Below are 58,656 nucleotides of genomic sequence, written 5' to 3'. Positions count from 1 at the left end.
ATACTTTTCATAATGTTTTTATTAGACTATGGGGTTTCATTGCAATGAGGATGAAGTGGAGCAGGCAGCACATTTGATGTTTATGTTTGCACCTGTTTACAGCTGTACAATACTGTTTCTGATGAAACATCTTCAATGGTCCGTTCAACTACTGAATGTGTCCAGCAGTGTCTTTTTGCTACTGCCATTTCATGTCAGTCAGTCAAGTGCGCATCGCATTACAGATAATCTTTATTCAAATGCTGTACTTATCTCAGTACATGGTTGCAGTAGAACAGACAATCTCAGATTAAGAAATATTTGCTGTCATTTTTAGTTACTGTATGTTCCTTCTCTATGATGACACAGGAAAGTTCTCCAAATGTAGTGCATCCCAAACAAATAGTTTCCTTTTACAGCTTATATTTGAATGCCTTTTCAATTATTTACATAAAAATAATATACCCTACTATTGGCTTGATAACGATTACTTCTGTTTCAAGTGCTTAACTACATACTTTGTATTCTAAATGTGAATTAAATGAGTTTATAATCAGTCTGTTCAGTTCATTGTTTGTCCAGCTGGGGTCGTCAGTTCACACACACACACACACACACACACACACACACACACACACACACACACACACACACACACACACACACACACACACACACACACACACACAGTCAAGAGTGTCCGGACGGTGCGCACATATTTACGCTAAATTATTTTTTAATATCAGGGAACTGATATCCACGTTATCTATTCGTGGGACAAAGTATGAGACTAAATGAAAAAACAAAAATATGTTCTGACATCATGAACATAACCCAAACACGTGGTTCCAGCTCAGTTATTAGGAGATAATGCTATTGCATCTCACAATTTTGTTCATAATATACACTATGTACAGATTGGTAGGATTATTTGTTACCTGAAGGCTGCACTAGTAATCATACTTTAAACAGCATATAACGTAATTATTTTACAGTTAAAAGTGAATTGCACACACATTACAATAAAATGATTTTGTTCTAAAACTAATGTAATAATTTCACATGTTATTAGTGTATTGTCCAGAAAATACTTTTTTTTTTTTTCACCGAAAGTGAATTTTTGCTGCACAGAAGAGCGGCAGTTATGGTTTGTTGTTAGTTGCTGTCAGCTAGATAAAATATATTTTATCTGTGATGTTTTAATCCTGAGATTGGGAGGACACTACAATTTCGGCAGGTATAATAATAATAACATTGCCAAAATGATAATACCCCATAGTAAACCCATTTTATTAAAGCTACAGTCAAATGCTTTTTAGGAGACAGCCTCCATAGGAAGATATGTCCCCAGTGTAAATGTGATGTCACTGTGATATTTTAATCCTGAGATTGGGAGGGTACTACAATTTCAGCAGGTGTAATGATAACATTGCCAAAATGCTACTCCCCCTGATAAACCCATTTTATTAAAACTACAGTCAAATGCTTTTGAGAACACAGCCTCCATAGGAAGATATATCCCAAGCATAAATGTGATGTCTCTGTGATCTTTTAATCCTGGGAGGGCGCTACAATTTTTACAGGTGTGATGATAACATTGCCATAATGAAAATCCCCCCTGGTAAACCCATTTTATTAAAGCTACAGTCAAATGCTTTTGAAGACACAGCCTTCATAGGAAGATATGTCAGCAGCGTAAATGTGATGTGACCTCATAATGCTGATTTGAGGGAGAGCAATTTAATTTTAGCAGGTGTTCAGATGACATTACCAAAATGATTGTTATGGATAATGGATATTACAAATGATATGCAAAAGGAAATTGATATTACAGATAAGATTAATCTTTATACAAAAATAAGCAGAAATTTGCTTGTTGCAATAAGTATATGAGCAAATAATACTTGCACTGTGGGAATAAATATTTAAGTATATCACAAAGTCAAATCATTATATCCTTAAGCAATTTTGGGATACATTTCCCCTTTGGTGAAAATCCACAATCATACTGGCTCACTTATTTAACATACCCTAGACTTAAGATAATGTATTCAAATATTGAAAAATTAATGAGACAAGTTTTTTATATTTATTTTGGGAAAATATAGAAATAATAATAAAAAAATCTTTAGAAAAATTGGCAAATTAGTTGTTAGATTAATCGACTAATCTAAAAAAATAATCGTTAGATTAATCGATAAAAAAATTATCGATAGGTGCAGCCCTATATGTGAGTATCACATGATATGTGTCCTGTCTCTTAATTAGGCTAATTGATGCTTATTCTTTATTCAGAGAAATAAAAAAATATACATAAAGATCTAGCTTTTAATGGCTTAGACTTTACCAATCACCATTATAAATCTGTCTCTTATTTTGTCTGCCCAATCTAGGTATATGCTGTGTACAGCAAGACATTTCAAGCCTGGCAGGAGTATGTTGATGTCCAGAGAGAAGACAAAAAAGTTTTATATTAAAATGCATGTATGTACTGTATATATGCACAAAGTCAGAACTAGTGGCCTTCAAGTAAAATACTGCTGTTAAATATTTTTTGTTTGTGCATGTTGCATGCATATGTGTTGGTTATTAAATGTGGGTTTGGACTGTGTGGCACTACAGCACAGAGATGAGTACTATCAAGACGACCTGGCCTTACAACACTGGGCTCAAACTTTACAGAGCAGATTGAATATTATGTGTATATGAAAGTGACAGTGTACAATATTCAGTCTGAGTAATCCCATAATATGGCATATCATTCAGGACTGGATGCACTGGAGAGACAGGATGAAACATGCCTCGGTTCATCCAAAGCCCATCATCACCGATGTCTTCACCTGTAAAATATTCACTACATCGATGAACAGACAGGCTAAGAACCAGACAACAGGTTCTCTTAGTTTCACTTTTATTTGCTAAACAACCTTTTTGTATCCATTATAAAGTGCATCCGGAAAGTATTGACAGCGCTTCACTTTTTCCACATTTTGTTATGTTACGGCCTTATTCCAAAATGGATTAAATTTATTATTTTCCTCAAAATTATACAAACAATACCCCATAATGACAACGTGAAAGAAGTTTGATGAAATCTTTGCAAGTTTATTCAAAATAACAAACAAAAAAAATCACATGTACATAAGTATTCACAGCCTTTGCCATGACACTCAAAATTGAGCTCAGGTGCATCCTGTTTCCACTGATCATCCTTGAGATGTTTCTACAACTTGATTGGATTCCACCTGTGGTAAATTCAGTTGATTGGACATGATTTGGAAAGGCACACACATGTCCATGTAAGGTCCCACAGTTAACAGTGCATGTCAGAGCACAAACCAAGCCATGAAGTCCAAGGAATTGTCTGTAGACCTCAGAGACAGGATTGTATTGAGGCACAGATCTGGGGAAGGGTACAGAAACATTTCTGCAGCATTGAAGGTCCCAATGAGCTCAGTGGCCACCATCATCCGTAAATGGAAGAAGTTTGGAACCACCAGGACTCTTCCTAGAGCTGGCTGCCCGGCCAAACTGAGCGGTCGGGGGAGAAGGGCCTTAGTCAGGGAGGTGACCAAGAACCTGATGGTCACTCTGACAGAGCTCCAGCATTTCTCTGTGGAGAGAGGAGAAACTTCCAGAAGAACAACCATCTCTGCAGCACTCCACCAATCAGGCCTGTGTGGTAGTGGCCAGACGGAAGCCACTCCACAGTAAAAGGCACATGACAGCCCACCTGGATTTTGCCAAAAGGCACCTGAAGGACTCCCAGACCACGAGAAACAAAATTCTCTGGTCTGATGAAACCCAGATTGATCACTTTGGCCTGAATGGCAAGCAGGCACTGCTCATCACCTGGCCAATACCATCCCTACAGTGAAGCATGGTGGTGGCAGCATCATGCTGTGGGGATGTTTTTCAGTGGCAGAAACTGTGAGACTAGTCAGGATCGAGGGAAAGATGAATGCAGCAATGTACAGGGACATCCTTGATGAAAATCTGCTCCAGAGCGCTCTGGACCTCAGACTGGGGTGATGGTTCATCTTCCAACAGGACAACGACCCTAAGCACACAGCCACGATAACAAAAGAGTGGCTACAGGACAACTCTGTGAATGTTCTTGAGTGGCCCAGCCAGAGCCCAGACTTGAACCCGATTGAACATCTCTGGAGAGATCTGAAAATGGCTGTGCACCAACGCTCCCCATCCAACCTGATGGAGGTTGAGAGGTCCTGCAAAGAAGAATGGGAGAAACTGCCCAAAAATAGGTGTGCCAAGCTTGTAGCATCATACACAAAGACTTGAGGCTGTAATTTGTGCCAAAGGTGCTTCAACAAAGTATTGAGCAAAGGCTGTGAATACTTGTGTACATGTGATTTCTTTCATTTTTATTTTGAATAAATTTGCGAAGATTTCAAACAAACTTTCATGTTGTCATTATGGGGTATTGTTTGTAGAATTGAGGAAAATAATGAATTTAATCAATTTTGGATTAAGGCTGTAACATAACAAAATGTGGAAAAAGTGCTGTGAGTACTTTCCAGATGCACTGTACATAGTATTATATTTAATGCTTTAGTCACAACACTTCTTAAAGGAACATTCAGGGGTCAATTTAATCTCAGTCGACAGCATTTGTAAAATATTTTTGACTCATCCCTCCTTTTCTTTAAGAAAAGTAAAATTTGAAATCACAGTGAGGCACTTACAGTGGAAGTGAATGGGCCAATTTTTGGAGGGTTAAAAGGTAGAAATGTGAAGCTCAGAATTTTATAAAAGCACTTTCATTAATTCTTCTGGTAAAACGTGTGTATTATTTTAGCAGTAAAGTTGTTTATATACGATCATTTTAGGGGTTTCGTGTTCACCATGTTAATTTGTCATGGCAACGAAGTCAAATTGGATATAACTTTAGACAAAAAATGTTATTAAGAGATCTTATCACTCTAAAATCATGTTTACAAAAATTGTTTATATCTTGTGGCTGTTCTTTTGAAACATTGAGTATTTTAACCTTTAGAGGTTGTCTTCCATTTACTTCATTGCCTCACTGCAACCAAGATGTTTACTTTTCTTTTTTTTTTTAAGAAAACGAGGAACGAGTCGAAATAATTACGGCAATCAACATTATGCCACAAGTGCTGTCGATTAATGTTAACCTGTATTGAACCCAGAATATTCGTTTTAAGAGCTTTATTTCTTTCCTAAAATACTTTTTCAGGTGCAAAAAGGTCCATTTCAAAGTTGTGCTCAGGCAATTCAACAGTATTATCTGATTCCTTCTCTCTTTATAGGACTCTTTTAGTTCATGTAAATGGTTCTTTCTCTGTCTTCTAGTGGTTCAGGTCATTTGGAGGAATTACCATAATCATTTCGGAATCTCTGTGTGTATGAACCTGCTTTGCCGAACATGTCCTCCCACAATGCTTGAACTCTTGGACGGAGTTTACAGCACAACGCACAGAGAAACGAGAGAGGGAAGAGAGAGCTGCACAACATTATAAGTGAGTCTCTGTGGCTTAAACATAGCAGTATCTGTGTCTATGTATTACTGAAAATGCATACATGTTTTTTGCTCCATTAAGGCAGCAGGCTTGTAGTTGGGCATTTTACACCTGGTGGAGAATCTTGGAGCTACAACGAGATCAGAGAATTATGGAATGATTTTCCGGACATTATTCAAAAGGAATTGCAAATTGTATTTGCAATTGCGTTTTCAATTTGTGGACGCATAAAATGTGATATAATCCAAACGCAATTGCAAATCGCGCATTACGTTTGCATTTTCGTTTAAGCGAACGCACAGTGACTGCCAGATTTCAAATGGAAAAGCAAAGTCCGTTTGCAACTGTGTTTCCCATATCTTACGAGTTTTGGCCCTGTCATATTTAAATAGCAATTTCAATTACCACGTCTGCTTTTTCACTTTCTCAGCGTCGCGTATGTAGCCAGCCAAAACTCAAATGGAATACTAATTCCCTTAGTATTTCCATTGATGCCTTACACGGAAACCTGTCAATCAGGGTCAAGGGTGGGATTATGCTATGGGGCGTGTTTGTCTTGAGAAGTGACGTCACTCACAGTCGACGGTCAAGAGTCATTATATAAACAAGCATTAAAAGTAATGGACCAGAAATCTGTAAGATGGCATCACTGCATCATTCTAAGGAAGCATAATATCTTGAGTTTTGACAGTTTTGTAAATTTTTCTTTTTTAAAACGAATTTTTAAGTGTGTGAACAACGTTGCACCAGAAATATTCTGTCAACTAGTACATAAACAAAAGAGCGGAATAAGAACTAGAGGCACAATAAGTGGAAACTATAGCCGCAAAACGTAGAACAACATTTGGTCGGACATCATTTTCAGTAAGAGGCATACATTTGTGGAATGCATCTGAAATTAAAACATTGACAGACTTCAAGGTTTTTAATACACATTTAAAGCAATGGCTGAAACTGAAACAACTTTGTGAACACTGACTGTACAGGACATAACACAATGCATACAAACATAATGTTGCATATGTGAGCACGCACAGACATATGCACACTTTTGTGTTCTTGTATTGTTAAATGTGTCTAGACTTTGTTTTATAGTGACTTCCACATCTACTTAAGCCCACATCTTAATTCATATATGGGATGTATTTGTTGTATGTATTTTATTAATTATAAATCTTAAACTCAATACTCTGTAATTATTGTTTTAAATTTATAAGCCTAACCAGGGACAGGGGTCGCAAATTAGTCATGGCTAGAAACATGTATGCGTGGCATCTACTTTGTATTCTTTATAAAGCAATGTTCTATGCATTTGTCCCTGTCAAATAAACATTAAAATAAATACAAAATAAATAAAGAGGTGATGCCCTGAACAGACGCCGGTTTATTTGATCTTGACCGTCGACTGTGAGTGGTCTCTTCCCAAGACAAACACGCCCCATAGCATAATCCCACCCTTGACCCTGATTGACAGGTTTCCGTGTAAGGCATCAATGGAAATACTAAGGGAATTAGTATTCCATTTGAGTTTTGGCTGGCTACATACGCGACGCTGAGAAAGTGAAAAAGCAGACGTGGTAATTGAAATTGCTATTTAAATATGACAGGGCCAAAACTCGTAAGATATGGGAAACACAGTTGCAAACGGACTTTGCTTTTCCATTTGAAATCTGGCAGTCACTGTGCGTTCGCTTAAACGAAAATGCAAACGTAATGCGCGATTTGCAATTGCGTTTGGATTATGTCACATTTTATGCGTTCACAAATTGAAAACGCAATTGCAAAAACAATTTGCAATTCCTTTTGAATAATGTCCGGAAAATCATTCCATAGAGAATGGCTGAAATAATGGTAATCTGACATCCATTGATATGCACACATTTCACACATCATTAGTGGGTTTCTATCTACATATTTTTATGCGCATTTTGGGACATTGCAAAAAAAACAGTTGTAGGGGTGGGCGATATGACCAAAATGTTCTATCAAGATATGAGTAATTTTACATCACGATAAAATATATATCACGATATAGTAAAAATGTTTGTATACAGACCAGGTTTGACCAAGATCCATTTATTAGGTTCTTTATATGCTAAATTGTATCAGTTGGAATCTGTAGATTAAGAAGAACATCTGAATAAGCCACTGACTGTGTGTTTGTCGGTCAGTAAGAGACATTTCAAGCAGGCAGAGGGTCATGATGGACAGCGCTGTTTGAGAAAAGCCATGACAGACTGGCAGGAGGTATGAAAACCAAAATAAATAACACTAATCACTCTGGAACAAATCTTCACAAAGGAAATGGCAGAGAATGCTTGAAATAGTAATTTTGTTTATGATGCAGCATTGTCTTTAGCTATCCTTTGCACTTTCGACTTGCCACTTCAACAGTTCAGACCAACAAATGAGGCTTTATAACATGACAAGTAATATATATTTATTTGTTTAGTGCCTTTCACAACACATATTTCAACAACCTGCAAGAATATAGCAATGTTAACATAGACATGAATAAATGCAAACATCTTAATTTAAGTGTCCCAGGTACCCTAATTCACTCTAAATGTTAATGTGTGTGACAGTTTGTAGATCACAGAAGACGGAAGAGAAAGAGACTTGCACAAATGGACAAACACTACCAAAGTAAACTGCTCAGTCATACTCTAGAGGCGTGGAGGGTATGAATATCAAAGACTTTGTCACAAGATTCACAAGAAGTATAGACACAAGATGTAAACTAAATGTGTGGTAACATGATTTTAGTGTCATTTACTAACATTTACAGTGTAAGTTATACCAAATTTTAGTCGCCATGACGACGTAGCTTGTACACCCTAAAATGATGATATAAATTCAATAGCTCAAATAATACACAAGTTTTAACAGAAGAATTTAAGTGCTTTTATAAAATTATAAGCTTCACATTTCTGCTTTCAACCCTAAAAGAATTGGCCCCATTCACTTCCATTGTAATTGTCTCACTGTTACCCAGGATGTTCCTTCTTTTTTTTTTAAGAAAAGGAGGGACGAGTCTAAATACATTTTTGTAGTAATCAACATTACACCACAAATGCTGTCGATTGATTTAAACTTAAATTGAGCACGGAATATTCCTTGAAATAAATATTACATTATATATAAATGCAGTACTGTGCAAAGGTCTTATAAGATGTTTCACAAAAGCATTTGTCTTAAGATTGTTATTTATATCTTCAGCTTTAGTGTGTCAATAGGAATATTGACTGAATATATATATATATATATATATATATATATATATATATATATATATATATATATATATATTCAGGTGCTCATCCCCCAAAAAATGTATGACCACAATGTTATGCCAATGCAATACTGTACTCATAGACGGGGCCTGTTCTAGGCATTAAGAGGCCCATGGCAAAATGTATGTTGTCTATTATAGAATAGATATCGTTTGTTGATTTGAATCATGTCATGTCATGTCATTATATTCTTTTTTATCGATTGGTAGGTGCTTCAAGCATGGCAATAGAGAACAGCTGCTGCAGTGCTTCACCATCACCAACAGGAGGAAGCACTGAGAGAAGCTCAAACTAACCTGGATTAATATGCATTGGTTATCTAATTAACACTGTTTTAGTCTGTTTCATGAATCTGAAATAAATCAAATAACTGTACTACTCACATGAAAAATGAAATTATGCAGTGCCAGTATTGTTTGTGTCCTGTGTTCAGTACATGTGAATGTAGTTTTGAGAAGATGAAGAGAGCGTATCAAGGAGGTAAAGCATGAGAGACTGGAAAATGTGATGGCAAGTAGACACTACAGCAGAACACTGGGCAAAACAACCCTCAACACAATACTATTCACCATCACCATCAGGTACCATTCTAACTCACCATATCTGTATACATTTCATAATGGTCCACTGTAAATCTTTTATTTTTTTTTTTTTTGCATTTATGTGTATCTACTGGAAAGCACAGGTGAGTTTAAACCAGTTGTAAAGTGCAATTGTGATATTATAGCTCTGTTATGGCCTCACTTACTGTAAATTAGTTCATGCTGCTGAAGTGTAATCTTTCTTGGAGCTGCAGCTACATGTGATGGATCGTATGTGTCTCTCTTTGAAGTATCTCTATTGTATATTGTGTCTGATTGTTAATGTTTATGACACAGCTGCAGAGCAGAAGAAGAGAGGCGGAGCAAACAAGGACCGCACTTTGTCATTGGTCCCTCAACCTACAGGCCAAGGTAATACCTGAACACAGCGGCCTGTCGTTGATAATTCAGATTTCCTGGAACTGCATTGTCTCATATGATTTGATCACGTTGTTCTGTATGTTTTCAGGTGTTTTCTGTGTGGAGGCTTTGGGTCATGGAGCATCACCAAAAACAGTAACATTTGACTGAAGCAGCTCAGTTTTACAGAGATGAACTGTTGAGAGAGGATGCCACACACATCCTCACACACACCGCACACATGAGTGCTTTCTCTACAAATATGGCGCAGCACAGCTATGAACAGGTGCACAAGTCTGTGTAAATGGATGTATTTGTACTATTCGGAGTGTAGCTGAGTATATGTAATGACACTGGCTTTTAAAGGAATAGTTCCCCCCAAAATGAAAATTCTGTCATTATTTACTCATCCTCATGTCATTGCTAACCGTATTATTTTCTTATGCAGAACACAAAATGAGATGTTCTAATTAATATCCTGGTCTGTCTAGGGGCCTGGGAAGCTAAGCGAGTATTGACGCTGACCACCACACCTGGAGTCGTAAGTTCGAATCCAGGGTGTACTCAGTGATTCTAGCCAGGTCTCCTAAGCAACCAAATTGGCCTGGTTGTTAAGGAGGGTAGAGTCACATGTGCTAACCACCTTGTGGTTGCGATTATGTGGTTCTCGCTCTCAGTGTGGCTTGTGGTAAGTTGTGCATGGATTACGGAAAGTAGCATGAGCCTCCACATGCTGTGAGTCTCCGCAATGTTGTGCACAGCGAGCCACGTGATAAGGTGCACGGACTGACTGTCTCAGAAGCGCAGGCAACTGAGACTTGTCCTCCGCCAGCCAGATTGAGGCGAGTAACCAATTTGTTTTATCACAGTACACTAAAGATAATGAATATAGAGCACTTACTTGAACTGTTCATCCCAAGAAATATCTGGCTATCAGTCAAACTTATTGCTCAACCCTCACACCAGGACATACATCAGTTGTTGTTTTTGACTTAAGAGGGCAAACCATTTTTTTGTATTTGTTTATTGCATGCATGGATATTTTGTTTATAATAAAAAAAAGCAACATCCAATAAGACAATAAAATTGTCAATTTTGAATTCATGGTGACTTCAAAGTTTTACAAAAAGAACCCAAAAGTATCATAAAAGTAGTCCATGCAACTTGTGCTTCTGTATCCAAGTGTTTTGAAGGTGTACGATAGGTTTGGTAAGACACAACCCCTGAAATGTAAGAACATTTTTATGGCCATTTATTCAAAACATTCATAATGAATTCTATGAGAGAAGCTAGTTCACAACGGCTTGCGTGGTTACGCTGATAACTTGTGCTGTTTAGTGCAGCATGAAGGTGAATAAATTATGACAGATTTTTCATTTTTGGGTGAACTATTCCTTTAATTTCTGACATTTACTATGTTTCATAAATAGTGTACATATGAATGTATGTTATTGTATTAACTTCACGTAATCACATACAGAGTTGTCAGCAGCTGCAGGAAGTGGTAAGGCAGTGTGCGGTATGATGGAAGCAATGGACTCTGTGTAACACTGCCAGAGATAAAACGACAGCCTCTAAGGATAGTCACCCTAAAAAGATTGTGTCCTTCTGTCTGCCTGAAGACCACACCCCATACCCACCCCCTGTCCAATCAGGAGCCAAGCAGCAAAGGAGAGGCAGAAAGATTATATCATCAATCAGTTGTGAGTGACAGCCTTTCTAATTGCAAATGTTAATCCTAATTTTAATTTAATTATCAAGTAATCAGTCATGTTAGGTGTTATTGTGGTGCTTAAAGCCTTTAATATGTAATTGCTTTGGTTATGGAAATTCTGTCATCACCCTCTTGTTATACCAAACCCGTATGACTTACTTTCTTCAATAACACTGAAGCAGATGTTAGGCAATATGTTAGTCTCAGACAGCTTTCACTTTCATTGCATCTTTTCTTAATACATTGAAAGTAAATGGTGACTAAAACTTAACGTAATGCCTAACATCTCCTTTTGTATTCCACAGAAGGAAGTCATATGGATTTGGAACAACATGGGGGTAAGTAATGACAGCATTTTCATATTTGGGTGAACTATTCCTTATGTTTAACTTTGACAAATTTGTTCAAAAAGCTATGACCTTTGATTTTGGGAGTGAAGGAAAAATAATCTGATCTGTTATGTCTGGAGTCAATCTAAACCAAATGTTCTGTCAAAAGGATGCCAGTTCGGGCATCTGGACTGCAACCAAGAAGACCAGATCTCCTGCAGTCCCTAGCCAAAGGTCTGCTATAGCACCCCAAGACCAGCAGGTGAAGAAAACACTTAACCGCTAACACAAACATAGACTCATATGCACACATAGCCCAGCATGAATGTATTGCAGACTATTATTATCATTGTTCAAATACTAACAATCGTCTGCCTTTCTCTAAGGTGCTTCAGTACACAGATGTCAGCTGTAAGAGAGAATGAGTCAAGGCTTCCCTTGTCCTACTCTAGCACTCTCCCCATTTCATCTTTATCACCCTCACCCTCAGTCCCTTTAACTCTCAAAAAAATGGTGTCAACTACACTGGTGCTAAAACCTATGATGCCCCCCAACAACTGACCAGGACATACTTCTGCCTCCATCTTCATTTACTGTTTCTATAGCACACAGCAATGTAACTTACAGTGCTGTAAAATTGATAGTTTCACACAAAAATGATTATTCTGTTATAAATTACTCACCTTGATGTTTTGTATGACTTTATTTCTTACGTGGAACACAAAAGGATGTTAGGCAGTATGTTAATCTCAGTCTCATCACCACTAACATATTGCCTAACATCTCCTTTAGTGTTCTATGGAAGAGACAAAGTCATACAGGTTTTGAATAATATAGAAGTGTGAAAATACATTTTCATTTTTGGGTGAACTATTCTTTTAAGATAATGGTTTGCATATAGAGGATATGTATGTTGATTCATTTATCTTTATTTATCCCAGCAGTTACCAGAATATTTATGTATTACTTTTGGGGAATTTTCTCCCCTTTTCACCCCAATTTGGAATTCCCAATGCGCTCCATATCTTTGTGGTGGCGTAGTGCCTCAATCCGGGTGGCAGGAGGGCGAATCTCCATTGCCTCTGCGCCAGAGACCGTCAATCCACGTGTCTTATCACATGGCTGTTGAGCGTGTTATCGCGGATACATAGTGTGTGTGGAGGCTTCACACTATTCTCCATAGTATCCATGCACAACAACCACATTATAGTGACCACGAGGCGGTTAACCCAATGTGACTCTACCCACCCTAGCAACTGGGCCAATTTGTTGCTTAGGAAGCCTGACTGGAGTCACTCAGCATGCCCTGGATTCGAACTTGCAGTTCCAGGTGTGGTAGCCAGTGTCTTTACTTGCTGAGCTACCCAGGCCCCAGTTACCAGATTATTGTTATTTTGATAATAAATGGTCATTTAATTTTGTATTTTAATCTCAAATCAATTTAACAGTTCTCAAACCAGCTACTATTTTATAAATATTTTATTGAATATGCAAGCTTTTTTCTTCAGATGGATACAAGTTTTGAGTTGCCTTCCAAGGAAAAGCGAATCATTCTCTAAAGGCGTGTGCATTCTATAAATTATGTTTTTCTCTTTTTAGATGCAGCAAACAAGCTTAAGAAATAAGAAGCCTTCACTGGATCCACAGCTTCTGCCTCCACGAGGTAAAAACATGCGCTCTGAGAAATAAGTTCTGATTGTTTTTTTAATTATTATTTTCTGCATTTTGAGGTTTAGTGAGATGTTGAAAGACAACTCACATGCTTAAAGTATTTTTTAATAAGCATTAATCATGTAATTTTCTCCTTGCAATAGATGTGTATCAGAGAGCACTTGAGCAGGAAGAAGAGAATGAAGAAGATGAGCCTGTGGAAGCAGACTCGGATCTGATTGAGAAACTAATCAAAGAACTACTAGATATCTGAATGGCAATGCAACAATACCAACAAGACAGTGAACAGTTACAGTAAGAATGCAGACTTTCAATAGATCGAATGTACAATAATATAATTATTTTCTCTCTTGATGAGAGGTGTGCGAAAGATATTTTCTAAAATAGCCTTCAATCCAAAATATGTTAAAATGCTAACAACATCTGCAAATGTATAGCTTTTCACTGGGGTGAAAATATATTGTTAAAAGTCCCAAATCTCCTTTTGTACTCCCAAATTTTGAACCATTACTTCGGAAAATTAAAGTGGCTAATTTATTTTAGCAAACACTGAGGAAACTTGGCTTTGGTTTGAATATTTGTGTCTGCTCCATCTCTCTTTGTCTGAGAGACTAATGAGGTGAAAATACTTGGATTCTGCATGTACTTTTTGTTAAATGCGAAAGAAAGGAATGTTTATCATTGCCATTTTGTGATGTCAAATCGCTTATTCTAGGGGACAACAACACGTGTGTGTGTGTGTGTGTGTGTGAGAGACGTGGCGAAAGCTTCAAATGGTCTTAAGTAACTGGCTTCAACATTTGGCATTGAGGAAGAAACAGAGGAAAGAGAAAGTGTCTCAAAGGAGTTAAATGAGGTATCAGTATATCATTTTCTCTCTCTCTCTCTCTCTCTCTCTCTCTCTCTCTCTCTCTCTCTCTCTCTCTCTCTCTACACACACACACACACACACCTACCTTTCTATGTACAGTTAAAATTTCACAAGATAAGAGGAGAAGTCAACATTCTTTGATCCACAGGCTGCACTATTGTCCAGAGGACACTGGTGGTTTACATTTTACACACATATTTTTGGAGAATCAGTGTAAACATAAATCAAAGTCTTCTCAAAACCAGCTGTTGGGTTGATAAATGCTATATTGCATAATCTCTTACTCAGGTTTTAGGATGTGTAATGTGAATTATATTGGGCATGTTTTGTTGATTATTTTAATAATAAATCGATTATTTTGATATGAAAATGAAATCTTATGTTTACTTTTACTTATTTCCCTAACCAATTATTTAGCATCATACCCTTTAAGTTTTAATTGTCTTTAGGCTCTATGTGCATATAAGGTTATTGGTTGTACTATTTGAGAAAAGGAGAAAAATTTAGCTCTTTGTTTAAAAGAATAATTTACCAAAAACAAAATGTACTCACCCTCATACCATTCCAGATTTGTACGACTTTCTTCCTTCTGCTGAACACAAACAAAGATTTTTAGAAGAATATCTCAGCTCTGTGGGTCCATATAATGCAAGTGAATTGCAATCCCTAAGACTCCAGTGGTTTAATGTATGTCTTTTTGAAGCAATCCAATTAGTTTTGGGTGAGAACGGACCAAAATATAACTCCTTATTCAATAAAAACCTTAACATCAGCAGTCTCCTTAGCAATCATGATTTCAAGCTCGATTACACTTCCTTGCAACATCTAGCATCCCGCGCATGTGTCAAGCACTAGGAAACGTAATTGAGCTTCAGTGAAAAAGTTACATTTTGGTCTGTTCTCACCAAAAAAGATTACATTGCTTCAAAAGACTAGATTAAACCTCTAGAGTCATATTTTATGCCTATAATGTTTTATATGTCTACTTTTCATGTCTACTAGTCTACTTTTATGCTGCCTTTATGTGCTTTTTGGAGCTCATTTACTTTCATTGAATGGACCAACAGAGCTTATACTGTATATTCTTCTAAAAAAATTAAACATACTCAGGGTGAGTATGATGAGAGAAATTTCATTTAAGGGTGAACTATTCCTTTAAGTCTGGTTTTATTAATTTCTTTTGAGCCCAAATAATTGTATCTGATTTATTATGATGTTTTTTGCAGCTTGAGAGTCTCGTTTCTTCTCTACCTGTGAGACTAAACTGGCAGAAACCCACCATGATTTGCCATGCTGACAGAGTTAACACCATCCAGACCCAACTACTCCAGTCAACGGTGAACACATAGACATCTATTAAGCATGGAGTATACTACTAATGTGCCTTGCAACACACTGCCTAGATTGTGTGATAGCTAAACACTTCCCTTGAAATGATGAACACTTAAAGCTTTGCAGCTTTTCCTGTATTCAATATTGTTCACACTGTGATTCATTGTAAATTAAGGCTATGCCTGCTGTGCAACCAATCAACATTTGATTGTAACTTGGTCCGAGGAACTATTCCACATTTGTTTTTGTATTGTGGGAATCCTTGAGAAACTGGAAAATCCAGTGACCGATTTTAAAACCTGTTTTCTTTATTATTATTATTTATAACAGTTATCAGGTTGAATGTTTAATATGTTTTTCTGAAAATGTTGTAAAATACCCTATACATTTCTTGCTCAATAAATCATTCAATTGAATCACAATCTTGTTGTTTTGATATTGTTAACCTAACCTGGGATCCTTTTCAAAACATTAACTACATATTTAACTCTAAATAACTTTAGAGTTTGTCTTGTTCCCTCACAGTTAAAATATTGTGGCTGTGTGCATGAAATGTTGGATCCTAATATTGGAAGCTTCATTCAGATGTTTATGTGAGCTCAGATTCTGATTTGATGGATTGAGTACAGGTTATGGTAACACAATCCCAAATAAACATGCACTTTGAAAAAGTCCTAAAACGGCAGGCAAGAAGTTGTCTGGATGAGGATGGTCCACGTGACGTATGAGTTCCACTGTAATATGTTCCATATGTGCGCATTTATTATAAATTTTCTCCTTGAAAACACTCACTTGCCCAATACACACAGTTCTCAAACTAGAACAAACCTACAGTGAGGTCTTCAGTTAGCAACATGCCTGCCCCATTGAGGACTTTACGCCAGTGCTTAAAACCTCTGCGCAGGACTCAATATAGACTGTTAAACTGATTCATACACTTTTCGAGCAGAGACTACTAATACAGTTATGAAGAAAGTGCTTGTTATTTTAACTTTACTGCTGTGTTCCATCACCAGCTGGGGTAAGTGTACATTTGCCACTAAAATGTTTAAACTTTGCTGTTTTCTTTTCATATGCACATCTGCTATTTGAGCCAGTTTTACCTGATGAAAGCAAATCTGCGCCACTGTAAACCTACATTTACATTTACATTTATTCATTTGGCAGACGCTTTTTATCCAAAGCGACTTACAAAAGAGGAAGAACATCAGCGAATCATCTTAGGGAGACAGTGGTACAAAAAGTGCCATATTACAAAGTTTCACTATCATCATAATAGTATACAAAACAGATTTAAGTGCAACAAGAAATGTAAATATATATAATTTATTTATTTATTTATTTATTTTTATTGACCGGTTAAGTGCTTTTGGAAAAGATGTGTTTTTAGCCGTTTTTTGAAGATAGAGAGTGAGTTAGCTTCCCGGATTGAGTTGGGAAGGTCATTCCACCACCGTGGTATGATGAAACTCCGGGAAAGTGTTTTGGTGCCTCTTTGTTTTGGTACGACAAGGCGACGTTCCTTAGCCGACCGCAGGCTTCTGGTGGGAACGTAGCTCTGCATAAATGTTTTAAGGTATGCTGGAGCAGACCCAGTGACTGTTTTATATGCCAGCATCAGGGCCTTGAATTTAAAACGGGCATGAACCGGCAGCCAGTGGAGAGAGACAAAGAGTGGTGTAACATGTGCTCTCTTAGGTTCATTAAAGACCAGACGTGCTGCTGCATTCTGGATCATTTGGAGAGGTCTAATAGCACATGCAGGAAGGCCTGCAATGAGAGCGTTACAGTAGTCCAGTCTAGTTATGACAAGGGACTGAACGAGCAGTTGTGTGGCATGTACAGAGAGGAAGGGTCTTATCTTCCTGATATTGTAGAGTGTAAATCTACAAGATCTTGTAGTTTTTGAAATGTGGTCTGTGAAATTTAGCTCATCATCAATGGTTACCCCTAGATTTCTGACCGTTTTGGAAGGCGAAACTGTAGTTGGACCCAGCTGCACGGTGATGTTGTGTTCAACAGCAGGGTTGGCTGGAAAGACAAGGAGTTCGGTCTTGGCAGGGTTGAGTTGAAGGTGGTGTTCCTTCATCCAGGCCGAGATGTCTGCCAGACAGGCAGCGATTCGAACGGTCACTGTGGTGTCGTTGGGCTGGAAAGACAAGTAGAGTTGCGTGTCATCAGCGTAGCAGTGGTAAGAGAAACCATGTGACTGGATGATGGGTCCCAGTGATGTTGTGTATATGGAGAAGAGAAGTGGCCCAAGCACTGATCCCTGAGGTACCCCAGTAAGTAACTTGTGTGGCTTGGATACTTCCCCTCTCCATGCTACCTCAAAGGACCTTTCTGAGAGATAAGAGTTGAACCAGTCAAGCACAGTTCCAGTGATACCCAGTTTAGAGAGGGTGGAGAGTAGGATCTGATGGTTGACTGTGTCAAAGGCAGCAGAAAGGTCCAGCAAAATCAGAACGGATGATCTCGATTCAGCTCTCGCCTGTCTCAGCGACTCGATGACAGACAGCAGGGCAGTCTCAGTGGAGTGTCCACTTTTGAAGCCCGACTGATTGTCATCCAGCAGCTTGTTCTGTGAGAGATAGGCGGAGATCTGATTGAAAACTGCCCTTTCAAGTGTTTTTGCCATAAATGGGATGAGAGAGACTGGTCTGTAGTGTTCTATCTGTGTGGGGTTAAGTGCAGGTTTTTTCAGCAGTGGGGTTACTCGAGCCTGCTTAAATGTAGTGGGGAAAGTGCCTGCAAGAAGGGATGTGTTAATTATGTGTGTAAGTGCCGGTAGGATGGACGGAGAGATGGCCTGGAGAGGGTGTGATGGAATGGGGTCAAGGGAACAGGTTGTGGGGTGGTTGGAGAGGAGGAGTTTAGAGACCTCAGTGTCAGTTAAAGGAGAGAACATAGGGAAAGAAGGGTTGCATACAGGAGCCAGGTGTTTGACAGGGTGTGGTGCTGTGAATGTATTGCTGATGGCTGTAACCTTATCAGTAAAAAATGTGGCGAATATATCTGCTGTCAGTGATGTGTCAGGTGGTGGAGGGGGAGGGCAGAGAAGTGTGTTAAATGTTCTAAACAAGCTACGAGTGTCTGTGGTGCTGTTGATGAACCTAAAAAGGGAATGTGTAGCAGCCTGTAGAAACTGTTTAATACTGGCTATAATTTATTGTCTGCATGTAGACGTAGATTTTATTTGCTAAACTGATCCATAAAATAATTTCAGTTGAAGTAGTTTAAATATTTAATATATATAAAACGTTTGTCCCTGCATTTAGGTAAGAAGATGCGCTGGTGTACTGTATCAGAGCCAGAGCAGAGGAAGTGTGCTGAGCTTGCCAAAGCATTGGTCGCAGTCCTTCCACCTGCAGCCGTCACAGCCTTTGCGCGTCTCTCCTGCGTGAAAGCTTATAGCACTGCTGACTGCATTAATAAGATTCGGGTGGGTTATAATATTCCATTTATGTACTATTTGATGCTGGGAGTAGATTCACCTTGCAATCAGTTAAAGCAATACTGAACTTTCCTATTGCCCGATTTCTTAATGCTTAATTGTTTTCTCCATTTTTTGTGTGTTTTAAATTTCTACTCTCCTCTCCTTTCAGGATAATAAAGCTGACCTTGTGACACTGGATGCTGGAGAAGTGTACTCCGCTGTAAAACAGTTTGGTCTCACAGCTGTTGCAAAGGAAATCTACAGGGATGGTAGTTATCATGCAATAACTTGATGTGGTTTCAGTTCTTTTTTTCGTTTTTTTTTTTTTTAGGCATGCCTAATTCCCAATGCTCTCTAGGTCATCGTGGTATAGTGACTCACCTCAATACAGGTGGTAGAGGACAAATCTCAGTTACCTCCACGTCTGAGACCGTCAATCTGTGCATCTTATCACGTGGCCTGTTGAGCATGTTACCGCGGAGATCTAGTGCATGAGGAGGCTTCACACTATTATACATAGCATCCATGCACAACTCACCACGCACCCCACCAAGGGCGAGAACCACATTATAGTGACCACAAGGAGGTTAACCCAAAGTGACTCTACCCACCTTAGCAACTGGGCCAATTGTTTGCTTAGGAAACCTGACTGGATTCACTCAGCATGCCCTGGATTCAAACTTGCGACTCCAGATGTGGCTGTCAGCATCTTTACTTGCCCCCCTGGTTTCAGTTCTTGTTTGCTGTCTTTAAATCATTTTATTTCAACTAGAGGGCCGGGCTCACTAGTGGGTCTTTAGATTTAAAGTGATTTAAAATAAGGAAATATGCTATTATATAATAATCTCTAATTTGTTATAATAAATAAAAAATAAATGCTAAAAAACTAAAATGTAATATATAACTTCATATTTCTTATTTTAATTCAACAACTCCCTTTAACAACTGTTTTTGCTGAAAAACATACAGTATTTAAAACTTGTGGAATCACAAAATTAATAGTTAATTATTTTAGGTCAGGATCTGTAGCAAGGTATGATGACCCGAAAGAGGCAGGCAGCAAATAGTGATAGTTTATTGGAAAAAGAAAAAACAGCCGACAGAGCAACGATGACGGTAATACTGGATACTTGGAGACTGGAGAGGGAACCTGTCAGGTACAGAGGACTCAGGAGCAGCGAGAATGTCCTTGTTAGATACATTGGTATCCATGCAGAGAATACCAAAAGGAGAGTCAAAATCAGAATCAAAGAGTCATGACAGACAAGACAACAAAACCGACAGGAGTGGATGGCTGGATTAAACGGCGCAAATGGCACAAGACAATCTGGCACAAGACAGCAAAAAAGGGAGGCTACATCCTGTCAAAAAAACAACAACAAAACAAACACATGGAGGGGGAATACATAAAGACAAACAGGAAAAAAGCAGATGGATCACTCCGAAACCCTTACAGCACCACAAAGGGAGTTGAGTAGAGAGCCACAAACATGAAGGGAGTCTTGGATCAGACACAATATAGGGATTAAAAAAGAAAAACTCCAAACATCTGAACTCCTGCATTATATCAACCCTATGGTCCATTTATCCATCCACATCCTTTCTTTTCAATGGTGGAATCATCAAGTAGTCATGTTCCCCCGATACCACCAGTTCAGATTAGAACATTAGGATCATTCAATGGGAATTCACATGTGGCGGCTATTAGTAATGTTCCTGGGGCTGTACCTACTGTCAGGTCCCCATTCCATTATTCCTCCTGGAGATTCATCTGTGAGTCATCCAATAGTAGCAGTGGTCTGTGTTCAGCCCCACTTAGCACCTAGGCCTTCAAGATTAGCTGCAATTTAAAGACCTTCATTTCCCTGTTATAACAGTAATGACCCATGCGAATTTGCAATACTAAATATGGTGCTAAGAAACCTATTGACTTATGAGGAAACTGAACAATACAAATATCATGTTCTTTTGGACCATTTAAAGCTGGATGCTGCGAAGCACTTAGCCATAGCATATGCTCATGACCCCAAGCCTTATACCGCTACATTAAAAGCCCTTCAAAGGAAGTATGGCCAGCCTCATCACTTAGTGTAGCGGGAGTTAGCTTCTATTCAGAGTCTTCCAGCTATTCCTTCTGGGGATTCCATTGGATTCATTCAGTTTGCATTACGAGTCCAGGCTTTAGTAGGTATGCTTCAATCATGGGGTCAGGATGAAAGGGCGAAGGAATTGGCATGTGCTTCTCATGTTCACCAGCTTTTAAGTAAACTTCCAGCACATCATGTCTCCAATTTTGCTAGACATGTTCAAGCTGTTCAACCAGATGTTTCTTATAATTTGGTGGATTTTGCAAAATGGCTGGAGGAGGAAGCAGAATGCCAAAGCCTAGTAGGTCAAGTATCTGACCAGTCAAAGGGGGCAAAAAAGTTTCCAGTAAGATAATGAAGATTTACAAAATCTCTATTTCGTAAGGCTACCTTCTTGCAGGGTGTATATCAAGAGGAGAACCCTAAGCACCAGGGAAGAACGTTTCAGTCCAACCATCTATCCAGTAAGCAACAAGTAGAGTCCAGACCCTTCTGTGCTTTTTTTGGTAATCAAGCCATCACCTGAGACAATGTTCTGAGTTCCAACAGTTTGATATAGATGCCAAGAGAAAATAGATTCTGGGTAATGGTCACTGTTGGAGATATGGATGGACACATCGTTCATCTAAGTGTGACTTGAAAAGACATTGTCCATCCTGTAAAAAGTGTCATCTAGGGGATCTGCATTAAGTTAATGTCCGTAAGCCTGACTCTGTTACTTCTCACTTACTTAATTTGTCATGGCTCGATCTAGAGTAGCCCCAAAAAAGACCATTTCAATCCCATGTTTGGAATTGTGTGCTGCTCTGGCCGAATATCAGTTGGCAAATCTCCTAGTAAAGGAACTTTCTGTGCCTGTCCAATGAGTCAGTCTCTGGTCTGATTCAATTACAATTTGCTCTGATTCTTTCCGGTCTAAGGTGTTTGTGGCTAATAGTATCACAGATATCCTACAGTACACTACTCCAGAACAATGGAGATATGTGGACACTGGAAACAATCCAGTAGACGATATTACTAGAGGAAAGAGATTGGTAGAGCTCTCTCTCATTAGCCGCTGGTTTTGAGGACCCCCTTTTCTTACCTTACCTTCTCATCAATGGCCTAATCATCCAAGTTTATCTTCTGATGAAGCTGTGAGAGAATTGAGAAAACCTTTGTTTTGTGGCCAGACACAAGTTTCCGTGAATCTCTCTAAACAAGATCTTTCCCAATTTAGCACTTGGTCAGAGCTGGTTGTATATACCATTGAGAACTTTTCACCTGATTCAACATTAGAGAATAAACTCAGTCAGAAACAAGCAGAGCTACTACTTCTTCGCCATGCACAAGAAGATAATTTTCCTGAGGAGTACAAGTTACTCCAACTGGGTCAAGATGTTTCTAAGCGGAGTCGACTTGTTGAATTGGCACCTGAGTATGACCTTGTTACCGGTCTAATAAGAGAGGGGGGTCGTCTCTTTTATAGTGAGGACTTGCAGTCAGAGACTATCCATCACATTGTTTTGGACCCCAAGAATCCAATTACTAGGCTGCTGATTGTAGATCTGGATTAAACTCTGTCTCACCCAGGACCACAAAGAGTCTTCAAAGGAAATACTGGCAGTTAAGTCAGTTCAACACTTATGTTGTGAATGTTGGAAGTGGAAAGGTTCTCCTTCAGTCCCTAGGGTGGCTGGTCTTTCTCCCTCTAGGCCCCGCCTCTATAAGCCCCCATTTTGATCAACAGGAATGGACTGTTTTGGCCCTTTCAATATTAGTGTTGGTCAAAGACATAAGAAATGGTGGGGTATTAATTTTAAATGCCAAACAACCCGTTGTGTCCATCTTGAGCTCTTACCCAGTTTGGATACAGATAGTTTTTTACTAGCCCTCCGTCTCTTTATAGCTCGTAGAGGTCGGCCCTACAAACGTATATTGATCAAGGAACCAATTTTTATGGAGGAGAGAGGGAACATAGAGAGGCTTTTGATCAACTTTGCCCTACCCTTCAGGAACTATTGTCCCAGCAGCAGATTTTATTAAATTTAATCTTCCACATTCACCACATTTTGGAGGTTGCTGGGAGAGAGAGGTCAGATCCATTAAGACAGCCTTATGGGTGACATTGGGCGCACAGCCGATTTCAGAGGAGGTCCTATATACTGTGCTGGTCGAAGTGGAAGAGATGCTAAACTCCATACCTCTTGGATATGTGTAATCTACCATCTCAGATCCTGATCCAATAGCTCCAAATATCCTTTTGATGGGGTGGTGAGATTTTTCCCTTCCTCAAGTAATGTATGCAGATTCTGAGTTTCTGTCACATAGGAAGTGGAAGTTCTTGCTGACAAATTGTGGTCAAGTTTCATCAGAGATTATCTTCAATGTCTTCAGAAATGGAGACAGGATGGAAATTCGATTTCATGTGCTGATATAGTTATGGTAGTTGATCCTCAACTTCCACTGGGACTTTGGACTACAGGTACTGTCACAAAGGTTCTACCAAGTCCTGATGGCAGGATAAGGGTTGTGGAAGTTTTTATTGATGGGAAGCACTACATAAGTCCAGTTAGCCGTTTGGTGTTTCTGACCAAGTTTACAGATGACTCAAGTAAATAAGTGTATAGAATTCTCTGGGGCAAATATCTTTACATATTTTGGGGTGGCTGTTGAGAATTCTTACTGACTCAGATGATGTAGTCTGTTTGGGGGAGGAGCTAGGTCTCCACAGCTGCAGTGAATCATTTATTAGCCTCTTATGTTTGGTGTGTGTGTGCGTGTAGCAAGCAGTTGAAGCAAAAATTCCTTCTCTCTTTGAGAGCTCTTTCATGGAGTTGCAGTGTGCATGACTTTATACTGTACCATGCAACTCTGGGATTTGATTGCAGCACTGCTATTGTCAAATAAATGATCATTGGATGAAAATGGGTTTTACTGTGTTTTAATGGACACACCATCCTGGTGGCACCTTACCTGAAACAAATCTTTTGAACATATTATTTGCCCACTGTTTTAAATCATATGCATCAGCCTTTGCCAGAACTGACACCCAAAGTGATTGAAAGATACTCTCCTTTACAGTTGAGTAATACAATATTATTATACCAGGGGTCAGCCACATTTTCTGGTTAATACATTTTTCAAAATCACGCAGAGGGGTAATCACTAGCATGCAAGAAACAGTGAAAGAGGAGCAGGCTATTTTATTTATAAGAAGTTTTTCGCACCTGCATTCCAATCTAAATCTTGACGTAATCCTTCCTCATGATCATGCAGCATGTTATCATCAGCTGAATGGGAGTGTGACGAGACTCATGCTGCGCGTGCAAACCATTAGCACATAACAAGCCTATCAGCTATTTTATCTGCTCAGCAAAGCGGGCATTTACTCGTGTGATTAACCGAAAGTGAAGCACTGCTGGTGTTGTGCCTAATTCCTGGCTGGAGCCTACCCTCCTTCGCATACAGGGTGCAACCCTTTACACATTGTTGCACTCTGTATGATCTGGTCCAGTGGCCCTCCCTTGCTCAGCGCAGGCTAACCCGGTGGCGATTGTTTATATATAAATCCATTATTGGGACATTGCCCCTTATTTATGTAGGCTTATGTCCTTCAAGCCCAGCATTCGCTCTCTGCGGTCTAATGATAATCTCCACATGATTGTGCCTAGAGCTCGAACAGAGTTAGGGAAGCAAGCATTTAGAATTTCTGCTCCATCAGCGTGGAACCTATTACAGAATGACTTAAAACTTGATAACTTGGTCTCCTTTGGTCACTTTAAGAGGCTAGTATAGTATCGGGAAGCAGGCACAATGGGCACCTGTCCCTGCTTCCCAAATTAGGATAAGTCTATTGTATTGTAATTTGTTACATTGTATCTCTAACTGTTGTAAGGCCATTGTATTTTTTTTTAAGCGTGGCTGTTTAATTGTATTGTTAATGTATTATGTTTTGCATGTTTATTGTATATTTTGTATTTTATGTGAAACTTTTATTGCGGCCTTCTTGGCCAGGGCTCCTTCGTAAAAGAGACTTGTTCTCAAAGGATTTCCCTGATTAAATAAAGGTTAAATAAATAAATTAAAAAATACACGCGCACAATAACACTGTGTTTCCTCTAGATAGCGTTAAAACATGGAAAATTCATTCAAATGCTTGACACTATTCAGATGATTGGGCAAATTACCACCATAGCACCACAGACTCAGAAACTTAGAAATTAGGCACAACACCGGCTCATGATGCTCGAATGGCTTGCACGTGCTGCACGAGTCTGTTGGGTATACTGCAGTCTCGTCACATTTCAACTTTTTGTGCAATGTTTAGCCTCCCATTTAGCTGATGAAAACACACAGCGTTATCTTGAGGAAGGATTATATCAAGATGTAGATTGGAATGCAGGTGCTGAATGTATATAAATAAAATAGTCTACTTCTCTCTCGTCGTTGCTGATGTGCCAGTGATTACTCCTCTGCGTGCCATAGACCCCTGTATTATACCATGGTATTTATGTGGTTTGCAAAGAATACTATTTGTCCTATATACTAAGTAATTACCATGGCACCATGTGCAAAAAACAAAACAAATGGCGCTTGTTGTTGTTAATGCTGTATACCTGTCATTGTAAACATATGCATTTGACCTAAATATGCAAAATTATTATAAAATATTGTGTGCACTGTTCGCTTAGTCAAGGCAAGACTTTGACCAGACATTTGTTTCTGTTCCACTCTGTCATCCCCTCCCACGTCTCACTCATTCTGTTTCTCAGGTGGCTGTGTTCTTGCAGTTGCTGTGGTGAGGAATGATAGTTCATTAGACATGCGCTCTTTGCAGGGCAGTAAGAGCTGTCACAGTGGTGCTCGATGGACTGCAGGTTGGAGTCTCCCATTAGGACATCTCCTCTCTCGAAACCTCCTGCCCTGGGCTGAAGATGAGCCCCTCAGTCAAGGTAAACCAGCCAATCATAAATGTGATAAATTTGAAATGATTTTCCAGTTTGTATAAATATGTTTTCCAGTAACTTGGTTCATAACTTCAGTAGAATTCCATCATGTACTCCCAAAACTAACAAAAAAGTGTTTGAAAATATATCATAATTGTGTGCTGATTTGTCTATGCTCAAATTCTCATTGAATTGTCAGCGGTTAGTGCTTTCTTCAATGCCAGCTGTGTGCCTGGAGCATCTGCAATGGCAACCAGCCTCTGTTCCTTGTGCCAGGGTCAAAGGTCATATATTCGTCAGAAGAATTTCCATTGTGAGACCTCTCATAGTGAACCATTCTACCACAACCAAGGGGCACTCAGGTTAAATTAGAAATATTCTATAACATGGCCAGATCAGTAGAAGTGATTCATTGCTGAGCTATTTTGAGAATATTTAAGTTTATCTCTGTTTCTTCTGCAGATGTCTACAGTCGGGGGCAGGAGATGTTGCCTTTGTTGATCACACAGCTCTGGACAGCATAGGTGGTAAATACAATAAGCAACTCCTACACAGCTCATACTTATATTGTTCATTATTTCAGTGTAACAATATGTCATTTGATTGTTCATCTGGGTGAAGTGTAGTATCTGGCTATAGACTATTTCAAGGACTATTTGTCAGTTTAAGGAAGTGACGTCTTTGTTCCTTCATAATTTCCTACTAGTTGTCATTCTCATTCAAAAAAATAGCGGATGGTGCTTCATTCATATTGACTTTAACACAATTAGTATTACTTAGATTAACATGATTGTCCTAAAATATCATTATTAAAATCTGGACTATGTTGTTCAGTGGCTGGATGCTTGCTGGATGCCAGGAACTAATGGAAATGTAAGTGTTTAGATTTCGAAAAATCAAATGCAAATGGATATATGAACCACATCAGTAAAGTGGGACTGCTGGATATGTGCGGTACTAACAAGTGTAGCACACATCTAATCCCTGGTAGGTGGATGACATTTCTCTCCTTGCATAGACGATCAGTAACAACAACGCGTCTGAAGTCACTTCAGGTAAACATTTGATGTTCTTTAAGACAATATGTCAACTCGGAACCTTATTTAAAGGATCCGGCAATGATACCGGAAGTGCCCCTAGACCAGTAGCTTTCTAATTCCTTTGTTATTGTTTACATCCATGAAATGGTCTATAGCATATCAATGTAATAATCTTATATACAATGAACAGCCTTTTTCAATCTCACTCTTTTCCAATTCATACTTTATACTTTATATTTCCTTAACAGAAAGTCAGAAAGATGAGTTCAGACTGTTGTGTACAGATGGTTCTCATGCCCCCCTTGGCAGTTTCAGAAAGTGTAATCTTGGCAGAGGCCCTGGAGGAGGCGTGGTCACACGAATGAACAACCGCAAAATTGCTCGCAAGTTCATGGTAGCTGCCCAGGTACATTGTACAAATGCAAAATGTTCCTGTAGATGCTCTTTAAATATAATATTGGTGTCTTGGCAGCAGGGCCGGCCCAAGCCTTTATGGGGCCCTAAGCAGAATTTGATTTGGGGGACCCTCGGTGCCGCCAATATGATTGAATATTGTCAATGCTTGATTATTCGCACACTATAAATCTAACACACCCCTTATTAATTTTATTAGTTGTAGCTGTGTTGCTTACAACATACCAATGTCTGCCTGGCATGATTTTACCCTTCTACGGTTTTAAATGTAACAGTATCACACCTATATTTACCCAATCCTGTTGATCCTCTGTTACCAGTTTTGTGTACTTCCTAGAGAACAATGTGCAGCAGAAGCTGTAGACAGTATCATTTCTTTTTGAATAAGTGAGCCAGCTCCACTTAAATTATTTCCCCATTAATTAACTTTCTGTAGGTGTAGTCATAGTGGAAGCTTCGGCCATCAGGTTTTTCAGGGAATGTGAAGTTTTCCTTTATAGGCAGTGGCCCTCTGCTTACCAGATCAGTCCTTTCGGAGTCAGACAGGATAGATGACCACATCAGTGGACGCACGTGCTGGGAAGTGCTCCTCGCATGCAGAGGATGGACCTGATGAAAGATGAAAATAATAATAAAAGATAGCTATGTTAGATGTCATATTAGAAGGTAATGCAACTGTCTGTCAAAAACAAAGGCATGGTTTATCCATATAAATATATTGATCTTGGATTGTTGAAAAATCATCATCAGCTGTAGCACCGGAACTTGGGGCAGGTGGCGTTGGTTGTGCCCCACGTCCAAAATATTTCAACAGTGCTCCTAGGGAAGTTTCATAAAAGTACATATTTGACAGAATATTTGACAAAATATGTTATTTTCTCATTACAAATTATTATACACAGCAGCAAGCCATCTGTACACCTAAACAACAACTCTTAATCTATAACTAGCTAACTGAGGCATAATGATATTGGAATATAATAGCAAAGACCCCAAAATGGTAGACTAATGTAAATAATGTTAAGTTGTTATCAGTACAAAGTTTATGGAACAGAAGCTTATTTTTATTACAAAAATATATACCCAGGAAAGTTATTTTTACACAGAAGACAAAAACTTTAATCTAAAACTTGCTAAGTAATATGTTGTACTAATAATATATTAAGATGTCAAGGCTATTTACGGATGATTAATCAAACTTTCCTAAAAAAGAAGATATGCTACATAGGCTATGTTAACTAACTAGCCAGCTAATGTTAGCTCGTAACTTAGCCTAGCTACTTAACATAACTTTATCCTGCTGTTTTTTCTCTTCCTCTGTTTTCTTCTTTTTCATTTTCTTTGCACCAGAGGATATGTCCTTTTTTGTGACATTGCTGTTTTGCTGTCTGTATGTGCTTGCATCCTGCAGCCAGTTAATATAATATTGCATTTAATATAAGCGGCTGCTTGGGGCCACCGGGGCCCTAAGCAGCCGCTTAGTTCGCTTATGCCTTGGGCCGGCTCTGCTTGGCAGCAAATACTCGTGAATTTTTTCTTTTCTTTTGTAGATGGTATTTGGTTGGAGGGGAAGAGAACGTCAGCGCTTCCAGCTCTTTGAATCGGCGACCTATGGTGGGATTGACCTTCTCTTTAAAGATGTGACAGAGAAGTTGTCCGTTCTGATGGATGACATGGACATAAGCCAGGTTCTGGGACTGGACTATGTGGCCTTGCTCAAGGGCCTTGGACATGAAGGTGAAAGATTGTACTTAGAGATATTTTACAAAACCTCTGTACCTATCAGTCACGGTAGTGATAAGCTTAGACTTTAATTTGTATTTGTGTGTGGTTAGGTAGCTCGCTGGAGGACAGCGTGGTGAGGTGGTGCTGTATAAGTCATGCTGAACAGAAGAAATGTGAGCAGTGGGCTCTTAGTATAAAGTCGGATCCTCTTGTGTGTGTGAAAGCCTCCTCCATGAGTGACTGCATTGAGAAGATCAAGGTCCAGTAAGACAAATTCTTTCAGAAACTGTGATTATGAGATTTATGATAAAACAAAAACAAGATCTACTCTGTCATTTGGACTAACTCTGAAACTAATATTTTAAATTACTAATATGACAGTTCTATAAGCAGGGTCCAAAAATGTAAACTTGCCAACTGCCTAATGTGGGTAAAATGGTTTTGGTGAATAAATACTGTTACTCAAATAACATTAAAAGTTTTAATTTGATTTCTAAGAACGATTTCACAGTAAAATGTAACCTAAGGTTTGTAAAATTGTCGGTGTAAACCACTAACGTACACCTTGGATCTTGTGACACGGGACCTCATTCCATGCCTCATCCAGTTTTGGAGTTGTGCCCACAGCTCTTTAGTAAATTGCAAAAAAATAAAAAATTAATTGCTTAAGTACCAAAAGTGTATAGGATCATTAGTGACCCTTGGTATGTAATGTAATATATACTATAAATACAATAAATCCTATTTTTATGATTATTTAATATCTATTTAAGTTTCCTATCACATGATATTTATTTATTTGTTTATTACAAGACCAGTGAGTACTATATTTATACATATGACTATTGGTGAATTATCGTATTATATTATATTATACATGCTATTTGTTACTCAAAGTGGCCAGATGTTTCAGTGATTGGCTTGATTTACATTACACATGGCTTTTTGATGAAGAAACCATGTGGAAGTAAACTATAGCAAGTACAACACATGAATAGTATGATTTGGGTATTGTCTTTTGGGTGTACTACTGAAATGATGTAAATTGTGCGTCTATTTATACTTAATACGTGCCTTAGAAAATACATATGTGTAGCTTGTGTTATGTGTAGTTCAATATATGAGTGACATGAGTGACATTTCAGTGAGAAAGTAATTAATCCTGTTCTAGATTTCTCCTAATTTGTTGCATCATCTCTTTGATAAATGAAAAATAAAACATAAAAATGCTTGAAAATATATTCTATTCTATTATTTTCTAATTGTCTTGGAAATGTTTTGAAAATTTTACACTATCTGGATATTTTTACACTATTGTGGACATTTGTGTTAGATGTACGTGCTGGATCTCTAAAGACCTGGGTATTCAATAATGTTTGGTGAAATACCCATGCATATTTAAAGGGATAGTTCACCCAAAAATTTAAATTCTCTCATCATTTACTCTCACCCTCATGCCATCCCAGATGTTTATAACTTTTTTTCCTCTGCAGAACAAAAATTATGATTTTTTAATTATAATTTTTTATGCTCCATAAAGCACATAAAGGCATCATAAAAGTAATCCAAGTAATAAAAAGTGGTGTGGTGGTGGCGTAGTGGGCTAAAGCACTAAAATGTTAAGCAGAAGGTTATCGGTTCGATCCCCACAGCCACCACCTTTGTGTCCTTGAGCATGGCACTTATCTCCAGGGTGCTCCGGAGGGATTGTCTCTGTAATAAGGGATCTGTAAGTCGCTTTGGATAAAAGTGTCTGCCAAATGCATAAATGTAAATGTAAGAATGTGAATCACTAAAAACACAAGAAGAAGAGATATTGATTTAACCACCGGAGTCTTATGGATTACTTTATGCTGACTTTTTGCTTCAAAAGTTTGGCAACCATTCACTTGCATTGTATGGACCAAACAATCTAAGAAAGTCTTCTTAAAATCTTAATTTATGTTCAGCAGATGAAAGAAAGTCATAAACATCGGGGATGGCATGAGGGTGAGTAAATGATGAGAGAATTTTCAGTTTTGGGTGAACTATCCCTTTAAGGCTTGAAATGCTTTCTTCTGTCCCAGCTTAATATACAGAGACAACTGTAATTAAGCCTCAAAAACTATGATCACTGTGTAGAGTGACCCATCGAGCCCAACACAACAAAACTGACTCAAGCAATGGCATGAGTTGGGGTTGGAACAATCTGTTTATTTGATCAATGACAGATTGGGGGCACAATTCAGCTTTAAGTGTTATCGTCGTTGATGCAAGTAAAGTGAGCGAATCAAATCAAAGACATACAAGCCATCTAAACAACTGTCACAATATGTCCATAATGAATATGAACTTTTACCACATTTACATTTTAATAGCCGTAAGAAATATTTATGGCCGATACATTTTCTTTAATAAATTTTTTTTTTTTCTCTTGTTAATTTTGGACCCTGACTGTAAGTGATTATGATGTCTTCAGAGTCTAAAATAGAATCAACTGTTCATTTCCACAGAGAGATGAGGTGGATGCTGTGTCCCTGGATGCCACTCATGCTTTCATAGGTGGGAAATGTGGCCTTGTTCCTGTTGTGACTGAATATTATGGTATGTGAAATATCCAATGTCATTCTTTTTCATGTCAGCACTCAAACAGGTTAATATTTATATTTTCATATCTGAATTTTTTTTTCTCTTTTTGTTGATTCATCTGAAATTTAGGAGAGAAATGTGAGCTTCCTAAAGGAGACAGAGGCCATATTGAAAGTGATGGTAAGGGACAAAATGAGCTTAGTGTGTTTATGCGTCTACTTAATTATTTCCTTACAAAGAGTATGCTATGACAGAATTGCCATCAGTGTATGGTGTGGCGGTTGTACGTCAGATAAGTCGAAGTTTGTATTTTGGAAACCTGGGAGGCAGACGATCCTGCCATGGTCACATGTACAGCCCTGCTGGCTGGGTTTTGCCTGCAAGACACTCACTGAGCACAGAGCACAACAGCAGCACCTCCTGTGAGCCGAATAAAGGTACCACATCTAATAGAATATATTAAAAAAGGTTTTATCTTAGGTTTTTTAGACTATTTTAATAAACTTGTATAACCTTGTATGACCTCTGTCTTCAGTGTACTCTGAGGTGTTTTGGAAAGGTTGTTTGCCAGGAGGTCAAGGCAATTTATGCAAGGTGTGTATGGGTGGGACTGAGGAAGCTGCCACCAAACGGTGTGCCGACAACCATAATGAGCTTTACTATGGCAATATGGGTGCATTAAGGTGAGGAACTGCTGTTATTTACACGGTTCAAATATTTTATTTTATACTGGACAGATAACGTCTCAACCAACCCTCAGAACTAATGTACCAGAATGCAAACCAGTGTAACTTTTTGAAGGCTTTAAAACTTTGTGCTTGTTATATTAGGTGCTTGGTTGGAGACAACAGTGGGAAAAGCTTTGGAGATGTGGCCTTTATGGAACACCACAATCTGGAGAGCAACATTAAACGTATGATGAATATCCTGAAAAATCTGTCAACTCTACACCAACTTGGTTTTGCTAGTATTTTAGTTGTGTTGAGATGGCCAGTATAGTTCTTGTAAACTATATATCTACAAGAAATGTTCAGTATATTTTAAATATATATGGTACATACCATTTGATAGTCAACATCATGTTATTTGTATTTAGTTAATCAGTAACCTATCATTGTGTAGTCATTGTCAGCAGGGTTTAGATCAGTGGTTCTCAACTGGTGGGTTGTGAGTGTGACCCAGAAATGAGCCACAAGTCTATTGTGATAGGATTGTGATAGGGACGTGGACAGCAAGGAAAAATCAATGCAAAATGAAAATAATAAATACGGATATGTTTGTATTGGTGGGTCCTACTTGTTGTCCAATGCTTAATCCGGATCCTTGAGAACCACTGGTTTAGAATTCAAAGTATGATATTAAACCCAACATTTTACTCTTCTAATTATTAATGTGATTTGTTTGATGGACAGGTCTAAACACCAGTGGCTGGGCAGAGGGTTGGTCCACCTGGGACTTTGAGTTGCTTTGTGGTGATGGCAGTCGGGCTCCTCTGACTGAATGGAGAACCTGTAACTTGGGGGCAATCCCTCCAAATATTGTTATGACGCGTCCTGTTCTTACGGCTCGCATTTATGACCTCCTCGTGAAGTCACAGGTCTAGTAATTTGTTTGATGACAGTCTGTGCACTAGTCTTTTGTAAGCCACGAATTTCCATACAATTTCTCAAGATTCCTAGTGTCATTTTATACATGGTTGATATTTTTCTTTCTCAATTTATTAGTTATTTTTATTTGCAGTGCTTTGCGCAGTATGACTTTGTCTTTTTGACCTGGTATTAGCTTTAATTATATACAATCAATAATTTTCTAACATTCACCATAACAAACTCATCCAAGGGATTTATTTTGGTTTATAGGAGACCATAGCCGCTCGTCCTGATTCTGGGTTCCACCTGTTCGAGTCTCAGCAGTATGGAGAGAGTGACCTGCTCTTTAAAGATGCTACTAAGTGCCTTGTTCAGACCAGCCACATGGACTACCGCACCATACTGGGAGAACAGTTCTACTCACAGGCAGAGAGTATCTTTAACTGCACACACTCCAGTAAGAATAAAAAGAAATCATGCTTACTAATTATAGGTTTGATCTTGGAATCACTGATTTTTAAATTTTTTTTAGAGTGCAAGTTTAATTTATTTTATTTCACATTTATTTTGAGTAAAAAAATTAATAAAATCTGATATATGATTTGTCAGATTTTTCAAGTTTTTATTTTGTTTTTGACAGATATCTTGCAGTTCTGCAATCAAGATGTGTGCAGCATATTCTAAACAACCTGAAATTGCATTTATAATAATTTGGTTGTCATAAAGCATGCATCATATATGTATATGATTTCTTTTGTAGCATGCCTACAATAATACAATAAAATACTGTTTGAAGACCTTATGACCTTGTGTTATGGATATGTTTCGTTGAAGAGCATGGAAACTGCACCATCTCAGTTTTTGCTTAAAGGTGCAGTATGTAAGATTCAGAAACCCTTGTTATTAATGACACCTGTGCCCGTTAAGTGAACTGCAGCCAACTACTTGTTGCTCGCGCTCGTGCACACACTCGCTCGCATCCAAAACAATGACATAACCTACAAAGAGTTTGAACGTGATTCACAGGCATCATGCTGACAGATGGTAGCATAATTAGATTTACACAGTTATGATCATTTTACTACAAACTTTGAGACTAAACTAAAACTACTTAACATAGCACACTGATACACACATACAGCTAAATACTACCAAATTTTAACAGGCAGTTTCCTGTTGCACTGCACTGTTATGTTGCACTATTGTATGTTTTGTATGTCATTTGTTGTATACTATGATCAAGAAACCAGCATATTTGCTTAAATTTATCCTGTATACCTGACTTTTAGTATAAAGAGAAGATTGTTTAAATTATTTAAAAGTTACGAAGCAAGGTAGCTTGCATTTCGTCAGCGTTAGCAGGCAAGATCAAGTTAGCTAAAATTACACAGATCAATCCTTATGGCACTATATTTCACATGCATTGCAGTTATGTAAACTTACATGTCAGTGTCTGTTTTGATCCCCAAAACCGAACGAAGACATGTTCGTCCAGGAATCAAATGCCCTGCCAATGATCACAATCACATTCCCGCTTGGACAGACAGGATCCAGTAGCTATTTTTTTTTTTTTTTTTTGCTTACTCCGAGTAGGAGTCGGTGTTGTGCTGGGATCTGGACATTTGCAGGATTCCATCTCTAAGATAACGTTACTTAGTGTTGCAGACTGTCTGTTGACTCTGTTGAATAGCAGAAGAGAAGCAATGCAGCATAAATGTCACACCCTTTGGATTTTCCCAGTAAAAGTGACCCGCTCCCTTCACATGAAAATCAGTCTACAGGCTTTAATAAGCAACCTAGGAAGTCCGGGAAGCTATAATTTTTTAAGTTGCATTACACACGGTTCACACATTGGCATTAAAAAAGATGAATATTACATTAAAATAGTTACATTTTGCACCTTTCATCTAAGAATCGATACAAAGACAAATGTTCATTCAGATGGAAAAACAAACAAATGACTAAATATTTACCTCTTTCGTTTTCTTAAGCCATATTATAGTCATAAAATCATATTTACGCTAACGCCATCTTTGATTTTTAATGGGAATGACAACGAGGCTGTGAGGGATAGACTTACAGTCTCTTCAATGGGCTGTACTGCAGTTTAAAGTGTGTTTTTATTGTTTGGCAGACAAAACATTGATAAAACATCTGTCTAGGAACATTCAGTATCTATAAAACTGCAGTTGTCCAATTGGCCTGGATTGTGAGTCACTACGCCACCACAAGGATTTAGAGCGAATTGGGATTGGGCATTCCAAATTGGAGAGAGAAAAAAAAAGAAGTTTTGTAGGAGAAGACTGAAATTGTAATTGTTATCCACTGAAAATCTTCCCCTCTGCCTTAGCTCTTAAATCTCATTTGTGGTCGCAAGGCGCACAAGACCATAATTTTTCACTTCATTGACATAAAACCTGATGGGTTTGGATTGTACAGATTTGGACCGCATTACAGGAAGTTTAAAGCTGGCCTAATTTTTGTTTTTAGAGGAACTATACCAATATTTAATTTCCACAATTTCCAAAAGTTCTGATGGTTTAAATATTTTGGAAATATGATAATTATGTTATTCACTTCTCTCTCTTTTTAACTTGGTTATTTTCGCAGATTTCGTCTGGGATGTGTGTGTTTTTTTTTTTTATGCATTGACATGCATTCATACACGCAAACTCTTTAAATTTTTTCTTAAACAATGCATTCATGTTGTATTTCATATTTCAAAATCATATTTTGAGATGATATTCTGTTCACTACAATTTTACAGAAAGGTTATTTGAGTTACTGTAGCCTTTCTGTCTGCTTGAACCAGTCTGGCCATTCTCCGTTGACCTCTCTCATCAAAAAGGCGTTGATGAACTGCCACTCATTGGATGTTTTTTGGTTTTGGCTCCATTCTGAGTATACTCTATAGACTGTTGTGTGTGTGAAAATCCCAGGAGACTTTGCTACAGTCGAAATCAATGAGATCAAATTTAACATTAACTGAAGGTCCAGACCTGTATCTGCATGATTTTATGCACTGCTGCCACATGAATAAGTAGGTCTACAGGTTTACCTAATAAACTGAGTGTATATTACAATAATATTTTATTGTGGAGACGAGTCCCTAAATACGTAGTGGGGACTTCTTGTCACTTTTGTTGTAATTTTTATTTATTTTTCTCTCTTTAGATATAATCTAGAGATGCTGGGCCTGTCTGCCTCCTTTCTGCTGCTTTCTTATTGGCTTACCTGGATGTTTGGGGGAGTCGGCTGCATTTTGGCAAATTGCTGTAACGTGGCTTTACGAATCACTCAGTTTTTTTTACATACATCGGTATTTCCTGCAAAGTGAATATTCACCACTGTGGGGGCTCCGCCCACATTCTACTGTCATACTCGCACTTGGCATAAGGTCAGTCATCACGACTTTTTCAGAGGTATTGTAGGAAATGGCTCATTTCTGATGTTTGAATGTATGTAATGTTGTGTGAGCAACACATCTAATTTGTAACCCCTTTGTCTTCCAGATCATACTCTGCTGTGATGGTGGCTGGTTGCTAAGGCTGACTCACGTTTCCATGTGTGCAGTTTGTCTCCTGGGTGTGTCAATCACAGTGTTTCTAACAGAAACAAGACTTGTGCACTTCATCACAACACAATTATGGACCATGTACTGTCATGGACCAAATACTGCATTGTTGAACATAGGCAGATCTGAAAACAGCATATAATATTTCAACAAACAAAGTGGGTTTTCTTGAGACATCTTTAAGTTTGAAAGAGGAAGGAGTGCCTCTGTGTTCCTCTGTTTAAGATAGACATTTACCACATTTTTGGTAATGTAGTAGTACTATATATATATATATATATATATATATATATATATATACTCTTCAGCTGTTTAAATCAATGGTGAACTTTGTGAGGGCAAAACAGGGTATTTAAACGGTGCTGGTTATTATTGTCTTTGCCAATTTGAAGATGGTATTGTAATACATTATACAACTTTAATTTACATAAATGTATAGAAACACAAATATTTCCCATGGAACTGAATCGTGAAAATGGTTTTCATGGAGTTTTCCAACTAGTGAAAATGGCAGATGTAGGGATGAAGACCGACAAAGAGAGATACTACTGTATTGATGTCATTCCAATGCAATTGAGAGACAAATAAACTTTTATAAACATGCCCTTACCAAGACTCAGAAGGCAAAACTGAGTGAAAATATTAACAAATACACACTTGCGTTCATTTAAAAGCATTCCAACAGACAAGCATGCACACAGCCATTGTTAAGCTGACATAGAGATGCAAAACATACACAGTTGTTAGCACTGCTGAACAGCTTGAACCAATTTGTATGGAAGATGTCATACTTGAATAATTATTGCTGTGGGTCCCTGCGAGAACAGGGACAGAAAAAATGGGAGGAGTAACAGTCTGACTCATTTCTTGGCCAAAAGAATTACGGTCCACTTGAGACTGGACTCTGCAAGGGAAGGGTGTATTTGTATGCATATACAAGTTGACACAGAGGGAGAAATTTCAGCTTAAGCAAGAGAACTTGGGAAGACTAACCATGTCTCAGGTAAAAGAGAAGGGGCAGAGAAAATCATTTATTTTATTGCTCTCGTTTTTAATCTTTCTGTCTCTCTCTTTCAGCAGGGGGATGAGACAGTGAAAAGGCCTGAAGTGCAAGCGGAGGAATTAATTGGAGCAAGAGATAATCTGGCATCTGGAACAGAGGTGAAGAGCAAGACCTTTGAGGTGATGCAGGAATGTGGTGAGTCAAGCAGAAACTCCAATAAACAGTTGTGAAAATAAGAATGTCAGTGGCCCTGGTTTGTTTTTCTCTTTGCACCAATAGGAATGAGAAGTACCTTGTGTGTCTGAATTTATAGCATTTCCACTCCATATAAAGTAGTAGGAAGTCAAGGCATACAGACACACAGTTGGTGAAGAGAGAAATATTTGCGTAGCACTCCCTTCAGTTTGTTCCCTTAAAGTCTGAACTGTCTATGCTTATATACATTTATAAGCATAGACTAATTTGATTTATTATTCAGTTACTGCTATTCTCAGACATTTATTAAATTTACATCATAATATCTCCTCTTTAAGCTCCCTGATAATTCAGTTGTATACCATTTTAAATATTTTGACAAACCAATAGCTCCATTGAATAAATTGACTATCATATATCACTTGAAAATGAGACCAAAAAGCAATGCGGTTAAAGGGACTGTTCACCCTAAAATTTAAATTCTCATCATTTACTCACCTTCATGCCATCCCAGATGTGTTTGACTTTCTTTCTTCTGCTGAAAATAAACAATGATTTTTGAAGGTCCTCACAATGCAAGTGAATGGTGACCGAAATTTTACACAAGGGCAGAATAAAAGTAATACATACCACTCCAGTGGTTAAATCCATGTCTTCAGAAGTGATATGATAGGTGTGGGTGAGATCAATATTTAAAGTCCTTTTGTACTCTCAATCTCCACCTTCACATTCTTTTTGGTGATTTAGATGTTCATGCATATTTCCACCATCTGGGAAGGGAGAATTTATAGTTTAAAAGGACTTAAATATATTCTATAAAAAAAAAACAAATCTGTGTGTTCAGAAGAAAGTCAGTCACAGACATATGGGAAGGCATCAGGGTGAGTAAATTATGATTTTCTTTTTTGGGTGAACTGTCCCTTTAATAAAAGACCACCAAAAAGAATATGCATATGATTTTTTCATGTGAAATGTGTATTTCGTTGGTTTGCAATTTCTGGTTAAACTAATGCGAGCATTTCTAATTTATAGAGGCACTTTGTAGAATTAAAGAATAGAAATTCAAATTTCGGAAATGCTTCCTGTAATTGTAGTTTCTGATGGAGTTTGCATTAGTGTTCTTTTTGTCTCTTCTTTGCAGAACGAGCTGGGAAGGTCGCTCCATCCGTATTCAGTAATGTTCGCTCAGGATCTGAGACTGCCTTCAACCAACCCAGCAAGAGAAAGTAGCAAAGTGGGACCACACAAATGCAACTTCACCGAATTGAACACCTGAAAACAAGCAATAATAACTATTCCAAAGCATTTATACTATAAAACACCAGTTCATTAGTTTGATTGCTACGCAATAGCACAACTACATAACTGATTTTTTTTTTTTATAATATTAAATAAAAACAAATTGTTCTGCTTTAAAGCAGAAAGTAAAACAGTTGATTTGTGCAGCAGAAATAAAAATGTCATTTTAATAAACAACAGTCATGTTTAATTCAATACCATTTGTATTTCACATTACTATCAAATTAATCATTTGCGAAACAGACAAAAAAATGCTCAGTATGATGTCAAAGGACGGCCGAGAGGACAATGGAGAATGCAGTATCTACATGAGAATGACAAAAGTGGGGGTGAAAACCACATGAAGACATCAGATTGGTGTCTTAAAGTTATTAGAGGAAGGACTTTTCTTCCCAGTTTCTTTTTCTACTAGCTTAAAAGCTTCAAACACAAGTAGGTAGAACAATGCAGTATCTGCAATTTGCTCTTTTTGATTAGCTTGGTATAGCCGTCATACTTTTAGAACTTTTATGACAAATGTGAACTAAACTGCCAGTAAAGCCAAAAAAAAAAGCAGGGCATACAGAGAAAGCCAGAGAGAGTTACAGTGCTGAAGTTATTTCATAAACTTTGTGTGCTGGTCTTGAAGGATCTTTGCTGAAGACTTAGCATCATAGAAGAGTTCGTTAATTTCTTCGATCTGTTCTTTTTCGACTACTTCCTTCCCCTGAACCCGCGCCAGCAGACTGGCAGGTGTCAGCAGCTGCACTGCATATCTATTTACACAAAGCCAAAATTGCATAACTATTATTAGCACAAATCACAGTGATTCATCAAGTACAAGTCCTGTGACAAATAAAAATATGACCACTTGGTGTATCTAAATCAGAAAGTTAAGATATTTCTGTTGGAAGTTAGAAGTGGGGTGTGTATGTTTATGTAGCTATGAGGGTTACCTGAGTGTAGTTTTGGTGCCAATCTCTCCAAGGTGAGATAAAGCCTCCTCACTAATGTTGATGCCCTCTGTGTGAGCTCGGATCTTTATGATCTGAACACAGCATGCAAATAAAACAAACGCATGTAATGGCAAAGATGTCTGCTTCATTTGTCACCGAATTAACAAAACAAAAAAAAAAAAACTTTGTTATGCACATGATTTGATTACAGTGATGCACACCTGTTTCATTTCTTGTGGGGTGTACAGCATGGTTCTGATAATCATGACTCGATCCAGAAGATCCAGCGGAATTCCATGAGGAGAGCTGATATCCTCTGTCCCCCTAAAAGCATAATGAAACTTGTAAATCATCTTCACAACCAATCAATCTGACAGCCAGTTATAACACTGCAAATTAAATTAATTCCAATATCCCGCAAAGCTAATTTATTTTCAAAATATGAAAATGTTTAAAAAATATATATAATTTCCCCCCGTAATAAACACACACCTGACAAGGCAGTTTCCTCGGTTGGATGCAAACACTACAATGGGAGCGATGGAGCTTTCCAGAGCTCGGTGCAGGTAGGTGAAACACTCGATGTCCAGCATGTGAACTTCATCAACAAACAGAACGCCAGGAACCAGCTCTGCCACACCCTGATCAATGTACTTGTTCACCACCTTATTGATCTCACCTCGCAGTTTATCTACATACATGATATACACAAACATACAGAAAAGAGTTAAACATGGCCTCCCATAACTCCATTAAGGACCTAACAGATTTTTAATTGAGTTAAACTTTGTGTGTTTGGATTATATTATATGAAATGGCATAAGAAATATCTCCAGTATATACACATGTATTACCTGTGATTTCTGTCTTTTTAGGCTTCATTAGCTGACCCATCATTGAAAGTATGTCCTGACCACCCTGTAAAACACAGTACACCCATTTGGTCAGCATTATGGGAATCCATTAAAAATGTTAAAGGGATAGTTCACCCAAAAATGTTAATTCTTACCATTTACTCACCCTCATGCCATTCCATAGGTGTATGACTTTCTTTTTTTCTGCAAACACAAATTAGGATTTTTAGAAGAATATTTCAGCTCTGTAGGTCCATACAATGCAAGTGAATGGATGACAAATATTGATCCGTTTCAAACCAATACCCATCCTATTGCTTCTGAAGACATTGATTTAACCACTAGAGTCCTATGGACTACTTTTATGCAGACTTTTTGGAACTTCCAAATTTTGGCACCCATTCACTTGTATTGTGTGGACCAAAAGAGCTGAGAAATTCTTCTAAAAATCATAATTTGAGTTCAGCAGATGAAAGAAAGTCACATCTGGGATAGCATAATTATGATTATCATTTTTGGGTGAACTATCCCTTTAAATCTAGGTCATGTCATGCGTTTGTATATACCTGAGGTCTTGCATTGGCTATGTCCAGATCATGAAGTGTAACATCCTGAATAATCTCTTTCTTCTTGTGCACGTCACCTTTTGGTAGAGGTACATATTCCTCTGCCTCCAAATCAAACTCTGTTGCAAATGTGTCACATCGTCCCTGCCTCTTTTGACCAAGAACAAAAGACTGATTATCAATGAGAGCAATAATAGCCATGAGGGTTAGAAGCATTAAAATGAGTCTATTTAGTTAATCTGTGGATGGGCTGACATTGCACTATTTTCAAAATATCCCCAAACAGTTTGCCCTTCTTCAAACGGTTCACAAACTAGAAGTGAAAAATAAAAGTTGTGCAACCATTTATTTGTGTAGGTAGTGCACAAGGGTGAAATAAGACATCTGCCAACAACATGAAAGACAATCTCTTCCTTTATACTGCTGCCAGACTCACTGCCCAACTGCACTGACAAAAGTTTGTCAAAATGTCAGCCTCAGATATATAAAGGAGAGAGAAAATAGTTGAGCAACTACATCCGTACCTTGACGGACCCACTGTTAGCTTCGATGTAGATAACATCACCAACCTCCACCCTCTCCTTCTGCAGACTTTCATAGATACTGGGATCCAACTGCATGAGTGTATCAAACAAACAGGCACAATGAAATATGACAAACTTTAAACACAAAATGCACTTCCATCCAGCTCCTTGTATTTAAAATACAAGCATCCAAAAAAAAAAGCAGAACGTGATGACTTTCTTACCTTTAACTGTTTTGTGCCCTTTGCCGTCTTCAAAGCGATAATGACATGACTGACAGTTTTGCCGTAGCCCCCCATTGGGTTCTCCGTCTCACATGGGGTCAATTCAGTGACCTCTCCTTCGTACACCTCTTTCGTCTCCTTGATACGCAGACCTGCACACACAATAAAAATTAACACTTCTTTCAGACAAAAAAAAAAAGTGCTTACTGAAGTAAACCTAACTTTTCACCTATTCACTTGCAAATGCCTGTATATTACTCTGTCAGCACTGTAATAGTGAGTGCGTGCGTCGTGCGTGCATGCATGCATATGTGACTTGATCACAGAGTCCACATCATTCAAGACAGGGGTACTCAATTGGATCCGGACCGAAGGACAATTAAATCCGGACCGAGCTCTGAAGCTTTGTGCTAGTAATCTGACACCTGGCTAAGTGATTATGTAAGCATATGTGTATTCGCACGTGGAGCAGGACTAAATAGTGTTCAGCGCCTAATTTACCGTATGTATGTGTTGCAGGTGCGGTTATTTTAACAACAGTAGCAGAGACACCACTACAGATACTGGCATCTTTCGCTTAAACACACAGCAGAAAACAAAAATTAAGTAAAGTGAAACCATCTTCATCTGTGTATAGGTATGTGTGTGTATATATATATATTTTTTTTTTTTATGCATTTGGCAGACGCTTTTATCCAAAGCGACTTACAGAGCCCTTATTACAGTGCACTTACTACAGGGACAATCCCCCTGGAGCAACCTGGAGTTAAGTGCCTTGCACAAGGACACAATGGTGGTGGCTGTGGGGCTCGTACCAGTGTCCTTCTGATTACCAGATTACCAGTTATGTGCCTAGACCACTACACCACCATGGTGTGTAATATATATATATAAATAAGCTACATATTATCTGGACCTTTGCTGGGAAGGCAAAGTAGAGACTGCACCTCTTGGAACTTTAATTGAGTTCCCTGGTTTAAGATGTATTCTGGCAGTTTATATCAGGCTACAGTGTGTGTGTGTTTGCGCGCGCGTGCGCATGTGTGAGAGAGAGAGGAGGGTTATGTGCTTGAAGAAAAGGACAAATAGCTGAGGGAATGCCACAGAGATCAGTTCATTCTGGGGCTGGGTGAGAGGATGATCCAATCGGATATCGACGATATCTGACAAATATCCTGATTGCGACAGTCATTGACAGACGATGATCGACAATATCGGGAAAAGACAAAACCACGGAGCTGGGAAGTCAGCAAATATATCGAATAGTAGCCCAATATTTATCATACATTTACGATTTTAGATACTAAATCAAAATATTAAAAGCATTATGAATTGAAGCATTACATTTTCCAGTTATAACCAACTCTCTAAACTTAGACATGACTTGTGAAAATTAGATAAAAACAGCAAATATGTTATAAGTGTGACGAAACATCTGCCATTATGAAAACTTTTATTCAGAAGTGATTTCAAACACATTGCTTTGTGAACTCAACTTGTATTCATCATCCACTTCATTAAGAATTTTGCATGCCCTGGATTCGAACTCGTGACTCCAGGGGGGGGTAGTCAGTGTCAATACTTGGTGAGCTACACAGGCCCCCTCCTTAATTTGTATTTGTAATTTTCAACCTGTTGTCGTATACATATACTTGCATGACAGCACACTGGAGACACAAGTAAATATTTAGATTTAGGGAGGTGGTTATAGAAGATTTTTTTTTTTCCACTTAATTATTTGAATAGCTTTTTAGCTTTGTTTAAAATACAATTTGAATTTAGAAATATCTTTGGTTCAAGTTTTTTTTGGTTATGATAAAAAAAATTAAGCAAACTAAAAGTTAAAATAATCTCTGATCCCTCGGCAATAATCTGACATTGCAATATTTAGTTTTGATTTGTGTAACACTTTGGTCACTACATTACTCACATTCTTTTTACCTTTTGTTATATTGAAGTTTTTATGATGACTTTTACTATATTGAGAGTTGTTTAGCAACATAATTTGTTATGACCAAGTTATTTTACAGGTTATGATGTACAGGTGTGATGTCTATTGATATGGGCTCTGTCTTGAAGTAAAAGCTCACCTATGGCTCTTCTGAAGTTCTCCATCAGCACTTCAGTCTTCTTGATTTCTGAAGAATACACTTCACTGCCAACCATAGGACAGAACGGTACTTTATTACCCAATTCCTGTGCCATGGCCAATGCTAAAGCAGTCTGCAGAGTACAGAAATAGGATTAATAAGCCATAAGCATTCACCATTATTTACAATAACTGATCAAAACTGTCAGCCTTTACCTTTCCTGTACCAGGTGGCCCTGCAAGTAGAACAGCTCTTCCAGCCATCTTTTTGGAACGAATCAGCTCTACGATGATGCCACAAGCCTAAACAGCAGGAATGCAAGAAATGCTGATGTTTCATTACAATAATTAATTAAATTAATTATCAAAAGGTTTACTGTCTCCTGATTCTCCATGCATCACCTATGATAAGATGATTAAATTTTTTATTTGGATCAATCACAACATTAAAACCACCTGCCTAATATTGTGTAGGTCCCCCTCTACCGATCTCAGAAAAACATTCTGAGATGTTATTTTTCTCACCGAAATTGTACAGAGTGGTTCTCCGAGTTAACATAGACTGTCACCATTCGGAGTAAATTGTAGAGACTAGAGTGTGTGTGAAAATCCCAGGTGATCAACAGTTACAGAAATACTCTAACCAGCCAACAATCATGCCACACTCCAAATCACTGAAATCACAATTTTCCTCGTTCTAATTGTTGATGTTAACATTAACTGAAGCTGCTGACCCGCATCTGCATGATGTTATGCACTGCTGCCACGCGATTCGCTGATTACATCATCAGAATGCTATTCTGAGATTTGGCGGCACGAGGGGGACCTACACAATATTAGGCAGGTGGTTTTAAAGTTGTGTACTGATCGGTGAATTTGGAACAATATCGCAATTTATAGATGTTGTTTCGCTAGCTTTTGTGTGCTTTCACATCTAATGTTTCACTCAGTTGCGTTGTGCATTACGTATTTAGTCTAAGTGGCTGCAAGACTAACAATATCACTGTTAATTCATTATGCTATAGTGATATCTACCTCTCTAGCGCTCTCCTGTCCCACCAGCCCGGACGCGGACTGTTTAGCATTACCGGCCTCATCAAGCCCCATACCCTTCACATGGCTGTGAGAAGCGATGCGCTGCGTCTTCGTTGTGCTTTTCACCTCTTCAATCTTCATGTTTCTTTGTCGTTATCAACCGCTCTAAACTTTGATTAAAATAGCTTCAAGCCGATCTCACGAAAGGCCGTTGAAATCAAACACAAGTGACCCGCGTTTCCATGTGGGTTATCAAGGCGATTTAAGGAAGTCCCGCCTTCAAGATGGTTTTTAGTTGTTCTTTGTACCTATTGGTCAACTTGGAAATACTTTGTTGCATCGTTGGATATCACTGTTGTCTGTCACGCCTTTCTTTTGTTTTTGTGTAACTATGTGAAATGCTGTACTGAAACAAATGGTAGCCGTCGTCGGATCCACAAAATTATATTTTGCATAAATAAATAGGTAAAATTAACATAAAGGTTATTTTTAAAGTTTATAACAGAATTACACATTTTACTAACAGTTTATAAACCCTTGGAATCATTAGCCATATTTGTTTGATAAAAAGTCTGCGATGAAGTGGAACCTATGACCGAGTTGTTTGTATGTCCGGATTGAATTTTTGACAGCGCAGGAAAACAATTGTCAAATTGCAGCAAAGTTTGCTGAATTCTGAAAGAATACTTTTAACTATTTGTCACATCACAAAGACTGTAACTACATTCCAACCAATTAACTTAATTTGCTTGATTGACGGTTTAATATTAAGATGGTGGGATTGAAAACAACAGCGTTGCTTTCGGTCAACAGTCCCTAAGTCTGCGCACTAATTCTATGTAACAGAGCAGGCGTGCTGTACCAGTGATGGCAGACACCGGTGACAGCTCCATTCTCCCGAAAACTCTCAACTTTAACGTCGGTGTCCTCGGCCATGTGGACAGCGGCAAAACGTCGTTTGCTCGGGTGCTGAGTAGCACCGCATCCACTGCTACTTTCGACAAGATCCCTCAGTCCAAAAGCGAGGCATCACGCTGGATCTCGGGTTTAGTGCTTTTACCGTGCCTTTACCGGAGCACATGAAAAAGGCCTGCCGAGATGCCCGGGACCGAGAATACGACAGTCTGCAGTTCACGCTGGTTGATTGTCCGGGTCATGCCTCCCTAATACGCACTATCATCGGGGGTGAGCGGGTAACATGGTTTAATGGGAAGGTTGCATGTCTACGACTTAAATCCACAATATAGCTTTGAGACATCTTCAGACTAATTTGAGCGTTGTTTACAAGCATAACGCGTGACGGGGTTTAAACAGAATGGGCTGTTCGAAAATAAGGATATCTGGGCAATTATGCATATCAATCTAACCAGTCAGTTGATTGGCACATATTGAATGGCATATGGGGCAAAAAACATTTATTTTGCCTTATATTATTTTATTTATATATTATAGTTATTTTTTTCATAAGTAAAGCCCCTCGTATTACCGACAGATTTTAATAAAAAGTACTAGCTAGCGAGATAGCTTGCCTGTTAGGGACGTTTAGACACTGTCCTGCACTACCTCTTATGATCAGAAGGCGGTGTATGTGTTTACCCCGCAATTGCACAGTATTTGAAGGGTTCATATCCCTCAAAGATCCACAGTAGCTGGATTGCAACATTTGTTTAAAACAATTTAATATGTGTTATAATATATATATATATATATATATATATATATATATATATATATATATATATATACATAATCACTACATATCACACACACACACACACACACTGGCGGCCAAAAGTTTGGAATAGTGTTCAGATTCTGCTGTTTCTGAAGGAAATTGGTACTATATTTCAGGTGTGTTTGATGTGTGCAAGTGATTTTCTAGTACCAAATTAGCAATTTAGCATGATTATTCAAGGATAAGGTGTTGGAGTGATGGCTGCTGGAAATGGGGCCTGTCTACAGTGTTTAGATTTGATCAAAAATGACTTTTTTCAAATAGTGATGGTGCTGTTTTTTTTTTACATCAGTAATGTCCTGACTATACTTTATGATCAGTTGAATGCCACTTTGGTGAATTAAAATACAAATTTCCTTCCGAAACAGCAACATCTGTACAAACGTTGGCCACCAGTATAAAAAAAAATCTATATTGAATGTCACAGCTTTCTAAACTCACTCAAAATTCATCCCCAAACAAAATATACATTAAAAAAGTTTTTTTTTTAATGTTTATTTTATATAGAACACTTTTTACTTTTAGTACAAAGAATAACATAATTTTGTCAACATATAATCATATAAACATATAATCATATACTGTCATTTAAAGTCATTATAATGTATAAAACATGGACTGTGCCACACACAATCACAGAAATTTGTATACTCAAAATGATTGTCAAAATATGTAATTAGTACTGAAAGGGAAAGTTTTAGCCAAACTTAATTTTTCTTTCATATACAATCTCAAATGTATTGTAATCAGGGAAGGTGGAGAAACATTGTCTCAAGGGATTTTGTTAACCTACAGCACTGAACAAACTCAGAGAACCTGAGCAGTGGGAGTGAAGGAGGGGGAACAAGAGATGGGACAATCTAATGTAATTGCATCGATGGCATTTGTGTATGCATTTATGGCACATGTGGTTGATTAAGGCGGAAGGGGGCTGTTCAGGGTTCCAGCTTGACTTCCTTTCTCCCCCCTAGAGGGGATTTCTCAGGAAAGAATGAGTGCCAGAGAGTGGGGAAATGAAGAGTGCCAGAGAGTGGGGAAAAAAGATGGAAAGGAAAGGCAATAGCCCAGTCTCCTACTTTTTATTTTTTGGTCAGTTTACTCCAGCACTGTCTTAACCATTTGTAGCTATTACACTTCTTGTTTTCTCTTCTCAATTCACAAGTTTTCTTATTTTTTTTATGTATTTTTCCTTAATATTTTTTCGTTCGTGCGCGGGCGGTAGCGTGCGTGCGTGCGCGCGCGTGCTTCGATTCAGGTGCTCAGATAATTGACCTGATGATGTTGGTGGTTGACGTTGTGAAAGGTATGCAAACACAAACAGCAGAGTGCCTTTTGATTGGTCAGCTTACCTGTTCCCGCATGGTTGCTATCCTCAACAAAACAGACCTGTTGCCTAGTGACAAGAGACAGGCGGCCATTTACAAGATGACCAAGAGGATGCACAAAACTCTTGAGAACACAAGGTACTTTCAAGCATACATTTCAAGACACATTCTTCATTTATGTCAAGTTTGTTTTTATTGACTTTGCTTGCTCACCCTCCTGAAAAGACCATTAATTTCCATACAGGTCTAAGTGCTGATCTGGTGTTGATTTAACTCCTAGAACAAAAAAGTCACAACATTCACCAGGTTAAGTTAGTTAAGCAGCCTGGTGAGGACACCAGCATCCCATTCAGGGGAATAGCATGTAGCATGTACTTTTTTTACAGTAAATTATTGTTAAAATTACAGCAAAAAACAGTAATCGGGTGTTCCCACAATTCCCTGTGTGACCCATTACATTTCATTATATTTTATGGGAATAGTTATTTTTCATCATATTTTTAATATCAGTTACGTACACTGGGGTGTTCTGTGTTATATTCGATGAAATTTAGTTAATGTTTACTGCATTATTTAAATATCATATGTGTCACCCTGTTGTTTAGTGTTTGTGTGAGTGACACTGAGCACAGTCTCTATATGTTTATTGGTCATTGAGGCCCCGGATACACAGGAGGCACTGAACTCATAGAAGTGTGTTATTGGGTGTAGTATTCTTAAAAGCAGAGGTTCAGAATTGTATTCACCACTGAAAGATTACTTCTTTAAAATTACTGTTTGTGGCATGTGTGTTAATTTTGCTGTTTTGGAAAGAATTTGGTACTTTTATTCACCAAAGTGGCATTCAACTGATCACAATGTATAGTCAGGACATTAATAACGTAATTATAACTATTACAATTTGAAAAAAAAAAAACAAAAGTTCAGAACTTCTTAAACTACTTCAAATATTTTTTATAAAAAATCCTCCACGTGCCGCAATGACAGCTTTGCAGATCCTTGACATTCTAGCAGTCAGTTTGTCCAGATACTCAGGTGACCAAAATGTTAATGCTCCAAAAAGCACAAAAAGGCAGCATAAAAGTAATCTATATAACCCAAGTGGTTTAATCCATGTCTTTCTGAAGCTATCTAATCAGTTTTGGATGAGAAACAGACCAAATATAAATTGTCATTGTACATGCTATTGCAGTCTCTAGGCATGATCATGAATTCAACCTCAATTACACTTCCTAATGCTTGACATGTGTGCAGAATGCTAGATGGCTATAGGAAGTGTAATCAAGCTTGAAATCATGATCGCCAAGATTTATAAGTCAAGTCAAGTCAATTTTATTTGTATAGCGCCTTTCACAACACACATCGTTTCATAGCAGCTTTACAGAATATCAGCAGTAACAGACGATAAAACTGTAACGTCTATAAAGTCGATTAATCATCATTGTGTAATTTAGATAAAATATGATTTTTAATAGTGTTTAAAAATAATTAAATGATAATTGTATTAATAACCCCAATAACTAAAAGGAGTTGTATTTTGGTCTGTTCTCACCCAAACCTTATTGGATCCCTTCAGAAGACACCGATGAAACCACTGGTGTCGTATGGATTACTTTTATGCCGCCTTTGTGCTTTTTGGAGCTTCAGAGTTTTGGTAATTTTTCACTTGCATTGTATGGACCTACAGAACTTAGATATTGTTCTAAACATCTCTGTTTGTGTTCTGCTGAAGAGTGGTAGTCACAGACATTTGAGATGGCGTGAGGATGAGTCAATGATGAGAGAATTTTCATTTTTGAGTCAACTATTACTTTAAGTGATTGTCTGAGCCTTTGGGTCAATTGATGCTTGTCTAAAGGTTTAAATGGTTGTAGTGTTTTCTTTTAAACACTACATTAGATCTTTTCAGAGGTTTGAATAAGACTAATAACCCACTATCATTTAAAGCTCAAACATAAGTGTTTAGCTCTATTGTTTGTTGACTTGATCAGCTCCTTAATTCTGATCATTTTTGATTCCTCAGGTAACCCGCAAGTTGAAATCCATGCAAATGTTTCGTAAGCCATTTCCTAGTGCCATGCAAGGGGATCGGGTTGGTGTTTGTGTGACACAGGTTGACCCAAAGCTGCTGGAACGAGGTGTAGTATGCACAACAAGTTCATTGCAAACTCTTTACGCTGCTATTATATCTGTCCAAAAGATTGAATACTATCGTGGTGCACTTAGCAGCCGTGCAAAGTTCCACATTACCATCGGACATGAAGCCGTTATGCGCGTATCTCATTCCTCATTCGAGTGCTTCCAAACAATGCATGTGGAGAAGGAAGCCTCAACTCTCAGGAGCAAAGCTCAAACTCTTTCTCATTCGATTGGGAGTTTCACCATTTGGATGAGTATTTGACTGAGGGTGAGAGAAGGGAACCACTACAATCGGCATTACTTAAGTTTGAACGGCCTGTCACATTTCCAGCACTTTGCTTAGTGATTGGATTCAGGCTGGACAAAGATATCCACGGTAATACATGCAGGCTTGCCTTTCAAGGAATGCTATTGGAAGGGTTTGAGGACAAAAACTACACTGAGGCCACACTGCCTCGGCTAAAAATCAGCAAAGACAAGCAGAAAGAAGGAGCTGTGGAGCGGGTAACCACATATATTTTCCCTCAAGTTGTTAATACACTCAAATGTATTTTTATTGGTTTTAGCTATCAGGATTGGCCAATTTCTCCTTATCTTGATGGATGACTACACTGTGATTGGTCGAAACCTGTTTAAGAAGGAGATCAACCTTCAGTTGTTTGTGGGCATAAAAGTTAAACTGTCGACTGGAGAGACAGGATCCGTTGAAGGGAGCTTCGGTCCAGAGTGGCAAGATCAAAATCAGAATACCAGGTAAACAAGACATAGCCATACTAGATATTTTCCTAATATCATTACTTAGATTTTTACAAATTAAATTTTTGTCTAGAACAGTACCACTCTTTTTTTTTCTTTTTTTTTATAAAATATTTATAAAATATAAAATATAAAAGCTTATTTTATCAGGATAAAAATAAGAAATCATCTTGCCATATTTGTACAGTATTGTTACTGAATTAGTATCTAGCACAAACTCTGAAACGCTGTTTGAAAGGTTATATTTAGTTACAGGTTTCTGTGGTAATTCAAAATGTTATTCCAAATAATAAATATTTTCAGACAGGTTTCTGAATACTGCACCTTTAATTGTATAAACTATAACTCTTTATAGCTCTGTTCTTAATTGCAATCATTTTTACTGTCTATCCGAAAATAACAGGAGGCCTGTTGTGGAACACTAATTTATAAACATTTAAATCCTGCTTAAAGCATAAGTGTTTCAGACCAAAACTTGAGACATTTTGTGTCTAGTAGCTTTATATGTCCTTGTTCGTGAATTCCCACTCGTACACTCACTATCTCTGTCTTTCTCTTCTTTTAGAGGGACTGAAAGAAACCAAACAGCTTCTAACCTCTTCCTCTAAGAAGAAGGGAAGGGTGGAACCAAAAATGAATCTTCCAAAGCAGAGGAAACCAAACCAGACCCTCAGACAATCACCAATCACCTGAACTTCAAACGCTACATTTATGAGCCCCACAAAAAGAATCCACTGAGAATCCACTGAGTAGAGCTTAAAGGGAGAGTCCAACCAAAAATGTACTTACCCTCATGGTTTCCCCAGAGTGTATGATTTTCTTTCTTCACTAGAACACATTTGAAGAAAAATAGGAAAAAATCTTAGCTCAGTAGGCCCTTAAAATGCAAGTAATTTGAGATTTCTCTTTTGATGCTCCAAAAATCACAGACAGTCAGAATAAACTTCATCCATACGACACCAGCGGTTAAATTAATGGCTTGTAAATTGATACGATCGCTTTTGGTGTGAAATAAAGATCAATATTTATGTACTTTTTAACTGTAATCTAACACTTCCTGAGAGGGTGGAGTCCAAGCGGTCTCTCGTGTGACGTATTTGCTTTGCCATGGAGACAGATGTAACCTCACTGTGGCATGGGGGGCATGTCATGAGTTAGTCTGCAGGAGAGGGAGAGTGGCAAGGATCGTCACCTGGGTTATGATTAATCTAACACCTGTCTCTAATTATATTGATGGCAGAGGGAGACCTGAAAGGCACAACAGAGCATCAGAGCAGGGAGAGAGCACAAGGGATGAGCCGAGAGAAAGACCGGCAACACAAAGAGCCCTGATTTTGAGTTGGCTATAAGCCGTAACTGTTCAGAGAAAATAAATTCTGACCTTGACTGTTCGCTGTCTCCTGACTCCTCCATTGCCTGTGAACACAAAACTTCTACACTCACGTTCTCCACTCGGTTGAGACATCTCGGCACACAAACGTGAGTAAAGAAACAGATAATTACAACTTTAAACCAAAATCAACAAAGCTAATTTACAGTGTTTCTCCTTCTCACTTGTAAGCAGTGCTGCTCTTCCAGCTGTGACGCATGTGAGTCAGTTCTCGCGTGTTTCAAATTTTATTCATCACACACGCGTACCACTGCCGACTGGAAGCATGATTTAGAGTAAAAAAAAAGAATCAAAATTTAGAAGACATTAACAACCGGTGTCAAATATTCACTCATTTTAAGGACCTACTGAGCCAAGATATTTTTCTGTTTTTCTTCAAATGTGTTCTGGTGAAGAAAGAAAGTCATTCACAACTGGGATATTATGAGAGTGAGTGAATAATCAGAATCTTTTTGGTGAACTATCCCTTTAAAGGGGTAGTTGCAGGAATGACTGTTCTGATCAATCAGATCAGATGCTGACTGCATACTATTGTCTGAGATATGGAGCTTGATCCTTTTGAACGTGTTTTCTAACATGCAGAGTTTCTATTATGTTACTTTACAGTTTTATTACTTCTCAAATATGGAATTATAAATTCAAACTTAACTCAAATTAGTTAAAAATGTAATGAGTGTATGTTCATCATGACACACCATTCCCATTCCAACAGATGCTGTCATATGCTTGCTAATAAAAATAATCCATTAGTTAATCCTTGTACTTATACTTTGCAAAAGTGTGTCTTCGTGTTTAGCATAGTATGTTCTGTGGAAATTGCAGACCATATTGTGTGAAAAATCTTTTGTTTGACAAATCTTGTGCAAAATAAATTTTCAAACACCCTACCCTCAGTTACCCCATTTATAAATGTACAGGTGTGTGTGTGTGTGTGTGTGTGTGTGTGTGTGTGTGTGTGTGTGTGTGTGTGTGTGTGTGTGTGTGTGTGTGTGTGTGTGTGTGATCCAAAATTAGTTGGAGACTAAAAAATGACAGCAAAAAAGAAAAAGCAAATGTCATTTTATGCACTGCAATGATTATTGTTTACCCATTAGCTTTAAATATTTGTATATCTTTGTTTATGTACACTATAAAAGAGGGTTTGGAATAATGTACAGTTTTATATCTTATGGAAAGGAATTGGTAGTTTTATTCACCAAAGTGGCATTAAACTGATTACAATGTATAGTCAGGACAATAATGTGAAAAATTACTATTACAATTTGTAAAAATTTAACTTCTTAAACTACTTCAAAGAGTTCTCATAAAAAAAATCCTCCACGTGCAGCAATGACAGCTTTGCTGATCCTTGGCATTCTAGCTGTAAGTTTGTCCAGATACTCAGGTGACATTTCACCCCACGCTTCCTGTAGCACTTGCCATAGATGTGGCTGTTTGTCGGGCACTACTCACGCACGCATCTTATATTCTAGCTGATCCCACAAAAGCTCAATGGAGTTAAGATCCATAACACTCTTTTCCAATTATCTGTTGTTCAATGTCTGTTTCTTTACTACTGTTACCTTTTCTTTTGTTTTTCTGTTTCAGAATGTGGCTTTTTCTTTACAATTCTTCCCATAAGGCCTGCACCCCTGAGTTTTGTCTTTACTGTTGTACATGAAACTGGTGTTGAGCAGGTAGAATTCAATGAAGCTGTCAGCTGAGGACATGTGAGGTGTCTTATTTCTCAAACTAGAGACTGATGTACTTATCTTCTTGTGTAGTTGTACATATGTCCTTCCTCATCTCTTTCTGTCCTTGTTAGAGCCAGTTGTACTTTGTCTTTGAGGACTGTAGTGTACACCTTTGTAGGAAATCTTCAGTTATTTGGCAATTTCAAGCATTGTATAGCCTTCATTCCTCAAAACAATGATTGACTGATGAGTTTGTAGAGAAAGCACTTTCTTGTTTGCCATTTTGACCTAATATTGACTTTAAGACATGCCAGTCTATTGGATACTGTGGCAACTCAAAGACAATGTTAATCTTAATTTAATGAATCAGTTAGTTTTCAGCTGTGTTTGATATAATGGCAAGAGATTTTCTACCAATTTAGCATGATTACTCAAGGATAAAGTGTTGGAGTGATGGCTGCTGGAAATGGGGCCTGTCTACAGTGTTTAGATTTGATCAAAAATGACTTTTTCAGTAATTACTTACATTACATCAGTAATGTCCTGACTATACTTTCTGATCAGATGAATGCCACTTTGGTGAATTAAAGTACCAATTTCCATCTGAAACTGCAAAATCAGCAAAACAAATTAGGTACTAAAAATAAATTCTATTACTGTTTCAGTATGTCAACTTGAGGAAAACTTTAGGAAAATTCATCTTCAAAATGTCAACAGTCAAAAGCAGGTGTTATTAAAATTCTAAATTCCATCTGAATAGTTCCTTGTAATCTAAGTAATACTTCCTTGTTTATAGGTAGATTAGAACAGAGCCTTTATTCTAATTGTATTGTATTTTTTTGAGTGCAAACCTTGGTAACTATCTTACACTCTTACGCACTCTTTCTTAATTTGACTATCAAATGTGCTGTCACATGATGATTTATATAATATATTTATATTTTAATACTCACATTTACTCTAACAGAAAGAAATGTCGATATCTTACTATATAACTGACAACAAAAATTAAGGCCTTTCCCTCCCAATATTTGTATGCTGCTCTGTAGTCCCTTAACATTAAAGGTAATAGTTCAACCCAAAATAAAAATAGTCATTTGGAATCTCACATTTAATATGGCAGTTATTGTCTTTTTGTTTTCCACAGTATAAAGTCATTCAAATGGGTTACAACATTAGAGTGGTTTTTCTTTTTGGGTGAATTATTTCATCCAAAAAAAGAATGTGTTTGTAACAGCTTGAACAGTATAGCAATTTATATGACTATAATTTCAATTACTCAATATGAAGGTGCATTCTCAAATGTTTAGAAGCATGATGATATGGTCATCTGTATATTATTTTTGGGAGCCAAGAGTCAATATTTTATTAAGGTTCTTAATGCCATTGAGCATATCTGAGCATGTATCATATCTGCCTTTCTTCACATTTATTCCATTAGTCTTTCAGCTGTATTTCTCCATCTAAACATTTCTTTCTTTCTCTGTCGCCTCCGCCCTTTTCAGTTTGCATCATTGATTTGATTTACAATTTGTACAATCCAATTTATGATTTCACTGTTAAAAAACAATTGTTGAGCAAACTTAAAATATCAAGGCAATATATACAATATAACATTTTTAAGTTCTCTCAGTTGTCTTTAACAATTGTCTTCAGAAACATTGCTGTGCATAGTTAATGTGAATTTGTTCACTAAATGCAAAAATAATTTTTGAGAGAACTACTAATATCTTGTTTATCCAACTATCAACTTGCAATACAAGAAATGGAAACATAAGCGGTAGTTCTTTCTGGAAGACTCTGGATGATCTTTATGCTTTCATTCAGTCAGGCATCTCATCCAATCACAATCCAGCCTCTGCTTCATAAGCTCACACAGCTGCCTTTCATTGCTCTTAATGCCTCATTGTTTTCACCCCCCACCACCCGATCACCACCAGTTTAGGTTCCGTCTGTAGGGGTATGCTCCTCTCCCATGCTGTCATCTCCTTCCGGCAGGATCTGACAGTTCAAGCAAAGATCTCAATGCTGAAATGCAGGATGGGGCTCACGCCAAATGATTGAAATATCTCTACATTCCTATTAATTCCAATCATCTTGAGTCTTTTCTGGGAGATGTTTTATTTTGTCAACATTTCAGTTACTTTCACGTGAAGTTAACTGCAATCTTTGCCTCTGAAGAGGGGTATGTCTTGCATGGCAAGGCAGTACGTACAGTTAACCTCAACCCTCAACTGTCACAGTTTGTCACCTTTCTGTTTATAAGGACTTTTATGATGACACTGTCTTCTGTTGTAGTTTGTCCCCATACTAAATTCCCATGATTCACTGCCCTCATCACATCCATCTGTTCCCCTTCTTAGTTCCCAGGTGTTCTCTGTTTAGTCATCATCCCTGTATGTACTTAAAACCTCATGTCATGTTTTCCTTTGACTAATCTTAGTCTGAAGTAGCCAGTCAAATAACTTTAGATTACCTTCTTAATCTACATTGTTGACATTGTTACTTGTTGATAATTTTGTGTCTTTATTCAAATTTGCACTTGGGTTTTAACACCGCAATTCTATCTCTCCTTTGTGACCGTGTGACATTAACACACAAACCACAATGACACTGACAATCAAGAAACTTCATTAAGTTAAAAAATGAGCTCCAAACATCACCACACAACCACTGACTAACACTGGCAACAAAAAACAACATTAACAGCATAAATAAAGTCAGCAATCAGCAAAAAATAATTCCGATAACTCTGTTAGTCTTGTTGGGACAACATTTGGAAGATTTTGTTAGTTTTTATGTAGATGCAATGTAATGACTTAAAACCCACCTTAGCTCGATAAAATTGCTATGTCATTTTTTAGAGTGTTCAGTTTTACGGAGTATGAATTCTAAGAAATACCTCAATTTGTTTATTTGTTACAAGAAGATTGGGAACTCTTACAATTGGTAATAACTTGGTGTGCTGTCATTCACTTGTCATATTAGAAGTATTCGGCCTGGTGTAGTGTGCATACTGACCGACCACTCATCTATTTCTTCTTTGCGAGGATTTCAAATGTACTGTGTTTCAATGTGCATTAATATTGATGAAGCAGAGTTACATTTTTCTCATTAATTACAGCAGGAGGAAGGAGACAGAACACTCAGTTAAACGCTGCAGGCGTCAGAACTCAGTGCATGTCTAACTTAATACAGCTTTCATGGCTGCTCGGTGTTTGTAACATTGATTCATGAAATTGTTAAATACACACTATCTTTACTCTCTCTCATTTTCCCCTACAGTGACTCTGATATTATCTAGGTCTTATGTTGTGTGTGTGAGTGCATGCATGTACAAGCCTTTGATATGACAGCTTGAATGTGTTAACCTCTCTAATCAGGGTCCTTCATCAGAGAGGTCTTTCAGAGTGCCTGTTTAAAAATACAAAAATGAATTGAAAGAGAAAAGGGACTGAAATAGGGAGAGAGAGAGAGAGAGAGAGAGAGAGAGAGAGAGAGAGAGAAATAAAACATATGATTTCCCATGAGGTAGGAGCTGCAGATTGTCTCCTTCCTGAACCCTGGACCTGCACTGATCTTGATATGAGCTCAAATTGTGGGTAAAGTCACGCTCTGTGTTTGAGTTACCGCTGACATTGACATTATCAACTTCATCAACATGGGCAATTGAAATTTGTGTGTGTGCGTTTTTAAGCATTTTCTTTGATCTCAAATTTTCTGCCTCAAAGAGTGCTTTCTCTCTTTCACTTATTCTGTCTCCCACCACTTCAAGTTTTACACACCATATGTAGATGCTGCAATAACAATGTCAAACATGTAGAGGGCATTAGTACCCCCAGAGTCAGGAGAAGTCAGTGTATTATGAAGCTATTACTGTTCTAAATGATCAAACTTGCACAATTTCTTACATGGAAGATTA

The 58,656-nt window shown here is 37.9% G+C and overlaps 2 protein-coding genes, 1 long non-coding RNA gene and 2 pseudogenes across 4 annotated transcripts; 4 read left to right on the top strand and 1 right to left on the bottom strand.

Moving 5' to 3' along the window:
* The first annotated feature begins 2,372 nt into the window (after window positions 1-2,372).
* On the top strand, window positions 2,373-8,714 carry LOC127653573 (uncharacterized). The gene is made up of 4 exons (XR_007971828.1): window positions 2,373-2,463; window positions 2,746-2,872; window positions 5,314-5,480; window positions 7,652-8,714. It is a non-coding gene; the product is annotated as an uncharacterized LOC127653573 (long non-coding RNA).
* Window positions 8,715-9,434: 720 nt separating this feature from the next.
* On the top strand, window positions 9,435-16,030 carry LOC127653766 (protein SFI1 homolog; annotated as a pseudogene).
* A 392-nt stretch (window positions 16,031-16,422) lies between these two features.
* Window positions 16,423-34,213, top strand: sxph (saxiphilin). 2 transcript variants are annotated; one of them, XM_052141002.1, is made up of 17 exons: window positions 16,423-16,652; window positions 18,910-19,073; window positions 19,237-19,336; window positions 25,909-26,088; window positions 26,282-26,444; window positions 26,545-26,606; window positions 27,371-27,528; window positions 29,087-29,273; window positions 29,372-29,520; window positions 31,754-31,844; window positions 31,959-32,009; window positions 32,084-32,266; window positions 32,365-32,512; window positions 32,660-32,742; window positions 33,242-33,426; window positions 33,689-33,875; window positions 34,059-34,213. In XM_052141002.1, the coding sequence occupies exons 1-17, from the start codon at window positions 16,598-16,600 to the stop codon at window positions 34,100-34,102; spliced, it is 2,190 nt and encodes a 729-aa protein (XP_051996962.1). In that variant the 5' UTR covers window positions 16,423-16,597; the 3' UTR covers window positions 34,103-34,213. The 2 variants fall into 2 exon arrangements, with proteins under 2 accessions (XP_051996962.1, XP_051996963.1); XM_052141003.1 differs by having other exon boundaries at window positions 26,545-26,609.
* A 5,210-nt stretch (window positions 34,214-39,423) lies between these two features.
* Window positions 39,424-45,977, bottom strand: LOC127653962 (ruvB-like 1). Its single transcript, XM_052140846.1, has 11 exons — window positions 45,717-45,977; window positions 44,898-44,984; window positions 44,683-44,815; window positions 42,593-42,744; window positions 42,369-42,458; window positions 41,845-41,994; window positions 41,279-41,342; window positions 40,917-41,115; window positions 40,646-40,748; window positions 40,425-40,516; window positions 39,424-40,244 (listed from the first exon to the last, which is right to left on the bottom strand). The coding sequence occupies exons 1-11, from the start codon at window positions 45,855-45,857 to the stop codon at window positions 40,085-40,087; spliced, it is 1,371 nt and encodes a 456-aa protein (XP_051996806.1). The 5' UTR covers window positions 45,858-45,977; the 3' UTR covers window positions 39,424-40,084.
* A 381-nt stretch (window positions 45,978-46,358) lies between these two features.
* LOC127653765 (selenocysteine-specific elongation factor-like) lies at window positions 46,359-52,505 on the top strand (annotated as a pseudogene).
* The last annotated feature ends 6,151 nt before the right edge of the window (window positions 52,506-58,656 follow it).

Source organism: Xyrauchen texanus, chromosome 13 (genome assembly GCF_025860055.1).
Source record: "Xyrauchen texanus isolate HMW12.3.18 chromosome 13, RBS_HiC_50CHRs, whole genome shotgun sequence".
Lineage (NCBI taxonomy): Eukaryota > Metazoa > Chordata > Actinopteri > Cypriniformes > Catostomidae > Xyrauchen > Xyrauchen texanus.
This window is presented reverse-complemented; position numbering and strand designations above follow the sequence as displayed.

Coding starts and splice junctions, on each gene's coding strand:
- LOC127653962 (XM_052140846.1), bottom strand. CDS start 45,857: ATGAAGATTGAAGAGGTGAAAAGCACAACGAAGACGCAGCGCATCGCT. Junction 44,985..45,716: donor GACAGGAGAGCGCTAGAGAG/GTAGATATCACT, acceptor CCTGCTGTTTAG/GCTTGTGGCATCATCGTAGA. Junction 44,816..44,897: donor GGCCACCTGGTACAGGAAAG/GTAAAGGCTGAC, acceptor TGTACTCTGCAG/ACTGCTTTAGCATTGGCCAT.
- sxph (XM_052141003.1), top strand. CDS start 16,598: ATGAAGAAAGTGCTTGTTATTTTAACTTTACTGCTGTGTTCCATCACC. Junction 26,610..27,370: donor AGCTCTGGACAGCATAGGTG/GTAAATACAATA, acceptor TTTCCTTAACAG/AAAGTCAGAAAGATGAGTTC. Junction 32,010..32,083: donor AGGCCATATTGAAAGTGATG/GTAAGGGACAAA, acceptor ATGCTATGACAG/AATTGCCATCAGTGTATGGT.